Raw genomic sequence first — 72,089 nt, forward strand, 5'->3', positions numbered from 1 at the left:
AGATGCTGGTTAACTCTTGCATAAGGGGTTTGGACAGTATAGGGATGAGCATGAGTAGAAAGTCGAGTGCAGCGGGGCCGCGGGAGGGGGGGAGGCATGCAGTTAGCAAGTTCAGAAGAGCAGTCAGCGTGGAAATATCGATAGAAGATAGAAAGAGAGGCAACATTGCGGCGGAATTTAAGAGGTAGAAGACTATCAGTATGAGGAGGAGAGCTGATGAGACGAAGAGCCTTAGCCTCCATTCTGTCCAGAAGAGCTGTGTGAGTGGAGCCCCCCAACACATGAGATGCATACTCCATACGAGGGCGGATAAGGCCCCTGTATATGGACAGCAACTGTGCAGGGGAGAAGAACTGGCGGAGACGGTACAGAACGCCCAGCCTCGAGGAAGCTGATTTAGTAAGAGATGAGATATGAAGTTTCCAGTTGAGATTTTGAGTTAAGGATAGACCGAGGATGTTTAGTGTTGAGGAAGGTGATAGCTGGGTGTTGTCAAAGAATAGGGGATAATTGTTTGGAAGATTGTGTCGAATGGATAGGTGGAGAAACTGTGTTTTTGAGGCGTTGAAGGACACCAGGTTCCTCTTGCCCCAATCGGAAATAATAGTAAGGTCTGAGGCTAAGCGTTCTGCAGCCTCCAGCCTTGAGTCGTTAAGTTCCTGTAGGGTGGGTCTTCTATTAAAAGAAGTTGAGTTATGCAGAGTGGAATCATCGGCGTAGGAATGGATAGGACAGTTCGTTTTGGAAAGAAGATCATCAATGAACAGCAGAAAAAGAGTGGGAGATAGGACAGAACCCTGTGGGACACCACTTAATAGATTTAGGGGAAGAACAGTGACCGTCTACCACAACAGAAATAGAGCGGTCAGAAAGGAAACTGGGGATAAAGGTACAGAGAAAAGGATAGAAACCGTAGGAGGGTAGTTTGGAAAGCAAAGATTTGTGCCAGACCCTATCAAAAGCTTTTGATATGTCCAGTGCAATAGTAAAGGTTTCACCGAAACGGCTAAGAGAGGATGACCAAGAGTCAGTTAAGAAGGCTAGGAGATCACCAGTAGAACGCCCCTTGCTTGTTTGCTTGCTTGTTTGTTGGAACAAACATTGGGAATAACTTGGTTCAGCCCAGTAAACAGTTGACTGAAACTAACCTTGCTGAAGCACTCAGTAAGTACAAGAATTGTAATGCAGTGAATGAGTCGCCTCTTACAAATTCAACTCCATCACCCATCCTGACCAGTCCAGCATCTTCCAGTCCATTCCTGCCATCATCACAAACCCGTGGTGCCGGGCCGTCTCAGCTTGCCGTGAAGAGGCGAAGAGCACAGACATATGACACAGCCCTGGACGTTGCATTAAAGATGACTCTACAGCCACCACGAACCCCTACATTCCCCAATAACATTTCAGGAGTGGTAGAAAACACAATAGATTTAGTTCCTCCACAGCTGAAGGTAGAATTTGATTGTGCTATTTGGGTAGTGTACGTCAATTGTTTGGGAACCTAAAAGAAGAACACAATTTCTCATAATACCAACACACCTACCAAGTAATACTGATACTTTATCATCAAACTTTTGAGTTTTCAAACTATGGGAGGATTTTGTATACTTTAGAGTATTTCTTAGTAATACATGCGTGTATTCACCTGACTTAGGTTAAGTAAAATTAGATAATACAGCTTTACCTTTATTTTCTTATCTCTAGGAACTCATTGTTGAAATTTGGGTTCACAGACCCTCTTTACCACCTACACACACTAAAAAGGAGGAAAAAACTGAGGAAGAAGTAGATGAAAGATTGGGAAGATACGAGGAAGGGAAAAACAGGCCATTAAAGATTAAGCTAAGGTCCCAAATGATGACAGAAACATACTAAATAGGTAATGGAAACTAAACAACTCTAAAGAATACATCAAATATAAGTGAGGAGAAATATGGATATGGAGACGGGACTCAGAGCTTAGCTCGGGCCCGGTAGACTTTAAATACAAATTGGTAAATACACACACACACACACACACACACACACACACACACACACACACACACCATTCACATCGTCCCAGGCCAGCCTAGCGTAGGAAGCACATTCTATCTTGCCAAGGTACTTTATCTTCATTATTGAAGTAACTTTTGAATTTTTCTCTTACTGCCTTGGCCTCCTGTGCATGACCTCTAGTAAGTAATGGCAGCCTTTCAAGTCCATCATGAGGATGCTATATACATTCTGTATGTCCTCCCTGTCTAGCATGTCTGGCGACATATAAGACTCTTCAGAGCAGGGGTTCCCAACCTGGGGTACATGTAACCCAAGTGGTACATTTGCACTTTTCAGGGGGTACATTGGGTCCAAGAGAATAACCACTACTGTACAATACATGGTGTTGTAATTTGCATTCAAATTGCACAATGTCGTTTTTGTTATAGTAGGGTATCAATGTATTGTTATTATTATTTAATATCACCACAAATTAGGCATACAATTGTCAATGGAAAAAACCCACGACAGATAGATCACGCCACCTTATAGGAATGTCGTCCGTCAGTGTTTACCATCTCAGTTTGTATACATCGCATTTCATAGTGCGTGGAGGTCACCTTGACGTACGTGACCAATTGTAACAATTATTTTCCAACCTGTAACTCGTCACTCCTTCACGAGAGTCCGACTGACACACAACGGCAGTCGCTCTCGCTACGACGCTCCTTGTACATATAGGCTACGAATATAATTCGCCTTAAGGAAGCTGAAGTCTTAATCAACGCCCTTTAAACGCCCCCCGGTAACCCGTTACATTTGGTTGGCAGCGGTCACCACCGCGCCTGTGCCTTCGCTACCTCGTTCTCCTCCAAGCTCCAAGCCCCGAGAAAACACCAACAAACTCCGGGGACAGGCGTAGAAGGAAGGAAGGAGTCACAAGACAGCCGTCCGCGGCAACTCACCAGGCGCCAGCTCCAAGCAACTCTACAGGCGTCAAGCCTACAAGTTCTATACAGGCGTCAAGCCTCGAGCCACCAACAGGCCTACGCAGCCGAAAGCGAGGGCCACAATCTACAAGCCGCTCCACCCGCTTCAAGCCAGCACTGCTACGAGCACTGCAAGCCACTCACAACTCACTCGAAGCCCTCCACGATACGCAGAAGAATTCACACCCTCGGGCCTCCGCCCGCAGGAGGAGGCACGCCCCGCTGACCTTGGAACAACCCACATGCCCCTCGCCCCGCAACGGGCGGCAACACCGCCGCTACCGGGAGCATCGGCCCAAACCTCTTCCGGCAAACAGTCAGCAAGGGCACCCGCGGACATCTCCCGGTGACTGCAAACAGTTACCACTACTGTTTCCTGTAAGGCGTCTTCTCAAGAGGTTACACACCCAAGTCGTCTTATCTGCCACCGCGGCCCATCTCTCAATATAACAAGAACGCCGCAGCCGTCCTACGTCTGGCGGCAGTGTTCCGGCACCAGGCCACGTCCAGTCAAATCGCTGGGTCAACAGTTTCCAGCAGCCATTACGAGTCCTCCGATGTCCGCCCTTCCCTCATCTCTTACCGCCGCTCCTGCCGCGGCCGAGGTCTTCCGACGCGACTCCAACGACTTCACGTACCCCAGGGCGTCGCCAACCTTCGCCCTCTCCACTACATCAGCTGATTAATCTTGGTATTTGTGGATATTTCCTTCTGGTCAAAATATGCCGGCTCAGCTTATTTAAGTTTTGTTTCGAGCAGAGGCACGACCTTTTTATTTCTGTGTTCCTAACACTGTTAATCAGTCATAATTGTGGGAGTAACGTTCATTCGCATATGATATTGATCCTTTCTTATTGTCTGTTAGCGGTAAAACTGTGAATTCCCTGATCAAAGTTAATCTTCCTCAGTGTGCCCTGGCTCCGTTTTTCTCTTCGCCGCTCGAGGAAAAACTAGCGCTTTAAAGGTATACTAACTTAATTTTCTCCTACCCAAAATACCGCAGTGTTTATAGAGTTATTTTTTTCTTATACCCATAACATTATAACATTCCATTATAACCTTAACTTCTATTACGTCTAACTGGCACCTTGCTAGCCATTCTTGTTTTTTTTTTAGGGTTTCGGCGCAAACTATTAATTCATACACGTTACGTTTATCGGTTAATATTTACAGCTATCAAAATATGCTCCTATATTGCACCTGATTTAATCCATAGTATGAACAAAGACACTCTCGCTAAACTCGGCGACACTTTTAAGCATTTGACACAGACCACAGACGAAGAGGGAACGGAACACGATACCAAAACCGGTGAATTTCCTAAGGAAATCTTATGTTCAGGCACTCATTATTTATCAATTCCAGGCCGCAGAATTCGTTCACCCCGGGTTCGGAATACTTACAACCCACTCAAGGTTCAAGAACACCCTCACCATCAACCCCTCGCAACAGCCGCAGCATTGCAGGCTCAAAGTAAGGCATCTCTCACCTGTAGTTTTTGCAAACAATCAGGACATTCTGAACATTCTTGCTTCGCGAAACGTAGGGAATCAACACATTCAAGACAGGGCTCTGATAGGAGATCAGGTGGTTAGAGGGGCGGGCATCATTCATCACACAGGAACCCTAGGCCAAACCATCAGCGGAAGACTGCCTTTTGCCTTGTCCACGGAAATTGTGTTCATGATTCAGACAGTTGTTCTGCAATACAAAAGGCCAAGGAGGAACAGAAGTACAAGTCCTCGGCGGACAGTAAACCACACTCCTCTTCTCAGAATAAAAAGACATGACTTCGTGACAGCCCCAAGGCGTACATCCAAGTGTCCCTTAAGGACGCTACTAATTGGAAGCAACTTGACTCCGTCATTGCCGCCTTGGGACGGACAAGCATAATTGCCCTCCCTTGCAAGGTGGGCAAAATTTCACTCACCTTAGCGGTTGACACAGGTGCGACAGTCAATGTCATCTCAGACTCCGCTTACAGGTCACTGACACGACAGGCGAGAGGGGAAAATTGGCCGCTCCAAGAGAACGACTTGAATGTGGTAGGCGTGACGGGCACCACTTTGGGAATCCTTGGGCGAGTACCACTAACAGTCAGCTTACATGAAAAAGTATGTCCCTTTCGAGATTTCTTTTGTCTCTAGCAGGTTTGCCTTACCTGTGGATGGGATCTTAGGATTAAACGCCATGAAAGACCTGCATATAACCAACCATAAACCCTGAAAGCAACGCGATCGTGTATCAAGGCCGACGCATACAGGGAATGGTAAATCCATCGCCTATGTCACCTGTATTCCCGCCTTCAGAGGGGGAAAATGACCAACCCACCAGACTCAGGGACTGCCACCGCCCAAGTGTCACCTCTTACGGTCAAACCACACGAAAACATTGCAGAAGGTCCTCAAATAGTTCCGGATCGTGCTGCAAAACTTGTTAAAATCCGGTTGCCTAACGCCCCTCCAACGGGCAGTGATGTGTGTATCGACGGAGCTCCTCACATACACCGCGTGACGGTGGAGGTAACTCTCGCGACAGTCAAGGAGGGAGGTATTGCAGAGGCATTGGTAATAAACACGTCTGGATCCCCAGTATCCTTAAAACACGGTGTTAGATTATGCCAGTGTCTAGTGTATGGGAGAAATGTCGCCCCGGAACCAGCTGAATACCCTTCAGCCCAAGTCTCAGGCATAACCTCGGCGCGTCAGGCTTCTCCCGAACAAGACACAGCTAATTTAAAGGCATTCCTAAAAGTTGCACACTATTCCGAAATTAAGCCAACCTTAGTCCAGCTACTGGAACATTATAGGGGAGCGCTTGCTCTACCAGGCGAGCCGCTTGGAGTTACGCAGTGTGCTGAACACCACATTAAGTTAAAACCCAATACAAATCCTGTATGTATCAATGCGTACAAGCTCCCCCACAGTCAGAGGGAGGTGGTGCAACAACTTCTCTCTGAAATGCTAGAACAAGGTGTCATCAAAGAATCGAATTCCCCGTGGAATTCACCCTTGTTTCTGGTTCCAAAGAAAGACGGTTCTTATCGCCCTGTGATTGATTTCCGGCGTGTGAACACCGTGACCGTGAATGATCATTTTCCGCTTCCCGTTCTTAGAGATCTTCTGATGTGTCTCGGTAGAGGAAATAAAGTCTTTACGAGTCTTGATCTGGTCAGTGGCTACTGGCAATTGCCCATGGCCCCCGAGTCACGTGAAATAACGGCTTTCAGCACGCCTCATGGCCATTATGAGTGGACGAGGATGCCGTTCGGGCTCAAAGGAGCTCCCTTGACCTTCCAAAGGACAATGAACAGTATTTTTGGTGACTTGCTGGGCAACTCAGACTGTCTATGTATATTTAGACATCATCATAGCAAGTACAGACGTGCATGCACACGTGGAAACACTAAAAGCAGTCCTCCACAGACTTCAAGAGGTCGGATTAAAGCGCAAAATCACCAAATGTGAATTTTTAAAGCCTCGGATCAAGTTCTTGGGGCATGTCGTGGACGAATTCGGCATCCACACAGTGGACGACAAAATAAAAGCTATTGCCGAGTTCCCTCAGCCAACGTCTGCGGACAAGGTACGGTCTTTCTTGGGTGTCGCAGGTTATTACAGGCCTTTCATAAAGGACTTCGCAGCACGCGCGAGTCCCCTAACCCATCTATTAAAGAAAGACGTACCATTTCAGTGGCTCCCAGCTCAACAAACGAGCTTTGAGGATTTAAAGAAAACGCTTACACAGGCTCCGGTCCTTGTCTTTCCGGATTTCAAGGACCCCTTTCAGCTTTGTACCGACGCTTCGGCTAGTGGACTAGGAGCCGCTCTTGTGCAAACATAGTGATGGGGTACATAATTGTGGTGTATACGGACCACGCGGCCATAACTGATCTTTTCAAGGGAAAAAAATCTACACGGTCGTCTGGCAAGATGGTTCTTAACGATCCAAGCATACAATCCGGAGATAAAATATATCACCGGGAAAACAAATGTGGTCGCAGGTGCCTTATCTCGGAATATTCCGATAGGCGCGATTACCACCCCAGAGGTCATCCACAACTTCACTTCACCTGAGCTACACACTGCTCAGCGTGTGGAAGAGGTTAATTTACGCCCTCGAGTCGAGAGACGAAACAAACCTTCCTGAATTGCCAGTTCCCTTTTCGCAATTCTTCCTATCAGAGGACAACCTCCTTTGTAGGTCATGGCCAACCAAACCGGCACCTATAGAACAACTGGTCATCCCAGACAAATACGTCCCCGTGACGCTTAAGCTGGTCCATAACACACCCATTGCGGGTCACCCAGGAAGAGACAAGACGCTATCTGTCACCAGACGAAAATTCTACTGGCCCACATTACGGGTTGATGTAGAAAAACATGTCGCACATTGCGTCGTTTGTGCTAAGCACAAGGGGTCCGTAAAAGGGCCAGCACCTATGTTGCAATACCCAGTACCAGAGGCGCCATGGGATGTTGTTAATATAGACTTATTACAGGTCCCCCAGAGCGAACATGGTTCGCGCTACTTATTGGTGTGCGTCGACCAGTTCTCTAGGTTTCTAGTTCTAGCGCCTCTCAAGGACAAGACAGCCACACGCGTGGCCCATGCCCTCGTGACTCACGTGTTGTGTCCACATTCGTCTCCTCGAATTCTTTTGAGTGACAATGGCACCGAGTTTAGGAACACAATATTGAGCGAAATATGCGCTCAGTTTAACATCACGCAATCCTTCATCACAGCTTACCACCCAGCTGCTAATGGGTTGGCGGAGAGGGCGAATAGGAAAATCTTACAGGTCCTCAGGCCTATCGTGAACGATCTCCACGATAACTGGGAGGATTGGCTATCGCATATAGCCGTTTCCATAAATACGTCGGTAAATGACTTTACGGGGAAGTCTCCCTACTACATCTTATATGGGGTGGAGAAACGTCTTCCGTACGACTTCCTAACAAAACCACAACAACCTCTCTACAACATTGATTGGTACGGACAGCAGCAGATGCATATGTTTTCCAAGATACACTCAGAAGTTAGGTGTACGTTAAAAGCTACGAAGGTTGAAATGATGTCAAAACAACACAAACAAGCCGTCCCGTTGAAATTAAAAGAGGGTGACACAGTCATGATTAAGCAAGCGAAAAGGAGTTCGAAACTGGGGGCTAAATTTGTGGGTCCTTACCGAGTTGTTCGGAATGTCAGGGGAAATCGGTTCGAGGTTCTCGAGTCGAATAGTGGAGTCAGTCTAGAAGTTCACAGTGATCGTCTGAAAGTAATTCCCTCACCTTTGGATCTTGATATTAGTAATTCCTCCTCAGAGTCAAATGTTCAACAAGATGATCCCAACACCCATAACTATAACTTGAGACCACGGGTTTAAATACTTCATACCCACCACTTTCAGATCATGATGTTGCGTTTTCTGATCATCTTGTTGCCCCTCGGCTCCCTTCTTGCAACGACACCCATCCACCTGAAGCCTGGCGCCCTCACGGCACACATAGGAGAGGTCTTCTTCATAGAAGATGTGCTCCTCGTAAAATATCCATATACTACCTTGACCAACACCACTGACACAATCAGGATAGTCTCAGAAAAACTACTCGGCATGGCAGACGCCATACGGGCTACTAAGACTAGGGAATCAAAGGCACCTTCTAGTACCAACTCTCTGAATCTTTTTCAACTACTGGAGGATAGGATTCTGTTCTTGCGGGGAAAAGTTGATGAGGTAGTCATGGATTATAGTTTTCACTCAGTTCACTCTCGGGTAAAGAGAGGGTTGCTCAACATCGTTGGGTCCGCCTCAAAGTTCCTCTTCGGTACGGCAACCGACGAGGACGTACGCGATTTGTGGGACCAATACGCTCATGTACTTTCCTTTTGCTGCCCGAAATCGCAGGGTGATCAACGCCAATTGTAGAAAACTTGCGCGGTTGCATACTCACATTGAGGAACTGCTAGAGGAGACAAATAAGATGGTAGAGGTTATCAACATAGTTGTCAAACAAATCGACCAGGTGAATCAGTTTCTCCTCCTAGATCAGGCCTTGCATGTATTGGAAAACGTCATTAACTCTGTCGCAACGGCAAATCAGCAGGTTATTAGCAACATGGTTGATACAGCGCACGGTAGGCACACCTACCTTGTTCCCTCTACACGATTTGAGAACGACTGTCCAGATCGGATATCAAAATTATAGCCTAACACCTTTATTCACCCCAGACATGAGTCAATATTTTTACCACTTGATTGAGTCCAGCCTCACCCCCGATGCCATAATCATTCATGTTCCATTTCAGACGGCGGACGTGTTTGAGGCACACGAAATTGTCCCGTTCCCTTTGGACACGTCCCCGTCTCTTATTCTAATCGCGAAGGATTTCGCTCACTGCAATATTGCAAGGAGACGGTCTTCAGGCGATTCTATTGCTCTGCGTCTCTCTTTGCCTTCCTACCAGTTCGGGGAGGGGTATGCGAGATAGCCCTCACCCGCGTGAACGCGTCTGACGCTCTTTCCCTGTGCCCTTACAAGCAGCTACCACCAACACCTGTTTTCCATAAGAACTTTCAGGGTCTGCATTATTTCTATTTCCCTCAGTCCTTCTATGTATCAGTCATCTGCCCGGAGGGTACCACTTATCAACGGGTTACTGGTCACTATGCCATAGCGGAAGCATGCTATATCCGCTCCACTAACATAACAACGTACCCGTCCCAGATCCGTCTGGTTTTCACGGCCAATATTTCCCATCGAGTGTTTCCTCTACGGTCTCTCGATAACATTCACTTCTCCAGCATATCTTATGTGACTAATTCCCTTAATTCATTGTCTTTCGCAAACAAAACGGAGTTTGCGGAAACCCCGGAGGAAACGCTGCCTGAATACCTGCATCTCCCCTACCTGTACCCTGGATTTTTTGTACCAATGTTTCTGATGTCCGTCAGTCTCGTCGTCATGTGCTACCTTATTAGGAGGAACTCTGTCCTGCACGATTATTTGGTTGTGCAGACACGGCAACTGGATGCAGGGAGGCCACTGGCAAGGTAGTTTTTCCTTTTCTCAAGCAAGTCAGAGGACAGAAACCTGGCATTCCCCTGCTCCTATACTTAACTTTGTACTATGTTTCACTACTGTATGTTTCACTACTGTATTTTTTTTAGGAGCTAGATGAACGTTTCATTGTCTGTAACTATGCCAGTTGATAGGTTCTTATACATGTGTCCTTATATTTATCTTTTGAGAGATTTCTTATGTTTCATGTCACACACGTTGTGTTTTACCTCTCACTATTTATATTATAACTCCACATATGTTCTTACATTGTGTTTTACCTCTCACTATTTATATTATAACTCCACATATGTTCTTACATAGCCAGTGTTTTAATGTAATTGTATCATAGGCAGTCTGCTTGACAAACTCCCACTATGTATGTTCATGGTAACTAGACTGCTATTTAGATTTTTGTATATCGCGAGGTCGCGATCATTGGTAGGTGACCGAGCAGTGTTATAGTAGGATATCAATGTATTATTATACTATTTAATATCACCATGAATTAGGCATACAATTGTCAATGGAAAAAAACCCACGACAGATAGATAACGCCACCTTATAGGAATGTCGTCCGTCAGTGTTTACCATCTCAGTTTGTATACATCGCATTTCATAGTGCGTGGAGGTCACCTTGACGTACGTGACCAATTGTAACAATTATTTTCCAACCTGTAACTCGTCACTCCTTCACGAGAGTCCGACTGACACACAACGGCAGTCGCTCTCGCTACGACGCTCCTTGTACATATAGGCTACGAATATAATTCGCCTTAAGGAAGCTGAAGTCTTAATCACCGCCCTTTAAACGCTCCCCGGTAACCCGTTACATTTTTTTTTCAATTTCCTCATTTTAGTAAGCAAAACTGTTGTTTAAATTATATCATCAGTCTACATATACAGATTTCATTATAAAATGATATCAGAATATTACAATTTCATCGTTTTTTTATCCTGAATCTTTAGGGGTACACGGGAACCTATAAAAATGTCCAAGTGGTACAGAATAACAAACAGGTTGGGAACCCCTGCTTTAGAGCATACCCTTAGGTAATTATGTAAATTACAGCTGCAAGTGCAATATCCTTAACCGTGGTAGATGATGATCTGATAGGTGCTCTAAATACCTGAAAACGTGATGCCAAAACTCCAAATGCATTTTCCGAAACTCTACGTGTTCGAGAAAGGCGATAATTGAATATTCGGCTTTCTTGGGTCAAGTCTTTTCCTGGATAAGGTTTCATTAAGTGACACATAAGTGGAAAAGCTTCATCTCCTACCAGTACAAAAGGACATTGTCAGAGAAAGGAAGGGTGTTACTCTGGGGTATATTTAGGACATTGTCTTCCATTTCCAATGCCTTTTTCATACTACACCTGTCCCAAACACCTCCATCACTACCCCTGCCACAAGCCCCAACATCCACATAGATGAATTTGTAGTCTGCATCCACCAAAGCTAATAGTATCATGCTAAAATAACCTTTATAGTCATAGAATTGTGACCCTGTATTGGCTGTTTTTTGAATTAATATTCTTTGCCCATCCAATGCCCCTATGCACATTGGAAACAGCCACTGTAAGAAATAATCACTGGCAATCTGCCGCCATTCTTTTATGGTGCTGGGCATCTTTAGGTAGGTTGGTTTCAGGACTTGGTAAATTGCTTGTCACACCTCTGGAATAATGCTGCAGACCAGGTTCCGACCGATTCGAAATTGGAATGCCAAGGACTTCTGTGTTTCCCCTGAAATAGGTAACAACGGTACATCAATTAACAAACACTTGGACCACGAGACAGGTTATATATACGACTAAATAGCACAGATTGTACTAAAAAAATACTTATGGAACAACATCTTTAGTGAGTCAAGAGCCAAAGAAATGTCCAACTAAATTCAAAGTAATTTTTGTGAAATGCATTCTTCTTGGAGACAAAAGTGCTCTTTTCTGATGTATTCAGGTTGAATCACATCAAATCTGGTTAAACGTGTGTTATGGCATTCTTTTACTAATTCACCAGTGTCAGCATCCTTCTCATTCTGAATAATTTGAACCCCACCGCAATTTATTTATAATGCGGACAGATTTTAAAGTTTTATCTGTTTTGGGTGGTAGCAAGGTTAGTTTGGTTTGATTAGGTTAGTTTGGTTGGGTTGGGTTAGATTAGTTTGATTAGGTTAGTTTGGTTAGGTTGAGTTAGTTTGGTTAGGTTAAGTTGGTTTGATCATGTGAGGTTGAGTTATGTGGTGGTGTGTGACAGTCAGCTGCCGACTAAGGGGAGCGGCGGCCAGTACTCTCGGGGTAAACATTTTTTCTGGTAGATTTCGTTCTGTTTAGTATTAATCTGCTTTTCGTTTTTACCACAAGACATTAGTTTCTGAGGGGATAGGAGTGTGGGAGTTGGTGGGTAAATAATAAAAAAAAAAGATTTGCAGGAATACAACCAGTAGATTAATTAAAAACAGGCCGAAAACTTCCACACAAATAATTTTCATCCGAAATTGAGACTGGTAAGCTATAAAAGTTGGATTAGCTGAGGTTAGAGGTGGAGAGGGATGCATTTTACCTAAAATTTACCCAAATTCTCATCTGATGCAAGGTATCTTAAAGTGAGCATCAATCACTCTCCAGCACTGACAGGTTACCTCATGTTGGTGGTCTGCTGCTCTATGTGCGGCGTCACCAGTCGTAGAACATGATGGTATTGGGTGCGGTCTAAGCGAATCCACTCCCGAATTGCACTAGGGTCCTTCAAAGCCAGCTCCCTCATCAGCCTGCAGTGCTCTCTCTCCTGACGCCTTCTTGATAGTCAAGGACGTGTCCGGACGCGGGGTGATTCATTCCGCTCCCTCATCAGGCAGATGTCCAGCAACAAATAACCCCACTGCTGCTGAGTGAGTCCTTGTGGTCCTTGGTGGTCCATGGTGGTCACCAGGGTTGCCAGATTACTGAAGCAGAAAAAGGCCAAAGGCAACCAAAAAATTAGCCAAGAAGGCCAAATCCACTACAGCAAAGATCCAACAACGCCCAGCACAGTGATGGTCCAAAAACACCGAATATACTCTATCCCATGTTTTTTTTACTTTACATAAAGATAAATAACCAGAACGATCGAGTTAGGTGGATGGAAAATTATCATATTATATATTTCAGTATTCAATACCCCACCAACATATGCCTGGCTTATTCATGAACTGAGGTCGCTATTGACAGGAGGCCTAAAACTACATCAGACACGTCAAAAAACAAGAAAACTCACGCCAAAAATCAGCAGCCGTGGGTCTGGTGGTCACAGGTGGTGTTTGTAAACACTAGCTAGTGCGAGACTTGGCCGCAAGGTGCCCTGCCGCTCGCAGGGGCAAACTCTAGTATCGTGTGAACAAGTGGTCCAGCAAAGCAGGAGCAGAAACGGGAACACGAGATGCAGGCACCAAGGAAACTTTTCCCGCGTGAACCGCGCTTTAGAAACGCGCCGTGCCCTCTTGCGGTTGCTGGGGCCGAAAATCCGTACATCCCGCAACACCCCGGTGGATGACGGGGTGGTTGTGCTCACGGCCACAGACCAAGACTCTAAGGCCATATTCAAGGACTAGATGCTCCAGTCTCTCGCTACGGAGCATTTCACCCCCCTCATGCTCGCTGAGGTTCGTTGCCAGCGCACCATCATCTGTTGTCGGCTCGACGAACTCGTCACGGAGAACGATACTCGCGCCATAAAGGAGGAGCTCGAGCGGGCTCACAATTGGGCGAAGGTGGAACATATTTACAAGTTTCCCCACTCCAACACCATAAAAATTGTCTTCCAGGAAAGTGCAATGGCCAAGAAGGCCCTCGAGCAGGGACTCCTCCTGTTTGCCCTATCCATAACCCCCGACCAGATTCGGGCCGAGGTGTACACCCCCTCATGGCCTGTAACAGATGCCACAAAGTGGAAGACCACACGACCACCGAATGCCCCCTTCCTGACGACAGCCTCCATTGTTCCGAGTGTTCAGGACCCCACTCCTTCAGGGTTTGTGGGGCGTCCCGAAAGTCTTGCCCCAACTGTGGCGGGGAACACAATTCCAGGGCGATGCGGTGCCCGGTGCGGAAAGCAGCCCTGAAGGAGGAGCTGCAACGCAAACGCACACTAGAGGCGTTCCCTTCCTCCTATGCCCAGGCGCACTGTCCTCAGCCCACGGTGGCATCTGCTCCTTCCCAATCTATGACCTTCAACCTCTTAAGCTCGCTGTGCGTCTTTCATGTGCACTTGGTAAATGCCGCCCGCCCAGGTATCTTCCAAGACACCCTCTCCGAGGCCCTCCGCCGCCACGGACTTCCGCCTATCATTCTCCCTCCCTCCCTGCCCCCCCCCGTCCGCCGAGATCATCAGGGCCATAGGGCGCCCTCCCTCCCTCACCGTCACCTCCAGAGACTGGGTCGGAGCGGGGACTGATCCACGGGGAACCCCCGACCTTCCCCCCCCCCGCCCATTTTATCTCCCCCGACGTCACCTTCCCCTACCCCGTCCCCCATTTCGTCCTCTCAGGGCGCCTCGCCTACTTCTCCTTCAGTCTCGTCCTCCCCTGCAGCGGCGGAGACAGCGTTGACGGGGCAGTGCCAGGTCGTGCCCTACGTCATCCGTAAACGGCAGGACCGCTGGCCGGAGCGGAGGACCTATGCCTCCATGAAAATGGGGAACGACACGGGTCGATACAAACTCGGGTATACAGGACCCGAGGGTTCTCTGCCCTACCTCACTGGCTGGCTCAGGACTCAGCCTGCGACGCCCCCTGGCCTCCTGTACTAACTCCCGGACGATCTTTTCGTCTCCTTCACCCCCTGCCAGGTCCCCGAGAAACTCCTTCCCAGCCTTCGTCCCTGCAGGAATCTAAAATCTAAGTCTAAATGACACGGTTGCGAGTAGTGCAGCACAACGTATTGACGTGGGACAGACGGAAGTTTGACCTCAACAACACTTACAGACAGTTTGACCCAGACATCCTCCTCTTCTTCTTCTTCTCTTACATCATCTGCCTCCTCCTTCTCCTCTTCTTCTTCCTCCTCCTTCTCCACCCCTTCAACAGTTATGACACGCTCCATGGCCCGCTCCCTGAAGGATAGGCCGTCCCCTTCCCGAGCCCCCGAGCCCTCCCTCACACCTGCGGGCTACAACTCCGCCACCATCCCAGCCGTCACCACCGCCACCTCCCCGTTCAAATCTCCCGTCTGCTTCCCCTCTCGTTCTTCTTCTTCTTCTTCTTCTTCCGCCTCCACTGCCCGCCCATCCATCTCCTTCTCGTCCCCCTCGTCCTCCTCCTGCACTTCCTCCTCCGCTTCTTCTTCTAATCCTTCTTCGTCATCATCATCATTATCATCGGTCTCCGTTCTAATTTTCATTCTGTGGAACACCATCTCTCCTCCTCTAAACCTCACCTCCTCTTCCTCACCGAAACACAGGTTTCTGAGGCTACTGACAGCAATCTCTACTCTGTTCCCTCCTACTATCTCTATCCTCAATTTCAATCCAAAGCTGGATGTTGCGTCTACGTACGCAACGACATCACTCGCTCTCGTGCCCACGACCTTGACTCTTTTGAATTTTCCACCATCTGGCTAAGACTTCATTCTCATTCTATTACTAAATACATGTGCTGTTTATCTTTCACCTAATTCTACTGACTACGTAAAATTCTTTGACAACCTGAACTCTAGTGGAGCACATCTTGACTCACTCTCCCTTCGCTGAAATCTCCATCCTAGGAGATTTCAATGTTCACCACCAACCTTGGCTTTCATCCTCTTTCACTGACCAGCCTGGTAAACAAGCCTACAACTTTGCCCTCCTCAATGACCTAGAGCAATTGGTTCAGCACCCGACACGTATTCCTAACCGTCTTGGAGACCGGCCCAACATACTAGACCTCTTCCTTACCTCTAACCCTTCTGCTTACTCTGTCAAACTGTTCTCTTCGTTGGGCTCCTCCGATCACAACCTATTTCTTTATTCTGTCCTATTGCTCCTGTACACCCTCTGGACCCACCGAAGAGGCGATGCTTCTGGCATTTTGCTTCAGCTCGGTTGGACGACCTGAGGATGTACTTTTCCGATTTTCCGTGGAATGATTACAGTTTCCAGGATAGAGACCCCTCTGGGTGTGCCCAGCGCATCACAGAAGTGATTGTCTCAGGAATGGAGGCATACATTCCACGTACTTTCTCTACTCTCCATGCTAAAAAGCCTTGGTTTAATCACACTTGTTCTCGTGCTGTCAAAGATAGAGAGACAGCTCACAAAAGGTACCAGAGCCTTCGAACTCCCACTAACCATGACCTTTACATTCCAGCCCGGAATCGTGCCAAATCTATTCTTCGACTTGCCAAAAACTCTTTTATCCTTAGCAAATGTCAACACCTTGCTTTCTCTAATTCTTCCAGAGACTTCCGGCACTTAGCCAAAAATATCTCCTCCAATTTCACTTCTTCCTCTTACCCGCCTCTTTTTAACCCAGACGGCAGCACTGCCGTCTCTTCTATCTCTAAGGCTGAACCCTTCGCTCAAACTTTCTGTAACAACTCCACTCTGGACGATTCTGGGCATATTCCTCTTACTCATCCCCCTTCCGACTCCTTTATGCCTGTTATTAAGATTCTTCCTAATGATGTCGTCTATGCCCTCTTTGGTCTCAACTCTCAGAAGGCTTATGGACCTCAGAAGGCTTATGGACCTGATGGAGTTCCTCCTGTTGTCCTTAAAAACTGTGCTTCCGTGCTGACACCCTGCCTGGTCAAACTCTTTCGCCTCTGCCTATCAACATCTACCTTTCCTTCCTGCTGGAAGTACGCCTTCGTACAGCCTGTGCCTAAGAAGGGTGACCGTTCCAATCCCTCAAACTACCGCCCTATAGCTTTATTTTCCTGTCATTCTAAAGCTTTTGAATCAATCCTTATCCGGAAGATTCAAAAGCACCTTTCCACTTCTAACTTTCTATCTGATCGCCAGTATGGGTTCCGCAAGGGGCGTTCTACTGGCGATCTTCTTGCTCTCTTTACTGATTCTTGGTCATCCTCTCTTAGCCGTTTCAGTGAAACTTTCTCAGTTGCACTAGAGTGTGGCACAAGTCTTTGCTTTCTAAACTGCCCACTTTCGGATTCTATCCTTCTCTCTGTTCCTTTATCTCCAGTTTCCTTTCCGGCCGTTCTATCTCTGCTGTGGTAGACGGTCACTGTTCTTCTCATAAACCTATTAACAGTGGTGTTCCACAGGGCTCTGTCCTATCACCCACTCTCTTCCTGTTATTCATCAATGATCTTCTTTCCATAACAAACTGTCCTATCCACTCATACGCTGATGACTCCACTCTGCATTATTCAACTTCTTTCAACAGAAGACCCTCTCAACAGGAAGTACATGACTCCAGGCTGGAGGCTGCAGAACGCTTAACCTCAGATCTTACTATCATTTCTGATTGGGGTAAAAAGAACCTTGTGTCCTTCAATGCCTCAAAAACCCAATTTCTCCACCTATCAACTCGACACAATCTTCCAAACACCTATCCCCTATTCTTCGACAACACTCAGCTGTCACCATCTTCAACACTAAACATCCTCAGTCTCAGTCAGTGGCATTTTGCTTCAGCTCGGTGGGACGACCTGAGGATGTACTTTTCCGATTTCCCGTGGAATGATTATTGCTTCCAGGATAGAGACCCCTCTGTGTGTGCTCAGCGCATCACAGAGGTGATTGTCTCTGGAATGGAGGCATACATTCCTCGTTCTTTCTCTACTCCTCACGCAAAAAAGCCTTGGTTTAATCACGCTTGTTCTCGTGCTGTCAATGATAGAGAGGTAGCTCACAAAAGGTACCAGAGCCTTCAAACTAATGCTAATTATGAACTTTACATTTCTGCTCGAAATCGTGCCAAATCAATTCTCCGACTAACCAAAAATTCTTTCATTAATAGAAAATGTCAAAACCTTGCTTTCTCTAACTCTTCCCGTGACTTCTGGCATCTAGCCAAAAACATCTCCTCCAACTTCACTTCTTCATCTGTCCCTCCACTCCTCAGTCCTGACGGCAACACTGCCGTCTCATCTATCTCTAAGGCTGAACTCTTCTCTCAAACTTTTTCTAAAAACTCCACTCTGGACGATTCTGGGCATATTCCTCCTACTCATCCCCCCTCTGACTCCTTTATGCCTGTTATAAAGATTCTTCAAAATGATGTTTTCTATGCCCTCTCTGGCCTCAATCCTCAGAAGGCTTATGGACCTGATGGAGTGCCTCCTATTGTCCTTAAAAACTGTGCCTCCGTGCTGTCACCCTGCCTGGTCAAACTCTTTCGCCTCTGCCTGTCAACATCTACCTTTCCTTCTTGCTGGAAGTATGCCTTCATACAGCCTGTACCTAAGAAGGGTGACCGCTCCAATCCATCAAACTACCGTCCTATTGCTTTACTTTCTTGTCTATCTAAAGCTTTTGAATCAATCCTTAACCGGAAGATTCAAAAGCACCTTTCCACTTCTGACCTTCTATCTGATCGCCAGTATTGGTCCGGCAGGGGCGTTCTACTGGTGATCTCCTAGCCTTCTTAACTGACTCTTGGTCATCCTCTCTTAGCCGTTTCGGTGAAACTTTTGCTATTGCGCTGGACATATCAAAAGCTTTTGATAGGGTCTGGCACAAATCTTGCTTTCAAAACTACCCTCCTACGGTTTCTATCCTTCTCTCTGTACCTTTATCTCCAGTTTCCTTTCTGACCGTTCTATTTCTGCCGTGGTAGACGGTCACTGTTCTTCTCCTAAATCTATTAACAGTGGTGTCCCACAGGGTTCTGTCCTATCTCCCACTTCTTTCTGTTGTTCATTGATGATCTTCTTTCCAAAACGAACTGTCCTATCCATTCCTACGCCGATGATTCCACTCTGCATTATTCAACTTCTTTTAATAGAAGACCCACCCTTCAGGAACTTAACGACTCAAGGCTGGAGACTGCAGAACGCTTAGCCTCAGCCCTTACTATTATTTCCGATTGGGGCAAGAAGAACCTGGTGTCCTTCAACGCCTCAAAAACACAGTTTCTCCACCTATCCACTCGACACAATCTTCCAAACAACTATCCCCTATTCTTTGACAACACCCAGCTATCACCTTCCTCAACACTAAACATTCTCGGTCTATCCTTAACTCAAAATCTCAACTGGAAACTTCATATCTCATCTCTTACTAAATCAGCTTCCTCGAGGCTGGGCGTTTTGTACCGTCTCCGCCAGTTCTTCTCCCTGCACAGTTGCTGTCCATATACAGGGCCTTGTCCGCCCTCGTATGGAGTATGCATCTCATGTGTGGGGGCTCCCTCACACAGCTCTTCTGGACAGAGTGGAGGCTAAGGCTCTTCGTCTCATCAGCTCTCCTCCTCATACTGATAGTCTTCTACCTCTTAAATTCCGCCGCAATGTTGCCTCTCTTTCTATCTTCTATCGATATTTCCACGCTGACTGCTCTTCTGAACTTGCTAACTGCATGCCTCCCCCACTCCCGCTGCACTCGACTTTCTACTCATGCTCATCCTTATACTGTCCAAACCCCTTATGCAAGAGTTAACCAGCATCTTCACTCTTTCATCCCTCACGCTGGTAAACTCTGGAACAATCTTCCTTCATCTGTATTTCCTCCTGCCTACGACTTAAACTCTTTCAAGAGGAGGGTATCAGGACACCTCTCCTCCCGAAACTGACCTCTCTTTCGGCCACCTCTTTGGATTCTTTTTAGGAGCAGTGAGTAGCGGGCTTTTTTTTTTATTAATGTTTGCTTTTTGTGTGCCCTTGAACTGTCTCCTTTGCTGTAAAAAAAAAAAAAAAAAAGAAAAATCCTTAACTCAAAATCTTAGCATCTCTTCTCTCACTAAATCAGCTTCCTCGAGGATGGGCATTCTGCATCGTCTCCGCCAGTTCTTCTCCCCCGCACAGTTGCTATCCATATACAGGGGCATTGTCCGCCCCCGTACGGAGTATGCATTTCACGTGTAGGGGAGCTCCACTCACACAGCTCTCTTGGACAGAGTGGAGTCTAAGGCTCTTCGTCTCATCAGCTCTCCTCCTCTTACTGATAGTCTTCTACCTCTTAATTTCCGCCGCCATGTTGCCTCTCTTTCTATCTTCTATCGATATTTTCATGCTGACTGCTCTTTTGAACTTGCTAACTGCATGCCTCCCCCCCCTCCCGCGGCCCCGCTGCACGCGACTTTCTACTCATGCTCATCCCTATACTGTCCAAATTCCTTATGCAAGAGTTAACCAGCATCTTCATTCTTTCATCCCTCACGCTGGTAAACTCTGGAACAATATTCCTTTTTCTGTATTCCCTCCTGCCTACGACTTGAACTCTTTCAAGAGAAGGGTATTTGGACACCTCTCCTCCCGAAACTGACCTCTCTTTCGGCCACCTCTTTAGATTCTTTTTGTGAGCAGCGAGTACCGGGCTTTTTTTTTATTATTGTTTACTTTTTTTGTGCCCTTGAGCTGTCTCCTTTGTTGTAAAAAAAAAAATCTTCTTCTTCTTCTTCTTCACCTCCTCCTTCCTCCTCCTCCACCTCCGCCTCCACCTCCTCGTCCTCGTCCTCGTCCTCCCCTTCCTCCTCCCCGCATTCTTCTTCGCCCTCCTCCTCCCTTGCTTGCAAACGTAGACGCAAGACCATCCTCCCAGCCATCTCCTATGAAGACGGATCACACTTCCCCGGATCATGGGACAACACCAAGGTTAACATAAAACTGGTATGTGACAGCATTGTTAGAGAACAATTGATTATTAGACCTAGTACTCGTGAGTGATTCCGATCTCACACGTGAATGTCGGGTCGGCGAAAAACTGAATCGTTGCGACCATCACCTAATTCGCCTAAAGATCAGAACAGACCATGAACTCACCGAAAACACGTCCAAGATTCCAGACTACAAAAGAGCCAGTTTTAATTTCGTTCGTGAGCTGCTAACCCAGACAACTTGGGAACCCATGAACTTCACTCCTGTGGGCGACGCGTGGAACGGCTTCAAGAACAAACTCCTAGAGGTAGAGAGAACAACTGTTCCTATGAAGACAAGGAGAACAAATAATGCCATAAGCCCACCATGGATTACTACCCAAGTTCGACGGGCGATTAATTTAAAGAAGAGAAAATACAACTTGCTAAAGGAAAACAGCACTGACAAGGCTCGCGAACAGTACCATCAAAGCCTCAGAGCTTGCAGAACTCTCATTCACCAGCGTAAACGTGACTATGAAAAGCAAATTGCACGCGAACCCGAAAAAGTTCTTCACGTATATAAGAACCAATAAGAAGACAAAAAGCAATATCGGCCCCCTAAAAGATGAAAGTGACGTACTAACACAGGACAGCAGACAAATGGTCGAAATCCTAAACAAAAACTTCGACGCGCGTCTGTGTTCACAGTCGAGAACACCCAGTCCGTACCCGAGAGCCCTACCCCACCGATGGGAATCACTCCCCTAGAAACTGGCACAATCGACGAAGGGGATGTGAAAAAGTACCTAGACAAACTCGAGACAAACAAGTCCACCGGACCCGACGACTTGTCACCCAGGCTGCTCAAGGAACTCAAGCAGCAAACCTTCTAGCCACTCACTGCCATCTACAATCTGTCACTACAACAAAACAAAGTCCCAAAAGACTGGAAACAAGCGAACGTAACACCGATCTACAAAATGGGAGACAAAAGCGTGGCCCTAAACTACAGACCAATCAGCTTAACCTCAGTGGCGGGAAAAATCCTCGAGAAGATCATCAGAGACAAACTCATTAGGTTCCTTAAGACAACATCATCATTTCCGATGCTCAGCACGGTTTCAGAAATAAGCGCTCATGCTTAACCAATTTATTGGACTTCTTCCAAGGTATCTATGAAAACTGGGATAATCATATCCCCAGTGATGTTATATATCTAGACTTTCAAAAAGCCTTTGACAAAGTGCCACACGAAAGACTCGTCAAGAAACTTAAGTCGGCGGGGTTAGGCGACAATCTTTCAGCGTGGATCAAAGACTGGCTCACTGGAAGAAAACAACGAGTTGTACTCAACGGACAGGCCTCCGAGTGGCTCCCGGTCACAAGTGGAGTGCCACAGGGGTTAGTGCTGGGACCCATACTGTTCATCATATATATCAACGACCTAGAACTAGGATTAAAATCCAATCTTTCAAAAATTGCCGACGACACAAAGGTGGGTGGGAAGGCCCTCATGACGGCAGACTGCGAAATTATCCAGAGTGACCTGGACCAGATCAATCGGTGGTCAGAAAAACGGCAGATGTCCTTCAACACTACCAAATGTAAAGTAATGCATATCGGATCCAGAAACAGCAACCACACGTACCACATGGGTGGCGAACCACTACATGTAGTGCAAGAGGAAAGAGACCTCGGGGTCACCATCAGCAGTGACTTCAAACAAACAAAACACTGCAAGTCCGCCTGTAAGAAAGCAAATACAATGCTTGGGTTCATAACGAGGAACTTCAAATACAAGACGCAGCGAGTTATGTTATCCTTGTATAATTCGCTGGTAAGGCCCCACCTGGAATACGCCGTGCAATTCTGGTCTCCAAATTACAGGAAAGACATTGAATTACTTGAGAAAGTACAGCGCCACGCCACGAAGATGATACCATCACTGAGGACGAAGCCCTATGGAGAGCGACTCGAGCGACGCAACCTCTTCACGTTGGAAAAGAGACGACTGCGGGGAGACATGATACAAGTCTTTAAGTACCTGAACAAGCTCAGCAACGTTGCTCACTCCAAACTCTTCACGCTACAAACTAACCTGAGAACAAGAAACAACTGGAAAACAATTCAAGCAAAGCGATGCAATACCGACATCGCCTGGAGTTATTTCTCGAATAGAGTGGTTCGCCACTGGAACAGCCTTCCTGCAGAAGTGATTAGCGCAGAGACCATCAACTCCTTCAAGAACCGCATTGATCGCCACTTTGCTGCATCGTGAGTGAACTGGATGTATCCAAGAGTAGGTACACAAGTGCTTTAATCCTTCCCTGCAAGCCACTCCTATGGCAAACGGATTGACTAAATCACTGAAAGCAGACAGTCTAGCAATGAGCCAACAGACTTTCTGCTGCCTGCTAGTCCATGTTTCCATGTTTCCTCAACAGTCACAGACTCACAGACGACGCTAGGATTAAAATCCCGGGCTACAGGGGCCGAGCCATCGGACTGGGGTGGCAATCGCCGTCAGGTGTCGACATCGGTGCAGGGTCGATGACGACTTCATCTCTGAGACACTTGCAGTGGTGGTCGACACGTCTAACGGCCCCTTGATGATTGCCACCTCCTACATGTCGTCTAGACGACCTTACCTCCCCCACCCAGACTACCTCAGGCTCTTCCGCAGACGCACTCCAGTGATCCTTGCGGGAGACAACGCCCGACATGCTGCTAACCTGGGTTCGACCAGCTCCAACCGGGTTGGTCGGGACTTGGTTGACTACATGCGTAGACACACAGTTCGACTGATTGGACCCGACTTCCCGACCTACTTCGGCCCTTTGTCCGCGACCGCCCCGGACTTTGTACTCTCCAACCCCTCCAACCATTTTCACCACAGATTCACCCCCAGCCCACTAACCTCGAGTGACCACATCCCCATTGCTATCGACATATCGACGTCTTCTCTCCTGACTCCTGTTTCCCGTCACTACGACTTTCACAGGACAGACTGGGACCCCCTTCAGGCAGACTCCGATCTTGGCATGACTGACCTCCCCGACATCTCCAGGGCGTCTCTGGAGGACATAGACGTTGCCCTCGACTCTTGGATGTTGAGTATCAAAACGACATCTGACCGACACATTCCCACCTTCACATACAGACGAATCCTCCACGCCAGGCCCTCACGCACGACTTGCTTACTACGCATACGGTTTAACGCACTTAGAGACAGAGCGACGCGAGTGTCTGGACTTACGACGAGTACCGACGCTACGTGCGACTACGACAGGAACTGTACAACGCAAGGCTCGTCGAGGCCAGAGCTTCCTGGAGAAGCGCGCTGGCCGGCCTTACAGCCAGCTACGCGGACCCGAGGAGGTTTTGGAGCAGGTTCAAATGCCTCTCGGGACGGGGCTCGGGCCAGCACTCAGACCTCCGCGACGACACCGGACAGAGACACAGCACCGACGCGGAAAAAAATCAGTCTCCACTCGTCAATCTGGGAGCGCGTCTTCCGGAGAGACGATGTGGATGACCCGGATGTAGACGATTTAAATGACGATGCTGTGCGGCACTACCTCGCCCAGCACTCCGACCGCACGCTATCGCACGATGCCGCTGACCTTGATAGGCTTGATGGTGCCTCGCACTTGAGCTGCCGCATCTCCCTCCAGGAGGTGAGGCAGGCCAACAGAGAGAGCAAGTCATTCTGTCCGGGTAGTAGCGGCATCAACAAGACCATTCTTTCCCACCTCCCTGATAGTGCACTGGTCTGGCTGAGGGGCGTCATGAACGCGGCCCTCTCGGCAGGGTATTTCCCGGACCGCTTCAAGGAAGCGGAGATGCGGATGATTGTGAAGCCTGGGAAGGTCCCGACCCGCCCAGACAGCTATCGCCCTATCTCCCTTCTGGAAGTTCCGGGGAAGCTCTTCGTGAGGGTCCTCACGAGGCGTTTCCGCAACCACCTGGAGTGGGAATGGTCACTACAATCCAGCCCAGTACGGCTTTCGCAGGGGGAGGGACACTGTCCACGCCATCGCAATGGCGTCGGAGACACTTTCCATCCATCTGGCATCCGGTTCCCGTTGCAACCTTGTCCTCCGGGCCGTCAGGAAGGCGTTTGACAAAGTCTGGCATCTTAAGTTACATCTGGGGCTCCCGGCCCCCGTCGACCCCTTCTTGTATGACTTCCTGAGGAATAGGACGGCACGGATCCGGGTCGGCGGCCACGTCGGCCCCGCCTTTCCTCTGGAAACCGGCGTTCCGCAGGGGAGTGTTCTCTCCCCAACGTTGTACGCAGTGTATACCAACGACTGCCTGAGTTCCACCACGGGACTGAACGTACAATATGCGGACGACGTGTCGCAAGTAGTGCCCTACCCAGGACGCTCTCGTGAACTGCTCAACACGCGTACGGGTAGGGAGACCACCAGTGTTGGTGCCTTCGAAAAAGCATGGCAGATACGGACAAACATGGCGAAGTTCACCGTCATACCGTTGGCGACCAGAATCCCCGCCCCGTTCACTGTCGACGATGAGATCGTCGATTTTCGCACACAAGGACGTCTTCTCGGTCTCAATCTCCCGACATAGGTTCACTCCCGATGTCACCGAGAGGGTGGCGAAGGCGAGGGCGGCGCTCTCCATGCTGTATCGTTTCCGGGATCTCGAACACAGGTTAAAACTTGTCAAGGCCCTGGTGATCCCAATGCTCACCTACTCGCCCATTCCCATCCACGGGCTGAGCGCAGCGGCCGTCAGCCGGCTCCAGAAGGTTCAGAACGCTGCACTAAGATTTGGTTTCAATGGGAGGTGGGACGATTTTAGGACATCGCGATCCCTCCACGAGGATGTCGCCATCCGTGCAGTGAACGTGTGACTTCATAAGATGGCCTCGGCCATCTGGAGGCGCATGTCAACCGAAGGCTGAGATCAATTCCAAGACCTGCTTGCGCTCCATAGAGAGGCCCCGGACCTGGACCACGCGTGGTTCCCGAGGAGCCTCCGCGCACTGGAGAACAATCCAGACCCAGAGCCCCGATACAAGTGGCCCCCGCCCCCCTTCTCTTCTCCCATCAAATCTATAGTATTCCCATTATTTACCTACCCCTGTGCCCAAACCTCTATGTATGTTTTGATATGTGTCGTCTATGTCTTCTGTTCTCCTATTTGCTCGTTCTCCTATTTGCTCTGTGTCCAACCCTTTATCTACGTTTTTTTGTGTGCGTTCCTGTAATGTCATCTATGTATATCCTTCCTCTATCCGCCGTGTTTTGCCATTGTGTACACCGATACACAAATATGAAAACCCGTTAAGCAATATATGTATATTGGCTTCTACTCCGCGGGCCCGGGTTCGAATCCCAGCCCGGGCAGTCGGCGTGCAGCTCACCCAGCTGTTCATTCTCCCTCTCGGGTTGGTCGATAAATGGGTACCTGGGGAAACCTGGGGAAACCTGGGGAAGGTAAACTGTGGCAACCCGGATGTCACACTGGCCCTGTGTCCCGGGATAATGGGCTCCCTTCCAACACAGTCTCAAGGGCCAATGTTACGAAGATGAGCACCGAGGCCACGCGCTGCTACAGCGTATGCCCCCAACTTTACCTTTACCTATATATGTATGTATACTTCATAAGTCACTAAACAACCAAACACATCATAACTATTCGCCGATATTATACCATAATTATGTGAAACTCTCCATGAATATAGAAATACATCTTTTGTGAACCAACATTATGTAAATCTGTCCATGTATGTTTTTGTTTAAGTATTATAAGTTTACCATTATCTGATGCTACCTTCCAAACTTTTTCCTTCCTAAAAATGTTCAATAAAAGTGCAAGCCGTCCGCCCGGCACCCCTCTCTCTCCACCTTAACTCTGTTTTCTTCCTCGCTTTTTCTCCGAATATACTTAAGATTATATTGTTCAGGATCTATGCATGTACACCCCCCACCTTCTTTGTATTCTCCCCCCCCCCCCCCTGTTCATCAATTAAATCTGAAAATTTGAAATTTTGTACCCTCAGTATTGTACTATTATGCAGTGTCTGATATCTTAATTTATTGGCGTAGGACGTGATAAAATTGATTGTTGTATCCTTTGTCTTATTTTAGTTGTGAACTGTACAGCTGCATCTACATTATTATATAATGAAATAGCTTTTTGTTCAATTAATTATAGTATCTTTTGCTTTTTGGATAACAAAATTATGGTGACAAATTTACTGCGTACCGTTTATAATTACTATCTTTTCTCACAATACGGTTTTTGCTCAGTGATTTCCGCTTTCAAACATGCTTGGCCTTTATATAACTACCTGATGTTTTTTTCTTCTAAAGGATTCTCTTCGGAGGAAATGCTTTCATTCTGATTTTTTACCTTTTTTTTGCGTGTTTATTTATTCATTTCGCTCCTTACTACATTAGCCAAAAGATAAAAGAACGTGCAATTAAACAAGCAAAATGAACAGTAACAACACCGTCCCGCACGATCTGGCTGTGGGATAAGGCTGACTGGACCTCCTTACGCCGTGACCTGAGCCACACGGTTTCGGCCGTCTGTGCTGCAAGGCGGGGCGGAGGGCATGACACAAGCCCTCACCTCCCGACTCTTGGCCCTCCAGAGGCGACATGTGCCCCACCGAGAGTTCACCACCAGACCAGCGGATCAACCATGGTTTGGTTACCGCTGCCGTGTTGCTGCTGACGCTAAGTATTCAGCGTGGCTCCGCTACAAGCGGAACCCGACTCGGCGCAACAAGGTCCTGCACCGTGCGGCTTGCAGGAGGATGGTGGTGACCAGCAAGTGGGCCATAAGGATGTGGGAGGAAGACATGAGGCGCAAGCTGTGTGGAGCAGGGGTAGGAAATAAGACCTGGTGGTCCTTCGTCAAGGAAAGGCAGGGGATCAGCCGCCAGGACGCGATTCCTCCTCTCTCAAGACATAATGGAACAGTGGCCACCAGCAGCAAGGAGAAAGCCCAGCTGCTGGCCAGTCTCTTCGCCGAGAAGATGAAGGTGGATAACCCCGGACAGACACCGCCACATCTGGAACAGCAGTGCGAGGAGACTGTCACGAAAGTGGAGGTGACACAGGTGTTGGTCGAGCGCCTGCTGCGAGGGCTGGACACCCAGAAGGCGACCGGCCCCGATGACCTCAGCCCGCACCTGCTGAAGCAGTGTGCCCACGAGTTGGCTGCCCCTCTCACCACAGTCTTCTCTGCCTGCCTCCGGGAAAACACCTGGCCATCGGCGTGGAAAGAGGCTCGGGTGGTTCCCGTCCACAAGAGGAGCTCCAGGTCTGACCCCAAAAACTACCGGCCCATCTCCTTGCTGTCTGTGGTGGGGAAAGTGTTCGAGAGGGTCGTGGCAGACGTAGTCTGTCGCCACCTCAAGGACAACTACCTCCTCTCGGACCAACAGTATGGGTTCAGACCTGGCCGGTCCACCTCCGATCTGCTGATGCTCCTCACCGAGAAATGGCAGGACGCCCTTGACGACGGCCTGGACACTGGGATGGTAGCCCTGGACATAGCGGGTGCCTTTGACAGGGTGTGGCACGGAGGTCTCCTTGAAAAACTCCGTGCTAAGGGCATCCAAGGCGACCTCCTTCAGCTCCTGGGAGACTACCTTCAAGGAAGGACCCTCCAGGTTGTCGTCAACGGGCAGACGTCCGACTCCTTGCCAATGGAGGCATCAGTGCCACAGGGCTCAGTGCTAGGGCCAGTTCTGTGGAACATATATGTGGACGACCTTCTCCGGCAGCTGCCAGCAGTCTCAGCTTACGCTGATGACTGCACTCTCTCCTGCACCTACCCCAGACAAGACTGTGGGCGAGCTGCTGACGAGATCAATCAGCAGCTGAAGGTGCTACAGGAGTGGGGTGCCCGCTGGCAGGTGACCTTTGCCCCAGAGAAGACCCAGGCAATGGTGGTCTCTCGATCCCCCACTGCCGGGCCAGCAGTGGAGGGGAAGCTAAGCTTTGGTGGCGTCCCCCTCCCACTCCAGGAATCCGTCAAGATTCTGGGAGTGGAAGTGGATCGAGGGCTACGGTTTGACAGCCACATCAAACACATTGCCCAAAAGGCCTCCCACAGAGTCTCCTGCCTGCGAAGGGTGGCCAGCTTCCTCGACAAAAAAGGGAGGCTGTTGCTCTACAAGGCCCAGATACGGCCTTACCTTGAGTACGCTGCCCTCTCTTGGATGTCGTGTGCTGCCTCGCACAGCGGGAGACTCGACGCCATCCAGAGACGGGCACTGCGACTGGTGGATGCGGCAGACCCCCCAACCGGGCAGGAAACTCTCAGCTCCGTCGACTCCTTGGAACACCGCAGGGACGTAGCTGCTCTTGTGGTGTTTCACAAGGCACAAGTGCAGGGAGTGCCACATCTGGTGGGCTTACGCCAACCTCAGAGAGTCACCACGCGGGACACGAGAACGGTGCTATCCCGTGGTGATGCAGTGGAGGTGCCGTGTTCCCGTACCAGCCAGCACCAGCGCACCTTTTCGGGAAGAGTCTGCCGGATGTGGAACATGTTCACGGCCTGTGTACCAAACGTCCGGGAGATGAACACCCAAAAAATAAAACTGTCGGCCCACCACTGGAGGGGCTCACTCCCCACTCCACTGACACTCGTGGTGGAGCAGTGACACGAGTGTAGTGTGCAGTGCGTTCACATATATTCTGTATTGTATGGTTTTTTTTTATAGTATATATATTTTTTATAGTTTATGTAGATATTTTTTATATAGATTTTATTCTGCCCTTTGAATAGGCAGCACACGACAGTGCACCTTTGGGTATGTAAATATTATACATGTGCCTATGTTTAAATAAAAAAAAAAAGAAGTAGCAGGAGCAGAGAGAGGAGGAGGAAGAGGAGGAGGAAAAGGTGGAGGCGGAGGCGGAGGCGCAGGAAGAGCCGGAGCCGGAGTAGGGGAAGGAGGAGGAGGAAGGGGAGGAATCGGGGGAAGGACGAGAGGGAGGAGTAAAAGGGCAGAGAATAATGTTTTTCTCTCAATATCTTCCTCCTTGTTTACTTGTTCATTTCACTAAGATTATTTATACTTTTATGTACTGCCTGTAGCACTAGCAGGCTTTCTTGAGGGGCCTTATGGACGGTCCCAGCCTGTTAGTGGAGCAGGATAATTTTATTTATAGCGGCTGCTGAGATGTCTGACTCTTGCTTGTCACATGCTGCCCCCCCCCCCCCCCTTCCCCAGTTGCTCCTCTTGAACAAGGTCGCTAAAGTTGAGGTTGATTGAAAATCCTGACAGCATATTGGTAATCTTTCGCCACTCGGCGATGACTTGAAAACTCAGCGTGTTTCGGTGGGACTCGAACCTAGTCCACCCTAGGTTCTCTGTCTCACCACGTTCGCACGCTAGCCAATCGGCCACCGCCTCACCTCATGGGAGTATCTGGTCACGATGGGATTTTTGTATTAACATTTCTTTGTTTTCTGATTTTTCCTTATTTCGCTACTATATTTTACGTCACCAAAAGAAGGGGTGACAGCTTTCAGTGACGAACAACTCAAAGTAAAACAACAAAGTTAAATTGAACACATACTCAATTATATTTACATTTACGCTTACAATTATACTTAATGTGACACAAAGCAAAAATATATCCCCATGTATGATAAAGTAATTACCCTTAGTGACAAGGTTAGATTAAGGGAACAAGAGAAACAATGAAAAGTAAAAGAAATATGTAACAATGACAAATATGTAACGTGTCCTCCAGGGTATATCAGTCCTTGTACTTCACCGAGGAGGTGGTGTCGCCGTGTGAATTAAATCCAGTGGGGATGTGGCACTTAGCAGTCGTGTGGGACTAGACTGACTCTCACTGCTGCTGCTAAGATTAATCCCCATATATGGGGAACCGGGCCTTCGGTAGCGGGTGTAGGGGTGCGCCCCCGCCGGCAGGTGCGCGCGGCGGAGGCACGGGTGCGCTGGGCCGCCCGTAGCAGGACCCGGGTGAGCAGCCAGACAGTCAACTTAACCGGCGGACGGGAAGGGCGGGCCAAGTTGCTCACCCGAGGATGACTGGTGTGTCTCTGACTCTCACTCCTCCTCCTCTAAGATTTATCCCCTAGTATCACTAGGGCAAATGGGCCCTTGTCCGAAGACGGCCCGTTAAGAGGGCAAAAATGCTCCCTCCCTGCGCGGGGGAGCACGGGCTTAGCCTAATGGCGGCCCGTAGCAGAGTGGCGACAGACCGACTCTATCGGCGATCGAAATCTAGCCGACCAAGTCGGTCTGTCGACGAGGACTGACGTGTCTTTGACTCTCACTGGCGGCCGGGTGCATACACGTATAAGCCTCCGAAGAAGCCCGGCTTGCTTCGGTCGAGGTGTTGAGTTGTCGAAGCGTTGTGGTCGACACAGTAGCTGAAATTGAGGTGTTGAGGTCTCGAAGTGTCGGGGTCTTGGTGCTGACGGTTGGGGCTCGTTAGTAGGGTGGAGATGGTAGTTGTGATGAGCACCCGGAACGACCCTCGAGCGGATATCTTGAAGGGTCGTTACATATAGTATAAAAAAAAAACGTGTGCGCGGGGGGGGTCTTTAAATTTTACGAGCTTTAATGTTCAGATCAATATATAAAAAAAATGCCATAGTATTCCTCTAGGCCCTAATTGACCCCATTAAAGATCTATGTACAAGCTCTCCGCCGCTGCTATATTTCCAGTGTAAATAAGTTGAAGTCGCTGTAGCAGCTCTTCATAAGGCTGAGCCATTAACGATAGTTTAGTGTTCATATTGGTCGCTGCACACACACACACTGCTCCGATACCTCAGTCAGTTAAATCGCTGCCAGGCTTCGCGGCGTGGCAGGCAGAGGTTCGAGCCCCGGTCAGGCCGTTTTTTTTCCGCTGACAAGGAGTGGTTACTGTCACCCCTTAAGCAAGGGGGATGTGATGTATGGTGTGTGAGGTCCTGGCAGTACCCAGAGATCGACTAATGAGCCTTGCTATAATCGGGAGGGTACTTACTGGCGATTGCGATCGTGATCAGACCGTGGTGATACACACACACACACACACACACACACACACACACACACACACACACATTTTAGTATAGTTTTTAGTTTAATTATTGACCACAAAGTCCAGTTGACGTTCAAAATGATTGACAATGGTATCATCTCTGATATAACGCAACGAAACGTATACATACATACATTGGAAGAACGGACACCGGAAGACCTGTCGGTCTATGGCGAGGGTGTCTGTTTACTACCGCTACTACTAGTAAACTACGTGTGGTAGGACAGGATAGAATAGATGAAGGCTCCTCCCCACCCACCTCTCCCTCCGGCAACGTGCCGGCAGGAAATAGTTAGATCACCATGTGCCTTTAAGGAAGAGAGGGAGATGGACATTTTACAGTAATGAGAGAAATAAGAGGAAATTACTACCCTTAACTAACGCTAATGGTGACCTAAGCTGTGGGGGAAACTAATGTCTTCAGGTTGTACTCGTGCTGCAGGCTGCCTGAGACAAACGAAAAAGGGTCAGTAAACAGTGTATGTAGTTGAATAAAAAAAAAAAAGCTAGTATTAAATTGGACTGCTCACGATTGGGTGAGGTGTAGTTTCAGGGGTTACAGGTAGAGGCTTGATCCTCGTTTACCTTCGGTACTGGGGTACGCTCCAGTATCCTGTTAACCTTACTGTTCCCACACCTCACTGCCCGAAACATATGAAAAAGGGTCAGTAAAATCTTATATCCCTGAAATACTTATCCAATGAAGACTTGAAGCTATTAATACTCTGTGCGCTAACTACTAACGGTGGGAGTCTATCCCAGTGATCGACGACTCTATTAATGAAATAACTTCTGCGCGCAAATGTGTTACATAGGTTTCCCTTTAAATTCATACCGTTGCTGCATGTTATTGTGTTGGTGTCTGTCTGAAATAGACTATCTGGGTTAATGTTCTCGAATCTATTAACGATTTTGAACACTTCAGTTAAGTCCCCTCTTACTCTTCGCTTCTTTAAAGAAAACATATCTAAACACTTTAAACGCTCGTCATACGTCAAGTTACGGAGCGCTGTAATTTGTTTGGTTGCTCGTCGCTGTATCCTTTCTAGCAAGACTTGATCTCGATATAATACGGTGACCAGAATTGAACGGCGTATTCTAGATGTGATCTTACAAATGCTAAATATAATCTTCATAAGTTCGGGTGATTTATAATCAAAGTTTCTTGAGATTAATCCTAGCATCATATTGGCTTTTTTACTCGCCACAGAGCTTTGATCACTCATTTTAAGAGTGTTACTGATAATGACACCAAGATCTTTTTCTTGTTTTACTTCGCTGAGCTCATGTCCTTGAAGCTGATATTTAAAGTTAGGATTCTTTTCACTTATGTGCATTACTTTACATTTATCTACGTTGAAACACATTTGCCATTTTTCGCTCCAGTCGGCAAGTCTTAATAAGTCTGATTGAATATTCTCGCAATTTTTAGTGTTCGTTACCGTACCTCCTAATTTGGTGTCGTCGGCGAATTTGGCTACTTTTGACAGGATATCAGTCTCTAAATCATTCACGTAAATTATGAATAGTGTTGGCCCCAGGACTGAACCTTGGGGCACGCCACTGGTTACGGGTTGCCAATCGGATGCTTCACTACTAAGAACTACACGCTGTTTTCTGTCGGTGAGCCAGTTATGAATCCAGGCACATAGATGGTCACTAATACCGTGGGAGCGTAGTTTTGAAATAAGCCTAAGGTAGGGCAATATCAAACGCTTTCTGAAAGTCTAGGTAAATTACGTCATATGGGGCTCGGGCGTCCCAACTTGAATAAACGTCGTTGAAAAAAAGTTAATAAGTTGGTAAGGCAAGATCGATTACTACAACATCCATGCTGATTATCAGTTATCAAATCATTTGTTTCGAGGAAATTGATCATTTTATCCCTGATTATTTTTTCGAATAATTTAATTAGGACAGACGTAAGGCTGATAGGACGATAATTACTGGCTTGTTTTTTATCTCCTTTTTCAAATATCGGGGTAACATTGGCCTTTTTCCACTCCAGAGGTACACTAGCCTGTGCTAATGACTTGTTGAACATTAACGTTGTGGGTAATTCTAGCTGTTGACTACATTCTTTTAACACGCGAGGAGATAAGTTGTCGGGGCCCGGAGATTTATTTGAATCTATTTTTTGCAGGTACGCACGCACCTCACTGATATCAATTTCGGTCAACGCAAGCTTATGTTCTTCAGGGCCTTGAAAAATAGTCCTCGGGGCTGGGATCGATGTCATGTTCTCTTTTGTGAATACGCTACTAAAGGTTGAATTTAGGACCGACGCCATGCCTTTATCATCATTGATCGTATCGCCATTTACTAATAGTGGGCCGATATTATTTTTAACATTTTTTTTTTGCTTCTTATGTAGCTGAAAAATAATCTGGGATTTTTCTTCGCAACAAGTGATATTTTCATCTCATATTCGCGTTTCTGTTTTCTGATTTTCCTTTCGCACTCTCTCTTGACATTGATATAATTAGTATGATCCTGTAAAGTGTGTGACAGTTCATGTTTCTTATACAGTTTTCTTTTTACGACGATGATTTTCTGCAGGTAATTAGTCATCCACAACGGCTTTTGATTCTCTGTCCTTCGTGGCTTGAGTGGGATGCATTTATTTACGCTCGCTGAGATTTGTGCAGTGAAACGGTCATACATTTCTTGAACGCTGACGTTATTGAGCAAATGATTCCAATTTACTGAAGCCAATTCTCTTCTTAGGTCCGTAAAATTCACTTTACTATAATTTGGTATTAAAAGTGAGTTTTCTCTTGCTTCTGTTTCAATATTTAAGACACATCTGATAATGTTGTGGTCGCTGCTTGCAAATGGCTCGCCGACCTCACAGGCATTAATGAGGTAACTGTCGGTCGTAAGGACTAAATCAAGAATGTTGTTTCCGCGTGTCGGCGTGGTAACTGTTAGATAAAGAAATGTGCCTTGCGCAAAGTTTACTAATCTAGAGCCTTCTCTGTCGCTAGAGAGGTTAGCCCAGTTAACGGAGGGGTTATTAAAGTCACCGCATATCTATTTCCGATAATACTATTTATTTCTGCGTAGAGATTTCCTTCAATGTCTTCATTTGATTTAGGAGGTCGGTAAATTACGCCCAGAATATACTTTTGATTTTTGATCGTCACTTGTACATATAAAGAATCATATGCCTCTGTCTCGGTTGTGTTAAGCTGAATGACTTCTAAATTACTTCTCGCATATATTATTATACCACCACCTTTCTTGTGTTGACGACACTTAGCAAACGCGGTGTAACCATTAATAGCTACTTCACTTAACTGATGCTTGTCACGCGTATTTAGCCATGTTTCTGGGATCAAAATGAAGTCGGGGTTTTCAGAAACTGCATGTATAATCAAGTGGCTATGCTTCTGAATAATGCTACGGGCATTTACATAGAAGATGTTTAATTTATTCGCCGAGTGTGCACCATATATCCACTGTTTCTTCACTAGAATAGTGAGTCAGACCTGACTGTCTACAACTACCTCTACCTCATCAACCACCTGACCGCTTCCTCAATATCCCCCACCTGGGGGTCTGGTGACCTGACTCCTTCTCAGCACTACACACCTCTGCTTCCCCCCTCATCTGAGACCTGACACTCCTACCTCCGTGGACCTCACCGTCTGGGTGATGACTCCTCCCAGCCTCCGCTACCTCAGTATCCCCCACCTGGGGGTCTGGTGACCTGACGTCCTCCTCAGCACTACACACCTCTACTTCCCCCCTCAACTGAGAAACATCATCATCATCATCATCATCATCGGTTGGACGCTTTATGGCTCTCCTCCGTTCTACTCTGTCTTGTGCCCGATTCTCATCCAATCCCATCAATGCCAAGTCTTCCTGTATACACCTTCTCTACGTTTTCCTAGGTCTACCAACTGGTCTCCTTCCTTCTACCTCTAATCTCTCCACAGCTACCAGCACTGTATCCCCAACTGCTCTCTTTACATGTCCAAACCATCGAAATCTTTCCCTTTTAAGTACTGTTTCCAGGTCCTCTACTTCACATCTGTTAGCTTCATCTGCACTGGAAACCCTATCTTGCCACCTGATCCCCGCCATATGCCTCAGCATTCTGCGATCACTTGCTCTCAATACCTCCATCAATTTTCTAGTTAGAGCTCATGTTTCTGCTCCATACAACATCACTGATCTAATACACGTTTGGTTCACCCCTGCTCTGCTCTTTAGAAGGATGCTATGATTCACAAGTAGACTAGCCACCTCCCTCCACTTTAACCATTCTGCCGCCACTCTCGCTCTCACTGTCCTCTCCACTCCCGCCTCACAGTCCAGAACGTCTCCCAAATAACATAAATGTTCTACCTCATCCAGCTTTCCTCCATTCACCTCTAGTTCATCCCTCTCAGTTACTTGTCCTTGCTCTCTTCTTACGCAAGCTGGGCATGTAAAATTCTGCATTTCTCTTACATTCCTGAGGCCTGAGCATCTAAGGCGGCACCACTGCCTGCAACATTAAACATCAAATTTAATGGTCCAAATTGTTCTTCTCATCCTAAAAACAATCTGATGAATGCAGTTAAACACAACGGAAATATAAAACACAAACAACTATAAAGGCACAAAACACCCTTAACTAACCAATGGGTAGGTGGGTACCCGAAGGAATGACGTCATTGCCATTGTGTGGTTCCGGTGCTCTGAGAGTACCCCCCACCCAGTCAGTAGCTTCCCTCAGTAGCTTGATGTGAAGGGAAGTCTCTCTGCTTGCCTCGCTCTCTGCTTTGTTGTGTTTCAGGCTCTGGTTCGGGTGCAAGTGTGGTGATACAGTGTGTTACATGTGTATGGTGATATTGTTTATTTGACTTTTTTTTTTTTTTTTTTGCAGTGGTGATCAGTAGTGACCTGAGGGGCCATACAAGAGTGGAAGCCATCGGATGATAATTTTTTTTTTTTTTTTTTTTTTTTTTTTTTTTTTTTTTCCTTTTTTTTTTTTTTTTTTTTATTTAGTTGATTTTTTCTACCAAACAATACGTTTTTCAGTTCTTCTTAATGTTAAGTCAAGATACAAAGTTTGAAGTCCCTTAACTTAACTTCAATTAAAACTTTACATTTAATTTTTTTTTTTTTTTTCAAAATCGGGTATGATGTACCCATGGTTAGTAGTGGTGTGACTTTTTCTAAGGTTAGTGTTCTAGGGTTAAAAAGACAAGAAAGCTATTTAATTATATGAAGTCAAAACCACAATCAACGAAAATCCCTAAAATTACGACATGCTCTTAATAAATAAAAACATAACTAAGTAAAAGAATGTAAAAACATGCATGAATAAACGAGAAAACTATATAAGAGCAATGACCATAAAACGTATCCTAAACATTATATAAAAAAGCAACAACATAGCCAATAAGAAAGAAAGAAAAATGGTTACAAGATGATTGGCCACAAAAGAACCACCCACCAACGTTGCCAGATGGTCGTGCTCTACCTCTTATGTTTGCCGATTTCCGACCCCAAAACTGCTTTCATCACCCAAATAACTCCCTTCATATATCGTTATCGTTTAAATGGTTAATTACTGGTGCTTCTTGGCAACAGTTATGGACCAGAAACCGATAAATACGACTATTGTACGAAAGAAAAAAAAAACAGGTAAAGCGTGACAGTATTGTATGAATTAACTGAGGCACAGGAAACATGTCATGATTTCTCATTAATTCATCAACTTCTAAATCAGGGTTAAGCAGTCGGAATGTTATTCGCCGGGATGACGTGGAGGCTGACAGGAAGCTTCACAGATTCTACCCTTGCTTTAACATCATCCATCTTATTTCCGATATGCCCATCTAAATATTTACTATATTGATGGTATTTGTGGCAAGAACCAGCTTTATAGCGTGTGCCCCGGGATCATGAATCATTAGTCGGCGTTCGTCCCACAAACGTTGGAAGAATTTTCGCTGTCTGGCCATGACTAGATGCTTCACTGGTGGCAACCCAAACTTAGCGTAACAAATATCTGTACATGTTGACATACGTACGCAGGGTAATTGTTTTATACACCAATTGTAGTATTTCACAATTAGTTTTAGGTCTCCGTTTAACCAAGATTCACAGCCATACAATATTGATAATAAAATAACTGCATTAAAAACCCTAAACTTTACATAGAATGGCATATCTCTTTTTTTTTTTTTATCGAGGGAGGACACATATTTGACTACGTGACACACCTTCGTTTCAGTGTGCGCTGCTATTGTTGATGATTGGGACGAGTCAGATGTAAAAAGACTGCCTAGATACAGATATCTGTTGCACAATGCCACAACCATTTCATCCACAATGAACGGAGTTTGTTCCTCCGGTGAACGAGGGCTTTGTGGTGCAGTGGTTAGCACACTTGGCTCACAACCGAGAGAGCCCGGGTTCGATTCCCGGGCGGAGTGGGAAAAAATGGGCGGCTTTTCCGATACCCTACTCCCCTGTCCACCCAGCAGTGAATGGGTACCAGGTATTAATCGGGGATTGTGTCCCGTCTCCTGGGATCTGTTCCCTTCTATAATTCCTTCCCCTTGTCTCTCTCCGGCATATGACCACAGATGTTGCGCCGACTAAACGAAACTTTCCAACTTTCCTCTGGTGAACAGTTTAGTGCAAAAAAAAAAAAAAAAGTTTTCATAATATTGACAAACATTCCATTATTTTAGCAGTACTGAATCAGAAAGATCAAATTTTGTTCCATCCCATGTCTGGTTGTGCTAGAAAGGAGAACCATATCATCAATTACGACAAGAATATGCAACCACATCAGACAACAATCTATGCCACAGCCACCCTTCACTATTGCAATCAGGTCATTGACAAAAAATTACAAATGACAAGCTCGAAGTAGGGGATCCTTGCCTCACTCTAATAGCAGTCACGACAGCAGCCCCTATCATGCTCTATGTTACAGCATACATGCTGGCGAGTGTCGCCAACATCACTGCACCACACTCGAGCCTCTTTAATATTCTGAATAGCACAACGCGTTTTACTCGGTCATATGTCGTAGCAAAATCAACAAATGTTACAAACAGATCGAAGTTTCGTTTTCCTCACTAAATCAATAATCAGGCGCAGAGTCAGGAGATGCTCAGCGCAACCTCTTCCCCTTTGGCTCCTCGCCTGTTCTCGATACGGCACAAACCACGAGATTAACCTAGCACATAATAGCAAATCATATAACTTTGCCAAACTTAGAAGCATTCCATTACCCTTATTATGTGTAAACATATGCGCAATACGCCAAAAAGATGGGTAACAGCCCGAGGGAAAAAACATTCAACAACGCCGTGATAGTGACAATCTACTCAGCAGGGAAAAAAATTAGTACACCGGGACAAATACCATCAGGCCACACACACACACACACACACACACACACACACACACACATTCTCTCTCTCTCTCTCTCTCTCTCTCTAGGGTACATCAATCACTCACTGTCTCAGCAATCTTTAGGCGTGAAGAGAGGGTGGGAGAGGGTTGTGGTGCGTGCTCTCTCTCTCTCTCTCTCTCTCTCTCTCTCTCTCTCTCTCTCTCTCTCTCTCTCTCTCTCTCTCTCTCTCTCTCTGGGTTATCTTCATACTTCACTTTCCTGTCCTCTTCCAATACCACTCGCTCACACATCATCCTTCTTCTCCCTCCCTTCCATTTTCCTTCTCCCCATCCTCTCCCTAACTCAGTCGTTTTACTACGTCTTCTTCGTTCTTCCTTCTCATCATCCCTGTTTTCTTCATTACCTTATTTTCTTCTACCTTTTCAACAAGCCTGTCCCATTCCTTTTCTTCTATGTCAGTTCTCATTTATATTTTGTATGATTTTTCTGTGGATTATTTCCTTTTTCTTCTTCAGTTTTATCTTTATATTTTTTTGTCATAATCTAGTTTTTCTTTTTCTCCACAAAAGTCCCTGTCTTCCCCAATCTGTTCTGTCTCATTTTCCTTCTCCTTTCATAATGGTTTAATTTGATTTTTCTTTACTTAAATTTTACCCTTTCTCTTTTTATATTATCAGTTCCTTACTCCATTTCTTAATAAATTGCCCTTTATTTCATGTGGCTAATTTTATGTCTAATTGTCTTTGCCTGTACGTTTGTTCACATGTTTTTCGTTACCTTCCATCATTCTTTTATATCCTCTTCCTCCTCCGCATTGTCAGCCTCACCACATTCTCGTTTCAGTGTTCACTCTTCATTATTTTTCTGTTCCTCTCTACTTCAACAGCAGAGAGAGAGAGAGAGAGAGAGAGAGAGAGAGAGAGAGAGAGAGAGAGAGAGAGAGAGAGAGAGAGAGAGAGAGATTTACATAGAAAATCAGACCACACAGACCCCATGGTCCAGACTTGGTGGTCTGTCCTTAAACCTAAGTGATTTTACATTAATCAGAAGACTCCAAAACGTTGCATTTCTACTCTAGTTGATATTAAGTTGAAGGAAGTGACGGTCGAGCTTATTTTTGAAGGAGTCAATCGTGTTACACTGGACCACTGATGGTGGAAGCTTATTCCATTCTCGCACTACAACGTTGGTGAATAAAAATTTGGTGCAGTCTGAATTTACTTGTCTACATCTGAGTTTTACGCCATTGTTCCTCGTGCGCAAAGTGTCATCGATCATAAACAATGTTGATCTGTCTACATTCGTGAAACCATTAAGTATTGTAAAACATTCGATCAGTTTTCCTCGGAGGCGACGTTTCTCAAGAGAGAACATGTTAAGGGTAGAAAGCCTTTCTTCGTAGGATTTGTTGCGCAAGGAAGGGATCATTTTCGTTGCCCGACGCTGAATACCTTCTAATTTAGCAATATCCTTTGCATGGTGGGGAGACCAAAACTGTACCGCATATTCCAAGTGGGGTCTGACTAAACTGTTGTAGAGCGGGAGTATTACATCTTTATTCTTGAATACAAAGTTTCTTTTAATGAAGCCCAACATTCTGTTCGCTTTATTTGCTGCATCGATGCATTGCTGTGAGAATTTGAGGTTTGACGCGATTTTGACGCCCAAGTCCTTGACGCATTGAACGCTTTTGAGTTTAACGCCGCGATTTTCGTACTCTAACTTCTTATTCCTCGTTCCAACTTGAAGGACCTGGCACTTGTCTACGTTAAAGGGCATCTCCCATCTATCCGACCAAGCTGAAATTTTGTGCAAATCCTCTTGGAGGCTTTGCCTGTCTTCGTCAGTCAGAACCGAGTTACCAATCTTTGTGCCGTCTGCAAATTTACTAATGCGGTTATTGAGTCCAACATCCACGTCGTTGATGTAAATAATGAAGAGCACTGGGCCAAGAACCGAGCCCTGAGGGACGCCACTAGTGACAGGCGCCCACTCTGAGTTAAATCCGTCAATCACTACTCTTTGTTGTCTGTTGCTCAACCAATTCGCGATCCATTGGTTTACTTGACCATCAATACCTATTTGCTTTAATTTGTAAAGTAATTTATGATGCGGGACTTTATCAAACGCTTTCTGGAAATCAAGATAGACTACGTCCAGTGATTTGGTTACGTCATAAACAGTGAAGAGGTCGTTATAAAAGGTTAATAGGTTTGATAGGCAGGATCTTTTGTTTCGGAAGCCATGTTGTGAGTCCCCAATTAATGAGTGGCTTTCAAGGTAACTCACAATTTTGTCTCTAATTATGCCCTCAAGTAGCTTACCTACAACCGAAGTTAGACTAATGGGCCTGTAATTACCTGGTACTTTTTTGTCTCCTTTCTTAAAAATCGGTGTCACGTTAGCCTTTTTCCAATCTGAAGGGACGATGCCTTGTCGCAAGGACATGTTGAATACGGTTGTGAGGGAGGAGAGTATTTCGATCTTTGTTTCTTTCAGCAGAGTTGGATATACTTTGTCAGGTCCAGGACTTTTATTTGTTTTGAGTGATTTGAGGGCTTTAAGGACTTCATCGGGTTTTATTTCAAAGTTAGACAATGCATGCTCGGGATTTACATTAGTACTGGTGTTGGTGGTAGTGGCGGGAGGACTGTTGTTATTAAACACCGAGGAAAAGTAATTGTTTAATAGGTTTGCAACGTGTTGGCTGTCAGTCACTAGTGCACCGTCGCTGTTTGTTAAAGGTCCAATTCCACTTCTGATCGCCTTTCTGTTGTTTATGTAACTGAAGAAGGATTTCGGATTATTTTTACAGTTGGCTGCAATATTTTCTTCATATCTACGCTTTGCCTGACGCACTAACCTGTTTACTCGTCGCCTGGCATCATTGTAAAGTCTAATGTTTTCGGGCGTGCTTTGCTCTTTCTTTAACCTGTAAGACAATTTTCTCTCCTTGACTGATTGTTTAATTTCGCTATTAAATCAAGGTGGACTTTTATTAGTGTTAATTCGCTTCTCGCACAAGGGGACAAATGTGTCCTGCTGAGTGAGTAAGTGATTTTTAAAGCTTAGCCAGGCGTCCTCTACATTGCCGTCATCTGATAGTTGCATATCTATTAGTTTTCGTCGGATTTCTACGAAGTTGGCTCTTTTGAAATTGGGCACCTTTACTTTATTTTCAGTCACCGATGTTTGAGCTCTAATGTCAACGCGCACTAGTTTATGATCGCAGGAACCGAGGTGTTCTCCTACCGTGACATTACTGACTAGGTTATCTTGGGTCGCTATAACAAGGTCAAGTATGTTATTTTGTCGAGTTGGTTCAGAAACCATTTGGCTTAGATAATTTTCCTCTAGAAATTCGATCATTCTGATGCACTCACCTTCTGTACCCGACAGAGTCGCCCAGTCGATATGGGGGAGGTTAAAGTCTCCTAGTATCAGTGAGTCGCTGTTATTAAGTGACTGCCTTAAGACGCTGTACATTTCAAGATCGGCATCGAGTGATTGCCCCGGAGGCCTGTAAGTGACAGATATATTTAAATTGACTTTTGCAGTGTTTACTCGCACGCACAAATGTTCAACGTTACTGTTTCTTGGTGTTTTGTCAGTGGGTTGCAAGTAGCTTTTGACAAAAAGGGCGACACCACCCCCTCTACGGTTTACACGATCATTGTTGAAGAATCTGTAGCCATCTATGTTGTATTCGGAACTTAAATCAATATTAGTGGTGTCGATAAATGTTTCGGTTATAGCAATTACGTCAAAGTTTTCTGTCAGAGCAAGACATCGCAGTTCATCAAACTTGTTTCTTAGGCTACGCGCATTGAAACTAAGGACTCTTAGGTTATCTTGAAGCTTGGTAATAGAGGTGGTGGTACTGGAGGGTTCAATGTTACGAGTCTGTTGCGGTGTATGGTGTCTATTTACACGGGCGGGATGGAAGGACGTGGCTGAGAGTCGTTTTTTGTTGTTCGGGCGTTACGTACGGCGTTGTTGAGGAGCCTTCCGAATCTGGCTGCCCCGATGGGGGACAGGTGTATGCCGTCCCTTTGGAAAAGTTTACTCTGGCCGTAGAAATCGTTCCAGGCGTTAAAGAACTCGACGTCAAGCTCTCCGCAGAGAGTCTGCAGGCGGTTGTTGAGGCTGAAGGCCTTACTGTAGAAGTCGCCCTCATCCCATGTCCGTGGTAGAATTCCTGAAATCAAAATATTAGGGGATTTAGACTTATACTGCTGGATGAGCCTACGGTACTTGTCCAGCAGTTCCTCGGACCGGGTCGTGGTGACGTCGTTTGTACCTGTGTGGAGAACAAAGAGTGAGTCATTAGAGGCCACAGCGGTGACCTCGTCCAGGGCAGCTGTGATGTCGTCAACACCAGCTCCAGGATAACAGTAGTTACGCCTACGACGGGGGACTGCCACAGAATTCAACCACCTGGTGGCGAATCATAGAGTCACCGACCAAGAAGGTGCTCTGTTCCTCGTCCTCCTCCTCCAGTATGGCAAATCTGTTGTAGCAATGAGTAGGATAAATGGCTCAAGGGCGGGTCTGGCTCCTCCTCTCACGGGGGTGAAGCATTCAGCGTCAGCTCTACCGGTCACCTGTGACGTGTCTTCTTCGGAAGGTGGCTGGGCATCGAGTGCAGGTGAGGAGGGTGATGAGGCGTCACTTGCAGCAGGGGCGACGATGTTGGCCTGGATAAACTCCTGCAAGATATCAACAGTACTTGTTAGTTCGGTGATCTTCTCCTCGCCAGCCGTCAGCCTTTCGTCCTGTTGAAGGAGTCTCGTTTCCATCTGCTGTGTCAACAGGCAGATCTTGCAGACGGTCGATCGTCCCGAGAAGAAATGACCAGAGAAGTTTCCTGTGCAAGTCGAACATTTCTTTAGCGCCATCTTGGTAAGGAGGAGAGAGCAAGTGAGTAGTGTTTATCTATATATTTGCTTTGCTTTTTCTTTTTCGTAGGGCAGAGGGACGCGCGCGTGAATAAGCGAGAATAAGTGAGAGAGAGAGAGAGAGAGAGAGAGAGAGAGAGAGAGAGAGAGAGAGAGAGAGAGAGAGAGAGAGAGAGAGAGAGATGGGAAGGCGTAGGGGGGAGATGGGGATGGAGAGAGGAAGAGGGCGAAGGAAGGGAGGGAGGGGAGGGAGAGAGGGTGGGAACGAGATAGGGAGTGAGGAAGGAGAGACAGAGAGGGGCAAGTGGGGGGTAGTTATGAGAGAGAGAGAGAGAGGGGGGGGGGCAATGGAGAGGGGAGGCGAGAGAGGGGGGGGCGAGAGAAGAGGAGGAGCGAAACGCGAGGGACGAGAGGGAGAGAGACGCAAGTGAGGGATTAAGAGGATTAGTATGTCTCTGGGGAATACTCTGGTCAAGTCAGGTCAGGTACCTCTGCACACCTGCATATGGAGTGGCGTAGGAGTGGAATCTGGAAATATATAAAGAATGTGGCGGAAAGAGTGTAACACTGTGTTTTGTGTATATGTGTATATATGTTTTACAGGGCGCTACGGCGAGAGGGCAGATGCAGGCAGAGAGAATTAGTAAAAGTAAGGGCAACACTTAATCCTGTCCAGCGAAGCACGTGGTCGCACAGCAAACAGCACACCTCTGCAGGCAGCTATAAGCAGTACGCAGCACAACGCGAAATAGCACACGGCACACAGCACAGCAAGATCTAAAGTACAGTGCAGTACAGCACACGAGGGTGGAATCGCAAGCGAGAGAGGTCACGGAAGTGGGAGCGCGTGCGGTTTGACCTCTCGGAGTGAGGGCAGGGCGCTGACTGAGAGAGAGAGAGAGAGAGAGAGAGAGAGAGAGAGAGAGAGAGAGAGAGAGAGAGAGAAACACCATTAGGCTTCTGTCACATATTCACGATCATTACTCCCGACGCTTCCCGACGTTCGATTTTGCCGATCATCCTGGCAGCGTGACGTTGGGTGTGGCGATAAGTGTGCTGCTGCGACGAGGTTACGCCGAGTAAATGACCTTATTAAGAGGACATTTCGATGTGTGGGGACTGTGTTCCGACTTTCGTATGTGGGCAGCGATGGTCCTCCGACATGATGGCCAAGATTGTTGACGATGGTCGTAAGTAACACCGACCGAAAGAGGACGGTCGTAACACAATCTGGAGGTGATAACGACGTTAATGGGATGTTATTATGACAGTTTGCGACCATCTTGAGACCTCCTCACCTGTGTCCAGATGACACTAACACGGGGGCGTGTCCACCATGGACCCTACTTTTACCAGTTCTACAGGAGGATCAACATCACCCACAGGGATACAACTCAGAATTATGTTATTGCCTACCTCCAGTACCGCCAGTAGACTGAATTGCAACACACATTGGAATTAAAGCCGGTATTTCACGGGAACGATTTTGCTCGGGACCCAGACCTTCGGGTGGTAACTTTCGCTGAGCTGCTGAGGGAACATGACATGCTAGATAAAGAGAAGGGAAGGTAGGTTCACACCGGCCGCTCCGCGCAGGGTGTGACGTCACGTGATATATGGTTGTGGTAGAGTAGATACTGCGCGCTTGACTGGCCTATATAGCCGGCCACCTGCCGCCATATTGGTACGATAAATATTAGCGCGGACGTCTAAATAAACGTGTGTAATTTAAAGTTAAAGATAATGACAGGTAGCCTGGTTTATACTCAGTGATGGAGAACTAATGACTGTGACCAACATGCAATTTTATGCTTGTGTTTATTCCTTCTACGGCATGTCTAACTAATTAGAAACATCAAAGTTTTGTGCCCTTAATTTTGCCGATCAGATGTGATATTAAGAAAAATGCACAGGTACCCATTTACGGCACACGACACTAAAGTCACCCTAGTAGCATCTAGCCACGAATCATAAATCACAACTTCTTAACTCTTCTACATGTTAGGTGCCACTTAACCCTTAAGGGCATAAGGCATGATACCATCTTACTATAACATATGGTGAGTGTGACAGACTCCTTTAAAAAAAAAATCAAAACACATGTTTCTTAGCAATCTTTATTGAAATTATGGGCATGAAATTAAAGTTCAACTTCTCTAGTTTACCATCAATCACTGATACGATTTATTTAAAGAAAAAAAAATGTAAATGTGAGGGGAGACTTAAGAATGTAACTCAAAATTACACATTTCACATATTTCCATCCATTTCCTTTTAAGTTCTTAATCTCTTGGCAGCCGATGAAACCGTATAACCAGTTTCCTCTCACATAAACTGCTCGACAACCGCGCACAATACAAATAGTTGGCATATTGAAAGAAAACACACTTTAGCTAAGTTTCTCATTGAATGAGTGAGGGCTGGTGCGCGCGAGATTGACTTCTCTTGCATGGATGGAGTCGCCGGACCCCTCAGTCATATTTCACGTGGCGTCATGCGCAGAAGAGACAAATTTAGGTACGTCGCCCCTCCCTGGTGAACCTACCTTCTATTCTCTTTACCTTGATGACATGCACTAATTACACGGGGATGCTACGTTTGATGGGCATTGGGCAATCTTGGATGTTGATTAATTTCTGTCAGTCATTTTATGTTTTAATATGGTTATTTTTACACCGAAAAATAAAAATGCATTTACAATAAACACACCTCACCCTTCCTCCCTCCCTTCCTCACCTCACCTGGATGAATGAGATGAATTTAAGAGTTGTTCGAAATATGATAGGAGGTTTAAATGTAATGTTAAACAGTTTTAAAGATAGGGAAGGCAGAAGGTGAATGAATAACAAGTGTTCACGAGTAGTATTGTGGATCGAAAACACTTGATTGCAAAAGACTTAATCAGAACCCAACTAGGAATAAATAAGATGTATGAAAAGTCTCTACCTATAAATATTCAAAGTAGTATAAAAAAGTAGAAAGAGAGAGAGAGAAGGAAGAGAGAAGAGGAGAGAGAAGAAAAGAGAAAGGAAAGAAGAGAGAGAGAGAGAGAGAGAGAGAGAGAGAGAGAGAGAGAGAGAGAGAGAGAGAGAGAGAGAGAGAGAGAGAGAGAGAGAGAGAGAGAGAGAACTATAAATTACTATAAATAAACTTTCAAAGTAGTACAAAAAGTAGAGAGAGAGAGAGAGAGAGAGAGAGAGAGAGAGAGAGAGAGAGAGAGAGAGAAGAGGAGAGAGCGAGTTTGAGACTGATGACGTCATTGAGGAGGGAGGAGCATAAGAACCGGCCGACGAATCAGGGTGAAGTGAGGCGCCCGGGCTAACGTGAGCGGGCTGCCTGAGAAGCAGAAAATAGCTCCAGCTTGTCCGCTCTAGTACCCCCTATGGTCCATGAGCAGAGTCCCATCTGTCAGCATTTTGCTTACGGACGGGACCTGCATAACCAAAATCGTTCCCGTGAAATACCGACTTAACTCGACTGTTGATGAAGCTGGGGCAATGGAAGAAGGAAATAAAAGCACCGGTGTGGTCAAGCTTTACCAGAAACATGAGACCAATGCTTGGCCATTATGACAATCTGATGAGGGAATTTTTGGCTGAGGATCCAGACCTCTATAGAAACTTTCTCCGGGTTGACAATAACCCGTTCGATTAGCTAGTGTCAGAATTATTTAGAATTGATCGGAGTCTTACGAAATTCGCTCTCTGATAGTCTGGCACCTTTTCTTTACTAGGAGTTGCTTTACTTTTTTTCATCTTGATGCTGAATGTGATTATTCGGTGATCGCTAGAACTAAAAACTGGACCAACATTTACTTCGTTAACTAGATCAGCTGTCGTTGGAATGATAAGGTCAAGTATATTATTTTTCCGAGTCGGTTTTTGAACGTGCTGATGTAAATCACTTTCTAATAAATTTGTGTACAGGTCGAGCCCCGATTTTTCAATCAGTCTGTTCAATTGAAAAAGGTCCCGGAAGACTGGAAGATGGCGAACGTAACACCGATTTTCAAAAAAGGAGACAAAAGCGTTGCATTAAACTACAGGCCCATAAGTTTGACATCAGTGGCAGGAAAAATACTCGAAAAGATTATTAGAGACAAACTTGTTAAGTTTCTAGAAGACAATAATGTAATCTCCGACACCCAGCATGGCTTCAGAAACAAGCGCTCCTGCCTAACGAATTTATTAGACATCTTCCAAGGTATAAATAAGAACTGGGATGCCCACATCCCCAGTGATGTTATATACCTGGACTTTCAGAAAGCCTTCGACAAGGTACCGCACGAGCGACTCCTTAAGAAACTGCACTCGGCGGGCATTGGAGCCAATCTGATCGCGTGGATAAGAGATTGGCTCACCGACAGAAAACAGCGAGTACTACTCAACGGACAGCCTTTCGATTGGCTTCCAGTCACTAGTGGAGTGCCTCAAGGGTCAGTGCTGGGACCCATTCTCTTCATCATATATATCAACGACCTCGAATCAGGACTGAAATCCACAATATCGAAATTTGCTGATGACACTAAGGTGGGGGGAAAGGCCCTCACAAAGACCGACTGCGAAATCATTCAGAAAGACCTCAATCACATTATCGAATGGTCGGAAAAATGGCAAATGTCCTTTAATGTTGACAAATGCAAAGTCATGCACATTGGGTCCAGAAATAGTAACCACACATACATCATGAATGGGAGACCTCTGCAAGCGATGCAGGAGGAAAATGATCTTGGAGTCACTATCAGCAGTGACCTGAAACACGCGAATCACTGTAAAAAAACATACAACAAAGCCAACACTATGCTCGGGTTCATAGCGAGGAACTTCGAGTGTAAAACGCCAGACGTGATGCTATCCTTGTATAATTCCATGGTAAGACCGCACCTCGAGTATGCAGTACAGTTCTGGTCTCCTAATTACGGAAAGGACATTGATTTACTGGAAAGGATTGAACGACGAGCCACGAAAATGATACCAACCTTAAGGGCTCAACCGTACGAGGAACGACTCAAGCGACTCATTCTCTTTACATTGGAGAAAAGACGCCTACGAGGGGATATGATTCAAGTCTTCAAGTATCTGAAAAAATTCAATAACGTCGATTACTCCAATTTCTTTGAATTGCAAACCAACTCAAGAACTATAAATACGGTTTACCCATTCAGTCTAGTCGATGTAACACAGACATCGGAAGGAGTTTCTTTTCAAACCGAGTCATCCGTCACTGGAACAATCTTCCTTCAGAAGTAGTAAATGCGAATACTATCAACTCCTTCAAATATAGAATCGACCGTCACTTCGCTGCGTCGGGAGTAAGCTGAATATTGAGTTGCTTTCATCTGCTCCTCAATATCGAGGTGCTTTCATCTGCTCCTCAATGTCGAGGTGCTTTCATCTGCTCCCCAGGCCCCAGGCTGTCGAGCAGATTAAATCGCCAAAGCGGGCAACCTCGTAATGAGCCAATAGGCTTTCTGTCGCCTGCATTTCCATGTTTCCATGTTTCCTCCATCTTTTCTTCAGTCTCGTTTCACTTGGTTTGCTTCAAATCTCAATGATCTGGCATTTTCAGCTGTACGTTTAAAAAAAAAAACCAACTTTCTAGAAGCTTTGTTCCCTGTATAAGTAAATTGTAGAACCAGCTTCCAAATGATGTTAAAGCTGAAAACCTGCAATTTTTTAAGAAGAGAGTTAATGTTTTTTTACTACGGTGACATACTCTTTCCTAAGGCCAATGTCCCCCCCTTTGGGGCCCTTACTGGGTATATAGTTCCACGAACTTTCTAGAGAGGCTGACATTCTTGGCATATAATAATAACCATAGTAATAATAATAATAATAATAATAATAATAATAATAATAATGATAAAGAACTAAAAGAGTCATGCAAACACGGGTCACACTTGTATCATATTTGTACTCTCAACGAAAATCTTTATTTTTATTTATTCACTTTCTTACTGTGTAGTGCGAAATACTATAACATTCTTATTGAAAGAGTTTTTACAAGAAACTTTCTTGAAAATCACCTCTTTGCGTCCATTAAGTGTTAAACATGTACTAACTCTTTCTTTTTGTTTCAGACTGAGAAAAATCATGGCTAAGGAAGAGAATCTGGAATCATTGGACTTGTTGCCTACAAGACGAAGGATACTCAGACTTCAAGAAATGCATGATTTGTCAACAGCACTCCATTAAAAAACTGCGTAGACCCACAGGAACATCTATTCGAACACTTGTTTACGCACTTGAACGCAGTCAGGATGATGTTTATGAGCGTTTGAAGCCAGGCCTTGCCACTCTTTCCACTAGTGATGTTCAGTGGCCTTCGAACTGTTACTGAGAAGGCACCAGCAAAGAAAATCTCAAACACTTGCTGAAGAACAAATCCGTGGAAGCCTCTGTCAAAAGCAGACAAGCTTATAAGAGTAAAGCAGTTGCATCCACATCTAGGATATCATGAGCCCAGTCATCACCACTTACCGGTCTATATCTCTATTTTGCAAAAATGAAACGCACAAAAAGGTGAAAGATTTGATTTTGGTCAAGACTTTTCAGGCATGTCAATTCACATAATTATTATGGAACAGGCCTCGACTCTGAAGGAATCTGAAGCACATAAAAGTTGGAAAGTTTCGTTTAGTCGGCGCAACATCTATGGTCATATGCCGGAGAGAGACAGAAGTGGAAGGAATTATAGGAGAAGGGGACAGATCCCAGGAGACGGGACACAACCCCCGATTAGTACCTGGTACCCATTCACTGCTGGGTGGACAGGGGCGTAGGGTATCGGAATAGCCGCTCAATTTTTTTCCACTCCACCCGGGAATCGAACCCGGACTCTCTCGGTTGTGAGCCGAGTGTGCGGTAGGCGGTGGCCGAAGTGATAGCGTACTGGACCCACATTCGCCGCGTGATGGACGAACGCTGTGACGCTGTGACTATCTCCAAATAAATGGGTTTCCCACACTGCCAATGGTGTATACATGATTGGATTTATTCCTTTCCTCGAGAGTGGGGAGGTCATTGACCACTTCCCTCCCTCAGCCCAACGTTCAAATGACCTTGGAGGGTATAGACCCGTTTTTCGTGTAGGGGTGTAAGGTGATCTCCCTTCCGGGGTGGACGGCCATTGATAACTTTTGAGGCTTCACTCCCTCTTCCTCCATATGTCACCATATTTATGAACGTGTTCTGATTATACGGGTCTGTACATGTCAACAAATGAATAAGAAGCAAAGAAATATGTTTGTGGTAGGAATGGGTTTCGAAACTGTACGTCACTGGGGCCTTCCGGCCAACTTCTGCCTGGGGTTTGTTTATGGTATCCCTTCACCCACCTTTCACCGGAAGTCCTTTCCAATAGTTGTCAGTAACTGTATTTTATCTACGTGTCACAAGAGTCCCTTGCTTCATCTTCACTTTGGTCTTATATGTAGTATACAAGTAACGCTGTGATTATTTTCAAAATGAATTGGTTTCCCATTCTGATTCTTGATTTTGATTCCCACGCTGTCAATGGGTGATTTCGATAACGATATATACATGACTGGATTTATTCCTTTTCTCGAGACATCATTAGGAAGTGGAATAGCATCAATAATATTAATGATTTGATAAGCGAATCTACTTTGGGTTACGATGTCACTATATGGATATATGTAATCATTCCCCCCATCAGGCCGAGTGGGGTATGGACCTATAACCTTTTCAAGGGCGCGTGGGCTCTCGGTGACTTTCTCTTTTTTTTATGAAATATTGAATAACGAGTGTAAGACTCGAAAACCAACACCAAAGCTGTTTGTGGGCTAAAGGTTATGTACAGATCAGCATATAGGCGCTCTGCTTGATCTCCAACAATCATTTTATGTATTACTGCTCGACCTAACTCAAGGTCATAATGCAAGAGTTGCTTGTAAGGAAAATAATCGCTGTGAATTTATTTTAATAGTTCTTTTAATTCTCCCCACAACTGTTCATTGATTGTGCTTATAATTGAGGTTAAACTACCCTCCCGTAAGTTAGAAATAATATTTCTATTAGGGGCGTAATTATAGAAATTATATTCATAATCATCGTACATCGATTGCTGTATGCGAGCATTAAACGATATACTACAGTCCTTCTCTCCTTCTTTGAGGATATAGTAATATTTAGGGAAAAGTATATTTGCCAACCCTACTTCATACTCTCTGTTTGGGTCAAGCTTAAGAGGTAGTATTCTGTTTTCAAAGATGGAGGTATTGTTATGGGGGAAGGTATCTGTACTCCCTGTTGAAGAAAGATACAAATACACTTCCTCTTGATCCTTAGTCGTTATTATCAAAACTGACTGTTTTCCCTGTTTGCACCAACTTAAGTAGGTCAATGAAAGAACCAGCAATAATGGCTTAAAGATGAGTTAGTAGTCCTTCTTTCTTTCTTTCTTGCAATAACTTAGTGTCCCATCTGTTTTCAATCCCTTAAAGCTGGTAAATGAAAGATGAATCTCACATCAAAAATTTTATTTACTAATTGGGAAACAAGAGTTACATTGATTTATATCTTAGTAATAGGAGTCTAAATCTACATTTCCTTTATTTTTCTTCCTCAGAACTGGACTTGGTATATAACTTATTGCTTTAATCCTTAGTCTACATTTCTTTTATTTTTTCCTCAGAACTGGGCTTAATTTTAGCTTTAAATCTAAGTCTCCGCATTACATGTTCACTATCCCCTCTAGCTTCCCTACTTTCTAGGCTATCCTTGAACTTGAATATGGTAATGAAACTACTAAATGTTACTCTTCTTGGCAGCTTTTCCGCTTGGGTTTTCATCTTGCCTTGGGGGCTTTCTCGGGTCTTTGGTCTTCCTCTCTTTTGGAGTATGATTCACCATCAGCTTAGACGGATGAAGAGGGCCCTTGTCTTCAGCAACACTCAGCTGTCACCTTATACACTAAACAATCTCGGTCTATCCTTAACTCAAAATCTTAACTGGAAACTTCACATCTCTTCTCTCACTAAATCAGCTTATACGAGGTTGGGCGCTCTGTATCGTCTCCGCCAGCTCTTCTCCTTCGCTCAGTTGCTATCCATATACAGGGGCCTTGTCCGCCCTCGTATGGCGTATGCATCTCACGTGTGGGGGGCTCCACATACACAGCTCTCTTGGACAGAGTGGAGGCTCTTCGTCTCCTCAACTCCCCTCTTCTTACTGATAGTCTTCTACCTCTCAAATTCCGCCGCCATGTTACCTCTTTTTCTATCTTCTATCGATATTTTCACGCGGACTTCTTTTCTGAACTTGCTAACAGCATGCCTCCCCCCCTCCCACGGCCACGATGCACACACCTTTCTACTCAAGCTCATCCCTTTATTGTTCAAATCCCTCACGCACGGGTTAACCAGCATCTTCACTCTTTCATCCCTCACGCAGGTAAACTCTGGAACAATCTTCCTTCATCTGTGTTTCGTCCTGCCTACGACTTGAACTCTTTCAAGAGGAGAGTATCAGGACACCTCTCCACCCGAAATTGACCTATCTTTCGGCCACTTCTCTGAACGCTTTTTATAGGAGCTGTGAGTAACGGGCTTTTTTTCATTATTGTTTTTTTTTCTTTTAAGCTGTGTCCTTTGCTGTAAAAAAATATATATGTATATAATCTGAAACTCCTCCTCTCCTTGAATCACTGTAAATATGACGCCCCGTTACTTTGATACAGCGGCCGCATGTGTGTGTGCAGTTAGTGAAGCGACAAAGGGTATGAAAAAGTGGTGCTCTGAATGGATTATCTCTCTCTCTCTCTCTCTCTCTCTCTCTCTCTCTCTCTCTCTCTCTCTCTCTCTCTCTCTCTCTCTCTCTCTCTCTCTCTCTCTCTCTCTCTCTTATGTCCCGCATGGGGTATTCATTAACGGGTCTGGCTGACCCTACGCGAATCGGAAAAGATCGAAGCTTTTTGCCGCTGCAGTCACTGATGTATATTACCAACCCTTCTAAGGGATTAACGAAGGATTAGGGCATAAGTTTGTTCCGGTCATGAACACCACAGTAATGGAATCACATCCACTAAGTGCATCTTGCAAACTCCGGAAAATAGCTCATTTTTCATCCGGGCACGTTCATTGACCTTGTTTATAACTTCACCCAGCCTTACCATCCGTAACCTATTCATACATAACGCCTGACCTAAGTTTACCTTCCATAGCTTCAACTTTTTCACAGTAAAGGTGGCAGCTCAAGAAATAATTAAGTTAAAATACCCCCTATAACATTACTCTAGCATACCTAGGAGAGGGGGATATACTGTATAAGGGGGAGTGATATTGTTTGGGAGACCTGTCTTTACACAACTCTCCTGAAATTATTCATGGCTTAGTAAAGAGTTTATTTAAACGAAGGAAGAATGTTTACGAGTTGAGAAGTATATGAGATGACATCAAAAAGCTGCTGGTCAATACTTGGATCAGGTATCTGAAAAGCACAAGGATTAACTAGAATGGAAATTCTTATAAAGAAATACCACGAGAGTGGCTGAGGCAAGCAGTCAGAATATTCAGAAGACCAGTTAGCATGAAAATATATATAGAAAATAGAAAGCAAAGCAACAACGCGGGAAATTTTGTTGGGAGCGGCAAGTAGCGGGCTTTTTTATACACTGTTTTTGTTGCCCTTGAGCCGGCTCTTTTGTCGTATAAAAAAAAAATCCCATCAAGGTACGTTTACAGCATTCTCTCTCTCTCTCTCTCTCTCTCTCTCTCTCTCTCTCTCTCTTCTGCTCTACTTCCGCTGACAACAGTGTTCTGTGCTCACCAACGCCCAACATGCACGCCACTCAGTAGGCGTAGGTGGTAAAATGGTTAAATTTGTGATTGATGAACAACTTATGTCTAATCTCTTCTCCCTCATTTGTACTCTTATATGTAGCAATCGAAGTAGCTAGTGATACCAATAAATAATGCATTACCTAATTTTAAATGATATACGGTTACTTATATCTTTAGTGAAAGCACGCACGGGGGAATATCCTGCATTAATAAACATACACACACACACACACACACACACACACACACACACACACACACACACACACCAATAGTCTTACTCGGCAGTTTGAGTCACCCCGGCGTCGTTTGCTGCGGGTTATTGCCGTGTTTTCCTGCAATAGGGTCGTGGCACTCTGCCGTAATAAGGGGCCTTACAGGGCTAAAGACCGCGTGTGTTGAGCCCACCGAGAGATGTTTTCCATTTTCCTTCCCCAACACTCCCAAACAACAACAACAACAAAAAAAAAAAAAAAAATCAACATCAATAAAAAAGAAATATAAACATCAAACACTAGTATTTTTCCTTGAAATCGTTAGTGCTACTCTATTACCATCTCCTTAACCACAACAATATCAGTGACTACAACAACACATATTTCTTTTTATCACCACTGTTGCCATCACTACCATCACCACCACCACCACTGTTGCCATCACTACCCTCACCACCACCACCACTGTTGCCATCACTACCATCACCACTACCACCACTGTTGCCATCACTACCCTCACCACCACCACCACTGTTGCCATCACTACCCTCACCACCACCACCACTGTTGCCATCACTACCATCGCCACCACCACCACTGTTGCCATCACTACCATCGCCACCACCACCACTGTTGCCATCACTACCATCACCACCACCACCACTGTTGCCATCACTACCATCGCCACCACCACCACTGTTGCCATCACTACCCTCACCACCACCACCACTGTTGCCATCACTACCCTCACCACCACCACCACTGTTGCCATCACTACCATCGCCACCACCACCACTGTTGCCATCACTACCATCACCACCACCACCACTGTTGCCATCACTACCCTCACCACCACCACCAACACTGCCATCACCAACAATAACACCAGGAAGCCTCTACTATTACCACCTCTATTAAACCAACCACCACCACAGCCAAAACTTCAACACCGACAACCACCACCGCGCCAACAAAGGTGTTTACACGTGTCTGCTGTCTGCTGGGTTATTTGTTTTGAGTAATTTTCACTTTTATTGCTTTCCTTTGTTTGCTTCCTTGAAAACACACCACCTGCAGTTTCATTTTCTATTTTTTCTCTTTCTCGATTTTTTTTCTTCATATTCACTGTTTCTTTTTCATTCATTCATTTCTCTCTCTCTCTCTCTCTCTCTCTCTCTCTCTCTCTCTCTCTCTCTCTCTCTCTCTCTCTCTCTCTCTCTCTCTCTCTCTCTCTCTCTCTCTCTCTCTCTCTCTCTCTCTCTCTCTCTATTTCTCTCTCTCTCTTCTTTTCGAACGTCTTCTTCTCTCCTCCTTTCTTCTTTCATGTTTTCATATTTTCTTTACACTTTTTCTTTACAATTCCACATTTTTTCTTACATTTTTACTTACGGTTAGTTACCAGTCCCTTGCATATTATTTGAATATATTTCAATGTCATTAATCTATGTTTTTTGCTGTTGCCTTTTGTTTTGATTCCTCTCTTGTTTAACTATCTTCCTCATTCTCTTTTTTTTTATGTTGGTTGCCTCAAATAAGTTTTTTTTTTTATTAATTGCCTTTTTTCACGCTGTCATGGTTGAAAATATCTTCCTCATTGTCATTCCTTTTCTCGTTAGAAAAGTTTAAGTCAACTAAGAGCCTCCATGATATAGTTTGTTTCATTCTCTTTTACCTTTCTTTTTTTATTTGTTCCCTTCTATATATTTTTTTCATCTATCTTCTGCTTGAATTTCGATATTTCATTTTAGTTCCCCTTCCTTTTCTTGCTCCTCTCGTCGCAGCTTCCCTTCATCCTTGACTTTATTTAAATTTCCACCTCCTTGCAGACCGTATTTTTTTCGTTCCGTGCTTCAGTCTTTTCCCTGACTTCTTGGGTCTTCTGTTACACTCTCTTTCTTACCCTCCTTTTGTCTGCATCTGACTCCACCTGTATCTTTTTCTTTTCCTCGTTTTCATTCTCTCACCTTTCCTTCTCGCCAGGTGAACTTAAGGCCAGAATGATGTTACCTGCCGTCAACACCAGCGGACGTTAGAATAAAAGCCTAGAGGGAAAAGAAGGAATTGTAAGAGAAATTCATAGGAATACACTGGAAGAACAAATACCATGAGACCTGTTAGTCTATAGAGAGGGTATGAATTTGGCTAATGATACTACTAATATGCTACATGTGATAGGACGGGAACCTGCTGGTAGAAAATCGACAGAAGGCGAACATCATGTCCTATATCGAAGCAGGGATACGGAAATTTTATAGGAGATAAAGACTTAAGAGAAGACTGTCCTACACTAACATAACAGGTGGCCAAACCTATGGGGGGGCATGCGTAAGAAAATTGAACTGGTGATCCTGTGCAGCTTCTTTCTCTGAAATATTCGGATAAAAACTCTCAGTAAAAGCCTGTTTCCCTGAAAATAATTATTCAATGATGACTTGAAACTGTCTTCACTCCCTGAACTAACTAAAGAGGGAGGGAGTCTGCTCCGGTGGTCTCAACACGAATACTGAAACGGTTTCTCCATGCTAATGTGTTACTTCTTTGTCTCTTTAGTTTTACTGAATACCGCGTGTTACTGTTGAGTGATTTGTTTCAAATAGATTATATGGATTTCTATTGTTAAATCTGTTTGAATTTATACTTTCAAATCTATTGACTTATTATTTTAAAATTTATCAATTCATCTGTTCATATATAAGGGTTGATACTGTCAAACCTCTATATTTTAAAATCTTAGTATTTTGATATTCTAATCGACAAAAACGAGGAAAGAGGAGACGAAAGAGAGGAAGGCGTGCATTTCACTGTTTTAGTTAGTGTTAGTGTTTTCGTGTGTTGTTGGTGTAGTGCACGCCCCACTGTGCAGGGGTTGTCCGCTTAAGATCGTAAATGTGGTTAAGCGGTATTTGGCAGGGATCTCTCTCTTTAAAGTGATTGATAGCGAATTCAAGTTTTGTGTTGTATTTTACGCAATGATTACACTCCATATACAGTCAAAGTGTGGTAGTAAAGAGTCGCCACCACACACTCTCACACACCCATTTGTCGCCACGCCCCGTGTGGTTCTGGTTCTCCCGGGCCGGAGGTGCGGCGCAGCTTTTCGGCCAGTTTCGCTTGGCTCTGTATTTCTTTTTTTTTTTTTCGCCTTTTGGCGATTTTTCCTATTTTTCTCTCCTTCTCTCTTTCTTACTTTCTTTCTTTCTTTTCTTTCTTTCTTCCATTTCTTCTATCTCCTCCACCTCCTCCTCCATCTCCTCCTCCATCTCCTCCTCCTCCTCCTCCTCCTCTTCCTCCTCCTCCTCCTCCTCTCCTCCTAATCCTCTTCCTCCTCCTCCTCCTTCTCCTCTTCTTCCTCCTTCTCCTCTTCCTCCTCCTTCTCCTCCTCCTTACTTGACTTACTCCTAGACTTTACTCCTTCCATTTAAATGTGCAAAGCCCGGAGAGTAAAGACGATACGTCTCCCTTACAAGGAAGGCTGGACCGCCGCACAAGGATGAGCTGTAAGGAGTTCATTGGATTCATGCTAGATGTTCACAGTGTTTCAGAATGATTCGCTTCTTCTCCGTTACAATATCTCATACTGCTTTTGTTGTTGCTGGATATTGCTCTCTATTAATTTATTAAAACCTTAGTTAAGTTCTTAAATCTGTACAAATGAATTATATTTCTTAGTTGGAGTAGTTCGTTAGTAAATACAATATAATTAATGAGACAGTGAGCGTTATAATGTCAGTGTAAAAGTATGATAGAATAAAATATGTGTGTCCTTATAATTATCTTTGATCTGTATCTTAATATGACGGTAAGTAGAAACGATTCAGACAAATACATATTTGTTTACAGATAGTTAGGAATCCACAGGCTCAAAAGCCGGAAATCTTGCGTAACAATTTGTATTCGAAAGACCCTGGAGAAAGCCTGGATGCTTAGATAGATGTTGCGATATCAGCAAGGCGATACTTTGTGCCACTGTATGAAAGGAGTGACTTCAGTGGTAATTTGGATGCACTGTGAGCACATCTGTTTGGCAACATCAAAGGGGACATGCGTTGCCTTCCACCTACAGAAGATGCCTTCCAGTTAGACCTTCGCCGAGCCCTGCATCAGTTGGCTGTATGCAAGCGAGCACAATTGTCTCAGCCATCCTACCCTGTTGCCACTGTCTTTGGCAGAGAGCTTATCGGTGGGAAATTGGTGGCAACCATGGTGCTGAAGGGGGCAAAACCTGCAGAATTCAGACGAAAGAAATACTATCACTGCAAGAAAAGCATGCGTGCCCGAGGATGCTCCTGTGCTCGAGCCAATGTGAAGTGTGTCATCGCATGTTTCTGAACTGCAGGGGATCCCAACACATGTTCAAGGATGGAGCTCCCACTCGAAGACAGTGACATGCATTACACATTCTAAGCTATTTTGTTCATTGCAAGTTATTCTCAATCAATACTACATAATTATAATGTTGCCAGTAATTAAATGCAGTTTGTTGTGTACATTATTTCATGTGATTTTTTTTCTTCTTTGTGTTCAGTAATCGGTATTTCATTAAAAAGTTTAATTTCTTTTTTTTTTGTAGATACTGCCCACTGATATATCCAAATTCAGCTGTGCAATAATCATTGTTTTGTTGGCTAGTCATGCAGTGTACTTTTATGTATTTCCTTTGGGGACAGGGTTCTGTTCGAATTACAAAGAATTCTTGACTATGATGTTTGATTAAGAGTGTAAAGGTATTTAAAATCATCCATGAGTCTTTGATTTTGGCTTGATTTTCAAGATAATGTTTTTTGAAAAGAATATCATATTTGTTGATGCCTGAATTCAGGGCATGGTCGATTATTAGTGTAGTAAATATGAAAATAATGAAAAGATGCAAATAACGGGTGACTTTTTGTATTAAAAATGGTTCACAATAATTTGGAATGGTTTTGTTAGTGTATTTCTTAATTTGATGTTGTCAACAGATGTGGCCTGTGTGTCCGGGATGCATTTACTGAGAGCCTACATGACACAATAAGGAATTAGAAAAAAAATCCTCTTTCACATTTTTCGGTCAAAAAGTAAAGGTTGCATGTACAAATCTGGCCATATTTTTTTTACGCAAGATTTCCGGCAGAGCAAACCTCTTATTCAGGAGACCTTAAAGTCCAAATTAATAATAAAAAAAAGTCACAAAGAAAGTATAGCATGCCATGTCAGGTTCTCTCAAATTTTGGGTGACTGGATCCCGGACTAAGAGGTGTTCTGATACGTCCTTGATCGTCTTAAAGTCTTAGAGTCGTAGGGAGACAGGAAAACATATCACGATAGACCATATAAAGCTTGTATATATTGATTGTTAACTGACGCGTTGCCCACCTGCCTTTAGGTATCATGTGTGATCATTTCTTCTTTTACTGCTTTTTTTAAGGTAAAGTGCCGCTCGTTCGAAAGTATATTAATCCTATTTTGTTTTCGCGGCCAAGTGGTGTTTGTAAAGCAATCTAGAGTAAATAAAGGAATCTAGTTTAGGTATTGAAAACTTTTAACTTTCTGTTTTTTCCCTTCCATGCATCCACCTCTTCGGTTCACTTCTATACTTTTTGCTGTTTTTTCATTTTCCCTTTCACACTCCTTCCTTTCTTCCAGTAATATACTCTTCTCCTTACTCTGCGTCCTCGTTTTCCTTTATCCTCTCTATATCTCCCTTACATCTTATTTCCTGCTTGCCACGCCTCTTTATCTTTTATTTTCATCTTTTCGATAATCCTTTATTTCCTTATTGGTCTCCCTTCTTTCCTTGTAACATCTCTCATAAATTCACTCCTTCAACTGTAATTGTCTTCCGTATCGGTCTTATTCTTTTCTCTTTTTGCTTCCCTTCTTTCTTCCACATTTTCTTATCAACCATCCTTCCTTTCTTTTTTCTTCTTCTACAGTTTCTTCTTTCTCTCCTTTCCATTCCCTTCACCGTTTTCTTCTGTCTTCTCCTTTCTATTCTCTTCCCCCTTTCTTTTCTACTCTCCTTTCCTCTTCTTCCCTTCCTTTGTCCTCTCATCTTCTTCTGCGCCATCCTCTGTATTATCTTTTCTTACGCCCTTCCTTCCTCCTCTGTCCTTTCCTCCCTTCCCTCCATCCTTTGTTCTCTCCATTCTTCCACCTTTCTCTCCTTTTTTGGGTATATCCTCCCTTTTCCACACTCCTTCCTTTCTGTGTCCTTCGTTTTCTTTCCTCGCCTTTTTTCTTTCTTCTCTACCATCTCTCTATTTTCACATCTTCCCTCCTCCCTCTGTTCTCTCATGTTTTCCTCTACGTCCCTTCCTTCCTTCCCCACCCTCCTCCTTTTCTCCGTCTCCGTTTCTCTTCCTTTCTCTCCTTTTTTTACTCTACTCTTTCTTTCCGTTCCTGCGTCTTCCCTCTTCCTTGTGTCCTCTCCTGTTTTCCCTTATATCCCCTTCATCTTCCTCATCCGCATTCTTGTCATTTTTTTTTAAAGTCTAGGGTATAGTAAGAAGAAGAAGTGGGTTAGTGGTGAAGGTACAGGTGGGGGAGAAGGAAAGACAGTAGGAGTGTACACTTGTATGGTGTAGGTTCGTTAGTTGTTCTGGTGTAGTTATTGTTTATCGGGCACTTTATTTGTATAACCCGGCGTGCTGGGTGTGTGTGTGTGTGTGTTTGATTTGTTTGTGTGTAGTGAGCTAGGCTAAGCTATGGTGTCACTTTTGTAAACTGGTGTGTGGGCAGTTGTCTTCGCAGTGACTTCATGCTGCATGGGAACCAGGGAGGCACCATGATCGCTGCCTTCCAGCAGCTCCTTGACGTGGGTGTAGTTCACGTCGTCTTGCTGGTCAAGATTCTCCCATATCTTTCCGGCGGCCTCTCGTAGCCTTGTGCTGACTAGTACTCCGAGTCTGCGGTGCTGGGCTTTCGTGTTTTTCGTGTACGGGTACTTCTGTTCGGTGGCAAATCTCAGCGCTTTGATCTGCAGTCTCTGTAGTTGTACCATCTTGGTGTGAGAAGCCATGTGTGTCGGGGTGGGTGAGTAGTCTTGAATAGGAAGTATCTTCTTTACTAGATATAGTTTGAACCGCTCTGTGAAGTGCCAGAAACGGTTTAGAGATGTGAGGGCTGTTTTCATTTTCATTGTTTTGTCGTTGACATGTTTAAGGATCAGGCCGGTGGATATCACTGTATGGCCTAATATATGGCATTGATTTTGTTGGAAACTTGGTGTTACCCTCTATTTGTATGTCATTTATTTTTATTTTTTGCCGAGTGTGACCACAGAGAATTTGTCTATGTTTATATTTATCCTCCACGCTTTTTCGAACGTGTTAAGTCTGTTCGCTTCCCGCACAACAAGGGCGTCGTAGTAGTCTAGGCCAAGACTTTAGGGTACCGTTGGAGGTCACTATTTGTGTTGCGTCGTCAGTATAACATATTGCATTATCAGGCTGGGATATGTCAAAGGTATAAGCGATGAAGAGCGTTGGTGAAAGCACACTGCACTGTGGCACGCCGCTGTGGACGGGGAAGGGGGATGATATTGCTGATTTGACACTAATGGAAGCTGAGCGTTAATCAAGGAAGTTGCATAACAGCTTTTCCGTTAACATTGGCAGTCCGAGTTGAAATAGTTTGTTTTGCAGGCCTTGTAACCAGACCTTATCAAACGCCTTGCTGATTGGATACTATTGCAGTTTGTTCCTTGTCCTTTAATGAGTTATATTTTTTCGCTAGTAATGGAGATGGTTGACCCGGTGCTCCTCCCTGCCCTGAAGCCGTACTGGGACGGGTTATAAGGGTTACTTTCCTCGAGGTAATATCTGAGTCTGAAGTTGGTTATTCTTTCTAAGATTATTCAGGGAACTTCTAGGAGTGAGAATGACCTGTAGTTTTTAGAATCTGTTGATGGTTTACCTGGCTTGGGTATCATAGTGAGTGTGGCTACTTTGAATTATTGAGGAAAGTAACCTGTTGTAAGTATGGCGTTGTATATGCTAGCACTCGGGGTAGGGGGGGGGGGGGAGGGCCATGCTGATTTGTTGTTTAGCAATTTTGCTTTGTCCGGGCGATGTGTTTTTCTTTTTGTTTATTGCTGAGCGAAACTCGGCTATATCTATTTCATTGTCGTCAGACGAGCCTGAGTTAAGGTGCGGTCACACTAGCTACTAATATCGCTGGATCCAGCGATATGGCTTGATCGGCCAGCCATTTGCGCTGCGCAAGCGATTGATACCGGCTGCTTTGAGCTATCGATACGGAGCGTTTTCACTGGCCGTACTGCTAGAGATAACGGTAGCCGAATGGAAGGTAATAAGAAACTATCGTTTATTCAGCATACATGCAATCAAAAAAATATTCCATATATTTTTTGGGGAGGGACTTTAAATGCGTAATAAAAGAGCAAGACGACAATACAAGAAAATTTCCAAATGTATTTTTTTTCTTTAATTGAAATATAATATTCAGTTCTCATTTGACCTCGGTGACTCTTCAAAAGAAAACAAGACAGACACATCAAAGCCACTACCCTTTTCACTTTCGTTCTCTTTTCTTTTCTTCTTTCACTTTCTTTTCTCTTTTTCTTGTCAAAACTCTTTTCCAAAAATGAGCGAATCAGAGAATCCCAAGAAGGCTAGTGTATGCTATGATTGTTGTTATGATGTTTTGAAGTGATCAGCTAGCTAGCTAGTGGAAGAAGTGGTAAAAGTCTTGTGCTGCAAAACAGTTGAAACCAAAAAAGGCTAAAACCAGGCTAGCAGCGTTAACAATAGCACAATGACCGTGGAATCAGGAGTGTGGTGAGGCATTGGGCAGGGTGGTGAGGCAGGTGAGCCATGGAAGTGAGTTTTGTCCTGTTCATCATTTTACTTCTCGTCACGTTTTTTATTTTCGTTTTCTTTTATTTTCTTTTTTCAACACAAAGGAGGCAAAAAAGGGCACACAAAAAAAAAATAAAAAAAAAAATCGCTACTCGCTGCTCTAAAAAAAGAGGTGTCCAAAAGCAAGGTCAAATAACGGAGAGGAGAATGTCCGATACTCCCTCCTGAAAGAGTTCAAGTCGTAGGAGGGAGGAAATACAGATGAAGAAGATTGTTCCAGAGTTTACCAGCGTGAGGATGGAAGAGTGAAGATGCTGGTTAACTCTTGCATAAGGGGTTTGGACAGTATAGGGATGAGCATGAGTAGAAAGTCGAGTGCAGCGGGGCCGCGGGAGGGGGGGAGGCATGCAGTTAGCAAGTTCAGAAGAGCAGTCAGCGTGGACATATCGATAGAAGATAGAAAGAGAGGCAACATTGCGGCGGAATTTAAAAGGTAGAAGACTATCAGTATGAGGAGGAGAGCTGATGAGACGAAGAGCCTTAGCCTCCACTCTGAGCCAGGAGATGTCCCATGAGATGCATACACCACATGAGGGCGGACAAGGCCCCAGGGGGACACAAACTGTGCGGGGGAAAAGAAAGGGGAGAGAAACAGAAACTGACAGAGAAAGAAGAATGAGAGATTAGTAAGAGATGTAGAGAGAAGTAGTTTTGAGAGATTGAGAGTTGAGTTAAGACCGAGTGTGTTTTGTGTTGGGTTGAGTTTAGTGTGTGGGTGTGTTGAGGAAGTGTGTAGAAAGAGTTGTGGGGAGGATTGTGTGAGTGGGAGGGTGGAGAACAGTGGTTAGGTGACTATTTTGGTTTGAGGCGTTGAAGGACACCAGGTTCCTCTTAAAAGAAAACGTAGTAAGGCAGCCCTTTAGCCTTCTCTGTCTCTGTCCTTTGAGTCTTTGTTTTGAGGGGTGGGTCTTCTGTTAAAAAGGCAGAAGCGATGCAGAGGAGGACAGTAGGGTGTTTTACAGATAGGATCGTTCGTTTTGGAAAGAAGATCATCAAAAGAAGTGGGAATAGGACACAAACCCTGTGGACACCCACCAAGGTTAATAGATTTGTTACGGTTAACAGTGACCAACCAGAGCAGAAAAATAGAACGAAGAGAACAGAAACAGAGAAGAAGAGAGAGAGAAAGGATAGTAGTGAGAAAGTTTTGTTTGAAAAGATTTGTGCCAGACCTATCAAAAAAAGCTTTGATATGTCCAGTGAAAATAAAAAAAGAGGATGATCAAAGAGTCAAAGAGTCAGAGATCAAGAGGCTAGAGAGAAGCTAGCGCCCCCAGAAGAACCCCCATGCAGTATCAAGATAGAAGAGAAGGTGAAGGGGCTTTTCTTTCTTTTATTTGAAGTTGCTTTGATTCAATTGATAAAAAATAGAAAAGAAAGGCTAGGGGGCGGGGATTGGAGCGGTTGATTTTTCTTCTTTCTTGCTGCACAGGCTGTATGACTTTAGCAAGAAAGGAAAGAAGATGTTGACATGACAGGCAGGCAGAAGAGAAAGACAGGGCAGGCAGGCAGGCACAGTTTTTAAGGACAAGGAGAGGCACTCCATCAGGTCCAAGCCTTCTGAAGATTGAGGCCAGAGAGGGCATAAAAACATCATTTTGAAGAATCTTTATAACAGGCATAAAGGAGTCAGAGGGGGGATGAGTAAGAGGAATATGCCCAGAATCGTCCAGAGTGGAGTTTTTAGAAAAAGTTTGAGAGAAGAGTTCAGCCTTAGAGATAGATGAGACGGCAGTGTTGCCGTCAGGACTGAGGAGTGGAGGGAAAGATGAAGAAGTGAAGTTGGAGGAGATGTTTTTGGCTAGATGCCAGAAGTCACGGGAAGAGTTAGAGAAAGCAAGGTTTTGGCATTTTCTACTAATGAAAGAATTTTTGGTTAGTCGAAGAATAGATTTGGCACGATTTCGGGCAGAAATGTAAAGTTCATAATTAACATTAGTTTGAAGGCTCTGGTACCTTTTCTGAGCTGCCTCTCTATCATTGACAGCACGAGAACAAGCGTGATTAAACAAGGCTTTTTAGCGTGAGGAGTAGAGAAAGAACGAGGAATGTATGCCTCCATTCCAAAGACAATCACCTCTGTGATGCGCTGAGCACACACAGAGGGGTCTCTATCCTGGAAGCAATAATCATTCCACGGGAAATCGGAAAAGTACATCCTCAGGTCGTCCCACCGAGCTAAAGCAAAATGCCAGAAGCATCGCCTCTTCGGTGAGTCCAGAGGGTGTACAGGAGCGATAGGACATGATGTAGAAATAAGATTGTGATCGGAGGAGGATCGGAGGCTGCAGGAGTCATTGTGAATACTGACTTCCGTTTTTCTCTGAACTCCCGGGCAATACTGTCATCGTTTTATATTTTGTGTCCTCCCTTCCCGAGGTGAGTGAGGCACCGGTGTGGGTTGCCCGGTTAGCGTTTTATTCCTAGTCAGAAGGCTTTTGGATCATTGTATTTCTCTACGAGACCCTTCGCTGTATTCTCCTAGTGCTTGCTGCATTGTGTTTTGCATGTACCCTGTAGCGTCCGGTGTACTATCCTTCCTGTCTCTGTCTCCGCCTTCCGGAAGGGGCTATTACACTGGACAAATTTTCCGTGGATCTTCAGTCAAACCACGATTTCCGCTAGCGTGGTTCTCATTTGTTTCTTATTATTGCTGCTGCTGATGATGGTGAGTAATACCGTCTTCCTTCGGTGAAATCTACCGTAGCTTTGGAAGATCGTGGACACGTCAGAAAACCACGGAAATATGAAAACCACGCCAGCGGAAATCGTGGTTTGACTGAAGATCCACGGAAAATTTGGCCAGTGTAATAGCCTCTTTACCTTCTCTCCTCCCTCTTTCCTCTGTCCTCTCCTCCTCCTTCTGCCCTCCCTCCCCTCTTTCTTCTCTCTTTCCTCAGTCACTTAATTTTCAAGCATATATTCCAGGAAAAGTAATCCTCAACAGCAATGATGAGAGTCTGGCTCAGTAGTTTCTTGAATCTCCTCTTGCCTTGTTTTATATCTGCCTTACTTCTATTCCTTCCATCTCCAATTATTTTCTAACCTTTTTTTTCCATGCTGATTTTTCTTTGTGTTTCCCATCCTTTTCCTTCTCCCTCTTTTATTCTCTCTATTCTCCTCACTGTCGATTTCTGTGCAATCATGTTCTCTTCATTAGTTATATATTCTTGTTCCTTTTTCCCCTTTTCGTTTCGTTTCATTCATTCACTCATTCACCCATTCCTTCCTTCCTTCCTTCTTTCTTTCTTTCTTTCTTTCTTTCTTTCTTTCTTTCTTTAATTCTTTAATTCACTTTCACCAAGTCCTTACTTTCCTCGACCCAACATTTCGCTCGTGAATAATTAATGAACTTCAAACGTCGTTTTAATTCGAGAGAAATAAAACTTCTGGCATGCTCCGGTCCCACTCCTCCCTACCACCCTTGCACTTCTCTCTCTCTCTCTCTCTCTCTCTCTCTCTCTCTCTCTCTCTCTCTCTCTCTCTCTCTCTGCGAGAATGGAATAAGCTCCCACCGTCAGTGGTCCAGTGTAACACGACTGACTCCTTCAAAAATAAGCTCGACCGTCACTTCCTTCAACTTAATATTAACTAGAGTTGAAATGCAACGTTTTGGAGTCATCTGATTAATGTAGTATCACTTAGGTTTAAGAACAGACCACCTAGTCTGGACCATGGGGTCTGTGTGGTCTGATTTTCTATGTAAATCTATGTAAATCTCTCTCTCTCTCTCTCTCTCTCTCTCTCTCTCTCTCTCTCTCTCTCTCTCTCTCTCTCTCTCTCTCTCTCTCTCTCTCTCTCTCTCTCTAATTCACTTTGTCTCTATCTGTATACCTGTCTGTCTGTCTGTCTGTCTGTCTGTCTGTCTCTCTCTCTCTCTCTCTCTCTCTCTCTCAATCTATCTATCCCTTTAATACATTTGTTGAAGTGTTCGGTCTGTGGAGAACACACAATAACACACAAACGAATGAATGTGTTCGTCAGAGTTCACTTTTATCCAAGAATGACATTTGAACGACTGCTTATTTTAATTAACTGACACATATCCTTCATGAATCAATGTCACACATCGCCTCAAAATCTTTGTTCATTCGTTTTTATTGTTGCTATGGTAAAGACGAGTGACCAAGGGTTATGTATGAAAGGGAAAAATGCTCGTTACTTGTTCATTTTAGGAGTTCATTTGCGTCGGCTCGTTCTCTGAATATGTGGTGGTAAAACACATGTATGTTTAATTAGTTACTGCATTTCCTATAGGCGTTCAGTCGTGATTGGGTTCACCCTATGGTGGGAAAATCTTTAACTCAGGGAGAGGGTCAGTGGTGATGCCCAGGTAGCCAGAATGTACCTTCCCCAGGCTTCCCCAGACAACCATTCGACCATCAATCCTCAGAGGCGTTTAAATAATCGAGTGGCTTTGTGTTAATTGCCCTGCCGGTGTTCGCACCGGTGTCCGTGTCCTCGTGCCTCGGGGAGCTAAACGGCAAAGCTGCAACACAAGGGTCACGCTGAATTATACGCTACAGGGGAACGAAATATGCCCACACCTCTTTAAATTCCAACCTGTCCTTTTCCCTCCCCTTGCAGCCTTTTCTCTCTCTCTCTCTCTCTCTCTCTCTCTCTCTCTCTCTCTCTCTCTCTTTATTTGTTTTTTTTCATTTAAACTCAAAGGTGCAGTGCCGTGTGCAGGCTATTCAGAGGGCATAATAAGATCTATATAAAAAACACTACATAAAATATTAAAATTATATAAAAAAACACAATCTCTCTCTCTCTCTCTCTCTCTCTCTTATATATATATATATATATATATATATATATATATATATATATATATATATATATATATATATATATATATATATATATATATATATATATATATATATATATATATATATATATATATATATATATATATATATATATATATATATATATATATATGAGTGTTAGTGGAGTGCAGTGGTGGGCAGCCAGTTTTATTTTCTGAGTGATCATCCCCCGGATGTTACGGACGGTGGCCGTGAGCATGTTCCACATCCGGGAGACTCTACCCGCAAAGGTGCGTTGGTGCTGACTGGTACGGGAACGCGTCACTTCACTGCGTCACTACGGGATAGCACCGTTCTCGTGTCTCGCGTGGTGACTCTCGGAGGCTGGCGTAGACCCGCCAGATGTGGCACTCCTTGCACTTGTGGCTTATAAAACACCACAAGAGCCGCGACGTCCCTGCGATGTTCCAGGGAATCGACGGAGCTGGAAGTCTTCGACTGGGCTGTGGTGTCTGCAGCATCCACCAGTCGCAGTGCCCGTCGCTGGATGCCGTCGAATCTCCCGCTGTGCGAGGCAGTACACGACATCCAAAAGAAGGCAGCATACTCTAAGTAATGCCGTATCAGGGCCTTGTAGAGCGGTGAGCCTCCCTTTTCTGTCGAGGAAGCTGGCCACTCCTCGCAGGCAGGAGACTATGTGGGAGGCCTTTTGGACAATGTGTTTGATGTGGCTGGGGGAGAGTCAGGGCCGCCCTAGTCGCTGGTCAGGTCACACCACACGCTCCGCTCCCTGCAGAGAGGTGTGTTGCGGCGTGTGTTCAGCGTGGTGGAAGAGCGGTCTGCACCATCTCCAGGAGCCGCGGCAGGATCGCCTGAGCCCGCCGGAGCGTGAGGGCGGCTCTTGCCTCCTCGTCCTGCGGGCCCTCGGTGGGTTGCTGTCTGAGCCGGCCCTCGGCGGGGCAGGACAGCAGGTAGTGGACCAGGGGGCGATGGACGAAGACTTCGCAGTGGTCACATTGGCGGCCCAAGAAATCGCTTCCCAGCTCTTGTAGCGTGATGTAGCCAAGCCGAAGGCGGTGCAGCATGACCTGGTCCGCCCTAGCCAGCTCCCGGCCGGGATGAAGCGACTGGAGGTCGGTGGCTCTGGCGTACCAGGCTGCCTGCCGCGAGTGCCGCTCCAGCTGCCTGTGTAGTTCCTCTACGGAACTGACGGCAGCGCATCTGGCAAGTACTTTGGCCTGTTGCAGGCTAGGCAGTACAGTGCTGGTTATGGCTGGCATGCTGGTGACTGCGCGAGCCGCCGCGTCAGCTGCCTCGTTTCCGTGCAGGCTTACGTGGTTCGGCACCCAGTTGAGTATGACGCCGCGCCCCTGTGCGGCGATGCTCTGGGTGAGGCCCAGGATGGTGGTGACGAGCCGCACGTTGACAGCTGGTGGACGCCGCTGTTGCAGGACCTGTAGGGAGGAGCAGGAGTCGGTGTGCAGTACGACAGGCCCCTCCCGGCGTTGCATGGCGTGCTCCAGGGCATGCCTGATGGCAACCAGCTCGGTTTGTAAAGTGGAGCAGTGGTCTGGCGTCCTCCACGACAGCGTCTCTCCTCCGGTGACCACCGCCGCGTCCATTGCGCCTCTCTCTGGGTCGGTGCAGTAGACGGCACAGCTCCCCGCGTTGGCCTGCGCCACCACCATAAGTGCGTGCTGCAAGAGTTTCCCCTGTGTGCACAGCGCCTTGCTGGCAGGCAGGTCGTTGATGATGATCTCGGCGGTGGGGGGGCTGCCACGGAGGTGGGGCGATGTATCTTGCGGCTGGACGGTCAGGCCACTCCCCCCGCAGGTGGTCGAAATTGGGTAAGGGGCTGGTAGCATCAGCCACCTTCAGCAGCCAGTTCTTGCCGGTGAACAAGTCCCGCCATTGTGGAAAGACTATGCAGAGCTTCACTCGTGCCACCGACTCCCTGTCTTGGTGGAGGACCTTGGCCACTCGGCAGGCAACGATCTGCTGGACTCTGCTGGCCAGGGGCACCAGGCGGGTCTCGCTCTGCATGACACTGCTGCTGGCCCAGCCCGGCGCCCCGAACATGGTCCTCATGGCCTTGTTCTGGATGACCTTGATCCTCATCCGATGGGTGGGGGACAGCGCAACGAGTACAGGCGCATTGTAATCAATGAGTGCTCGCACAGCCAGCACGTAGAAAAGACGCATGACGGGGTATGTGGCGCCTGCGTGAGTTCTCGTCATGGGCTTCATGACGTTGAGCCTAGCTTGAGTCCTCTCCCTCAGGTGTGTAGCCTGCTTGACGAAGGTCAGGCCCTTGTCGAGCCACACCCCTAAGTACTGGTAGCTGGGGGTCCAGGCCAGCCTGACGTCTTGGATGTGGAGTTAAGCGTCCGGGGAGGAGGGGGCAGCTTTGAATATCATGACCCTGGACTTCTCAGCTGAGCTCCTGAGACCCAGCTCCCTGCACTTCTCGCTGACGAGATGAAGGGCCTGCTGGACCTTATTGCCGTGGCCCATGACAACTAATACAAGGTCGTCGGCGTATATGAGAAGCGCAGTGTCCTCCTGCAACGGCAGGCTGATCAACTGGTCCATCAGTATGTTGAAGAGGGAGGGACAGAGGATGCCGCCCTGGGGCGTGCCGTTTTCTAGCTCATGATAGGAAGAGCGCAGCCCCTGGAACCTAACCCTGGCGCGCCTGTGCTGTTGATAGTCCTTAATACAGGCGATGAGCCGTCCCTGGATGCGACCGTGGCCAGGATGGCGTGAGTTCTGGCAAGCTCGAACGCCTTCTCCATGTTCAGGAAGACAGCGACGGCAGGGCGGTTGTCGATGCGGCTCAAGAGAGCCATTATGCTGTCAGAGGTGCCCACTCCTCTGGTGAAGCCAAAGACGTGCGGGTGCAGGGGCCCCAGGCGCCACTGTAGTCAAGTGAGCACCATCCTCTCCGCAGTCTTGGCCGTGCAGTTCATCAGTGAGAGGTCGTCTCTCTCTCTCTCTCTCTCTCTCTCTCTCTCTCTCTCTCTCTCTCTCTCTCTCTCTCTCTCTCTCTCTCACACACACACACACACACACACACACACACACACACAGAGCGCCGAGCTGCAAGGCTTCACGGCCAAACAGGCGACGGTTCGAGCCCCGCTCAGGCCGGATTCTTTCCGTTGACTAGGAGTGGTTACTGTCCCCCCTTGAGCAAGAAGGATGGGGTGTGTGGTGTGTGAGGTCCTGGCAGTACCCAGAGATCGATACATAATGAGCATGCACTTGCTCGTGTCGGGAGAGTACCTGCTGGCGAAAGCGAGTCCAACTCGTGATCAGGCCGTGGTGAATTACACACACACACACACACACACACAC

This window comes from Eriocheir sinensis, chromosome 47 (assembly GCF_024679095.1).
Source record: "Eriocheir sinensis breed Jianghai 21 chromosome 47, ASM2467909v1, whole genome shotgun sequence".
Classification (NCBI taxonomy): domain Eukaryota; kingdom Metazoa; phylum Arthropoda; class Malacostraca; order Decapoda; family Varunidae; genus Eriocheir; species Eriocheir sinensis.